Source organism: Diadema setosum, chromosome 14 (assembly GCF_964275005.1).
Source record: "Diadema setosum chromosome 14, eeDiaSeto1, whole genome shotgun sequence".
Lineage (NCBI taxonomy): Eukaryota > Metazoa > Echinodermata > Echinoidea > Diadematoida > Diadematidae > Diadema > Diadema setosum.
In genome coordinates, this window is record NC_092698.1 from 17,759,916 (window position 1) to 17,831,793 (window position 71,878).

At 38.6% G+C, this 71,878-nt stretch overlaps 2 protein-coding genes across 2 annotated transcripts; one reads left to right on the top strand and one right to left on the bottom strand.

Moving 5' to 3' along the window:
- Positions 1–10,927: 10,927 nt before the first annotated feature.
- Positions 10,928–20,504, top strand: LOC140238008 (protein canopy homolog 2-like). The gene is made up of 5 exons (XM_072317936.1): positions 10,928–11,089; positions 11,638–11,753; positions 13,040–13,237; positions 19,260–19,356; positions 20,333–20,504. The coding sequence occupies exons 1-5, from the start codon at positions 10,969–10,971 to the stop codon at positions 20,371–20,373; spliced, it is 573 nt and encodes a 190-aa protein (XP_072174037.1). The 5' UTR covers positions 10,928–10,968; the 3' UTR covers positions 20,374–20,504.
- A 12,073-nt stretch (positions 20,505–32,577) lies between these two features.
- LOC140238180 (uncharacterized) lies at positions 32,578–60,489 on the bottom strand. Its single transcript, XM_072318117.1, has 3 exons — positions 59,709–60,489; positions 47,025–47,223; positions 32,578–32,875 (listed from the first exon to the last, which is right to left on the bottom strand). Exons 1-3 carry the CDS (start codon positions 60,487–60,489, stop codon positions 32,578–32,580), a joined length of 1,278 nt encoding a protein of 425 aa, XP_072174218.1.
- Positions 60,490–71,878: the final 11,389 nt, after the last annotated feature.

Sequence of the window (71,878 nt, forward strand, 5' to 3'; positions counted from 1 at the left end):
AATTTTGCATGCAGTTTGAAATTTATAGTTTACTGTTATTTGTTAAAACAAAATCATCCAGATATCGAGGTTGGCGTCTCAATCTTTGCGATCGGCGAAGTGGTGGTTCATTGTTTGCCCCATGTTGTTAGGGGTCGCCGTCATTGAAGATGAATTGGTTCACTTCGCTGTGAACGATGTCGCTATTACCTCCTCTTCGGCTGGAGATCAAGCGTCTCGCATTCCAACGCGTTCCATTGTGCAAAAGGTATGCACTTGCTCCCAGTCTGCGAACGATTTGTTTTGGCTGCAATATCGCTGACGATAATTTGTGGCTGCGAATCGGTCGCTTCATTTGCACCCAGTCGCCGACACGGAGTTGAGCAGGTTTTGCATTTCTGTGCGTGTCCGTGTATTGTTTCGCTCTCTGCTGTTTTGTCGCGATTTCACTAGCTTTCAGTCTGATCTTCTCTGCCGCGGTGGTTGGAGAACGCTGAGAGGCATTCTGATATTCCTCCCAATCATGAGCTCGGCTGGGGTTTTGCCGGTCAACGAGTGGGGGGTTGATCGGTACGTATGCAGAAGGATTTGAATTGACTGGTCAAGTGTTTTACCCTCTGACATCCTTGCCTTCACACTGTCTTTGATCACGCGGTTGAATCGCTCTACGCCACCGTTTGATTGCGGATTGTAGCGTGAAGTGCATTGGTGACGAATTCCGTATTGCGAAAGAAACTCGGAAAACTCGGCAGACACAAATTGAGGTCCATTGTCCGTGGTCTTGGTTTTTTGGCAGTCCCCATTTCGTGAACAAGGTTTCAAGGATAGCAATGACGGACTTAGTGGTGACTGAGCTTGTTGCTGCTATCTCAGGCCACTTGCTATGGAGATCATGGACGACTACCAAGAATCGCCGTCCGGCTGGAGCTGCGACGACCTCACCGAATATGTCGACTTGAATCGATTCCCACGGTTCGGTAGGACAAGGCGTAGGTAGTAAAGGAGCTGGATGTGGGGTTGCTGCCTTCTCGCTCAACGTACAGCTCTGGCAGTCCCTCACAAAATGTTCTACTTCCGTGTCAATCATGGGCCACCATATCGATGTGCGACATTTTTGCTTCATCTTCACAATGCCGGGATGACCTTCGTGGGCCAACTGTATGACCCGACGTCGCAGCAATTTCGGTACGACTGCTTGCGTGCCGCGTGCGATTGATACACCATCATACACTGTGAGTTCGTGTCTTACCCTATAGTAGGGTTTGAGTTCGTCTGGAACTTTGCTTGGCCACTCCGATTTCAAGTACTGACATACCTTTTTCAGCATTTCTTCCGTGCGAGATTCCGCTCCCAGTTCCTCGCGGTTGCGTTTGAGATCACGGAGGAGACAAATTCTTCGATGTCGCTTGTTGCAATGATTGCTTGAAGTTGATGGCGTATGGCTTAACATGTCTGTGACGTGATTGCGATTACCTGCAAGGTATTCGACATCGAAGTCGTATTAATGCAGTCTGCAGCGATAGATTCGGAGTGGTCTATGTCCGGATCCGGAAAGCACCAGAGATAGTAACGTTAAGGTGCACCCCACTGTCCATGGACTGTCTAAGGTCGTCGCCGCCTACATCATTTCAACATGTAGGGTGTCAAGATGATTATTCACCACAACATCAGGCTGTTTCACAGGATCTAGAGGTGCTGACTTTGCATCTTCACCGGCATACATCAGACTTGCTTGGTCCGTTGGGATGTACAAAGTACCGTCAACAGCACATAGTGATCGGGGAACCATTGACATTTCATATTCACCTGTTCCTGCAAGTTTAGGAACTAAAGCTTGGGTGGCTGGGTTGAATGATGAGAAATCTTCCCAGCAATTCATGTTTCTCTCTCAACTTGATGACCTCGTCTCCAACATGCACTTTCCCTTTCTCCATCCACTTTGAAAAGGATTTCAGCTTCAGTCCCCTCATTTTGTCCCACATTGGGACGGTTGATGAGGAAAGCAAACGATCAGGCACAATCTTCTCAAGGCACTTGCGGCCCTTTTCTGAAAAGTGGAGAATGTCACTTTTTGGCCTCGTTTAACGTAATTGCGGATGAAACCAGATTTGTCAATTATGTCTTTTCCTCAAGAAGATAACATTGTCTCTGCCGTGCAGCTCGATTAGGTGGCGTAGTGTCAGAGCCTTCCTCTTTGGCCTCACGGCAACGTCTCCTGAATTGTGATGACGTTCCTTCGTCTCTGAAGAACGTGTAGGTTTGGGGAAGTCGTTAAGGTATTTAATTTTCAGAGTAACAACATAAAGTATGGATGCATGATTTTTCATCAGACGAATGATTTTCATGCATCAGGTAAACTACGGCCAGCACCTAGTCTAGCCATAGTTTTAGAAATTTTTACTCATTTTATAAAACGGATGACTCACAGGTTTTTGGGGTGGGTTGGTAGGGATTGTGTGCATGCAGCACCTGTGAATTGTCTGAAACCACTTGGCTATGTCTCATGAGTTCAAACAACAAGTTCAGAGGTACTTTGTCCACACAAGTCGTACTGACCCACTCAAACCTCTGAGTCATTTGTATACTGTGTGTCCTGCCTTTCTGCAAGCCCCTTGAAGCTTCAGCAGAGTAAAGTAATCAAAAGTGATTTGTCAATTTGAGTCTGCATGATAGCTTTATTATTTGACCAAAAAAATAAAAAGCACCATGAAAATGTTGTCAGGCAAAGGATTTCATATTTAAAAAATAAAAACAAACAAACAGATACAAACAAATAATAATAATAATGATAATAATAATAATACAGGGTGCTTCCCTGCATAACCCTGCTTAACAGACAGAAAAACATCCACAGTGCTTCACCTCTAATTGGACTTTCTCTTTGTTCCCTTTCCTTTGATCAGCATGGCTTCTCTATGCTTCTTTCTAGCTAATTGAGCTGCTAGCATAACTTTGAGTCTGGCCTGTCTTTTGGTTACAGTTGTCTTCCTCTTCAGTTCCAGATTGGCCCTCTTTTCTGCAAGCTTCTGTTTTATTGTCTTCAGTTCCTCCCATGTACGATTTATGTGCCCTTCTCATATTTCTTACAAGACTTTGATTCACTGGGTCGTGTTCAAGGTCCTTCCTTTGATACTGCTGCACAGCAGACTTCCGTGAAGCCTTCAATGAGTATTTAACACTTTGAAGAGCATCAACTGTCCTTATGCCAAGGTGAGATGTCTTGGGAGTTATAATGCTACCCATTATAGCTGAAAGAACTCTCAACTTGGGATCCAAGAAAGCAGCTTGTAATGGCTTTCATCATCTTGAAGAGGCAAGGATACTTTCCTGCTGAAGCAATTCAAGTCCACCCGTTGTCTGTCATTGCTTGGTCTGCTGCACTGGGTATCCTGGCATCACTATGATACAGTACTGGTGAACCTCTAGTATGTAGGGCTCTACCTCTGAAGCTTCCAAGACATTTGGTAGAAGCTGTGGAAGTGTTGTCATGTACTTCAGTGCTTGGGAGTGTCGTCTCACAATGGGGTGAAAGAAATGAGCAAGTAATTTGTTCTTGATAAGCAGTTTTTTCCTGCAAGCATTTTCCAGCTGAAACATAGGCAGACCTTGCCCTGGTAAGGAATCTGTTAATTCTGTTCTGTGATTGGGAACAGGAATAAGAATGTTTTCAAAATGTACAACAAATCACAGTGAACACGGATAATGACATGATAGCCTCACCATAGGAATGCATGATGAGTGGGGGCTCAAGGAAGCAGAACAAAAGAAGAAAGCATGCATAAATTCTACACAGGTGAACTTGTTAAGCAAGCCCTATTGTAATGGAACTACATTGTTAAATTTCTGAAAGATGTGAGCCTCCTATGTCATCATCCTTGTTCAGTGTAATTTGTTTTGGGTTTTTCAGAGTATTGGTTTATCTGATCAAGGACTGCAATAAATTCTACAAATCTACCCATGGAGCTGTCGATATAAGATTATAGTACATGATGTGAAATTATGAAAATCGTCTGGAATTTCCCTTTAACTGTCCCATTAAAGCTACAGTCACAGAGGTTTGTACGAACTATGCGTTCGTAAGAATGTCACTGTTCGTACGAATTCTGGAGTTCGTAGAGTTCGTAGATGGGGCACAGATTCTTATGGCCTTCTTATGAATTTTGTACAAACGCTGTTTAATTTGCAAGAAGAACTTAAGACCTTTTAGAGAAACAAAATGATTTTCAGTTATACAATAGCCCTAGAATTTGTACATTTTTTTGTAAGAATGCCTTGAGTTATTCTTTTGTCAGACTTACGGCCATCTTACAATTTCTTTTTGTCGTAAGATGGTAGTACGTGCAACTCACGGCACTCTCAAATCATTCGTAAGAAGATTTTAAGATTTTTTTTGTATATTTTGTCGGGTTGTTAAAAAGGCACTGCCGTGTCCTGTCGAAAATTCTGTAACAGTCGAAAGTTTTATACTTCAAGATGGCAGTAGTGCCAAGGAGAATACAACTGCAGCTGCATCTGCAAGTAGAAGAGGAGGAGGAGGAGGAAGAAGAAGATTGAGTGGTTGTAGCGGTTGCTTTAGTTCAGAAGAGACAGAAGGAGCTAGAGAGAAGAAGGCGACGCTGATGGGTGAGACCATTGATACAGAGGAGGCAACTGTACGGGCAATGTTTCCATCAGGTGTTTCTTTTACTTGGTGTTGGCATATCTGTCACTCCCCTTGTTATAAAAGCAATCATTGTCACTGAAAAAGTCAACGAGCTTTTGTTCTGTGGTGGCATCAAAGTCATATTTCTCCTTTTGGGGTTTTTCCCGCTATCTCATCTTCATCACTATCACCCTGCCGTCTTGATGGTTCTCCCTCCTCCTCCTCTTCCTTCTCTTCCTCGTAATCTCCCACTGCCTCCTCCCTGTCACTTTGGATGTCCATTATCTCTTGAGGTTGTTAATCCAACTCTTCCCCTCTCGCTCCTTCCTCCTCATCTCCCTCCTTTCTTTTCTTCCCCTTCCCCCTTTTTCCCTTTGATTGCCTTCCCTTTTGGTCCCATATTTAACAGAGATGCTTTCTGGTCGAACACCTAGAACAGAGTGAGGATTTGAACTTCGCACGTTTGGCTTTATACCCCTAAAACTCAATAGTTGCACAAATTGTGTACCTACGCCTTATGAGTCCCTTACAAACTCGAAGAGTTGTTCATAAGAATGCCGTACAAATCTCCGTTCGTAAAGCATTCTTATGAACGACTTTAAGGCGTTCTTACAGTCATTGTAAGAATTTAAGGCTTCTAGAATTGTCTCTCGACCCTACACAATCTTGCATAGTTCTTACGATGTTCGTACAACGTTCGTATGGCCGTCTCATGAAGAGAGGGTTTAATACGAAGTTAAAAAAAACTTGGACAAGACCATTGACCAGGCTACGAACTTACAAACGGTCTACCAATGCTGGTTTCGTACGACCTTCTTAAGAAGATCTTACGAAATTGTCTAAAAATTGTTTGTACTGCATTCGTAGCAGTTCTTAATGGTATTTGTGAGCAAGCCATAAGTTCTTGCATAACTGCTGTGATTTTTTCCCTACTCCTTTTAATATACTGTTAGTAGAAGTAGAGAATTTTTGTTTGTAAATTAGCAGCTGTGGTCTATCTTACACTTTGTACATGTGCATCCAGCTTGGGCCACATGATTGATTGACAGGCGAAGAATTTTGAAACAGGTGTTGTATAAAAGATCATTTTGCAGTTACGGTTGGTATGGTGTCACATTTCAATATTTACATTCAGACGTTGAGGATAAGCTCTATGGGGCGCCAAGTGTCGCACGGTCGATTTCGTCAACGAAATGACTGATTTCATGATGAAATGACCATTTTGTTGACAAAATGACTGATTTCGTGACGAAATCTACCGTGCGACACCTGGTGCCCCATAGAGCTTATCCTCACAGTTAGGGATCACTGTCTGAGTGTAGCTATAGTATGTGTAAAAAATCAAAATTGCAAATGACTTTCCGAGATATTATTCATAAAGGAAGCCCTGCTTTTATCTTCTCTGTCCCCACCCCCATATTTCTTAGGAGTTGCCCTAAATTACCCGATCCTTACTCTACACTCATTTCTCCGTCTCTCACTTCTGAATTGGTGACGTAGGAGAAAACTGCAGTCGATGTTGTAGCTGGAGATATTATAAGCAGAAGGGCCCGCATCATGTTCTTATGAGTCAAAGATGTTGATGAGCGACCATGACTTGCAGTGTGCATTGCATTCGATTTGGCATATTTAGAATGTCTTTGTGTCCATGGAATTTAGACATGCACCCAACCTCTCTCCATCCACGAAAACCAAATCCCACAGTGGTGTGAATATCCATAATTCATGGACGATTCTTACTTTGTATCTCAGATGAGATAACAAAACTGAAATAATGTTTAGTTACAAAAAGGAAAACAGTAAAGTATAAAGTATAATTGTGATTATGCCCTTGCACATGTAACAAGTGTATTACATCACTCTATTTTAACAGTGTGTATTATCATACCAGATATGTTCTTTATGATGCATCCATTGACATTATCACATATTTGACTGCGCCTTTGAATGTTTCTTTAATTAACAGATATATGGTGCTATACAAATGATGTGGATCATCATCATCATCATATGCTTATCACTGAATGTGGCAAAATTGTGATGAATAGATTTGCAATAAATTGATGGTTTGTAAAAAGATGATCTTTCCACAAGACTAGTACTTGTTTATTGTTAGCGTATGTGTGAGTAACATGATTCCATAAGTTATGTTGGTAGAGAGGAAGAAAGCATACAGATATACATACTCATAAGTATTATGTATATATATATATATATATATATATATATATATATATATATATATATATATATACAAATTGCAAATATATGTATGTATTTACTCGATCACTACATACAATAGTTGAGACCCCTTCTCACACATACACACACTCTCCCTCTGAGTGTGTGTATGTACATATGAAGAGTTTGTTTGCAAAAACCGTTAAGTCCATATTTGTCAAATGGAGATATTTGCGATTAAATGTCAAGAAAAATAAAGAGAATAATAAGAACATTTTTGCTTCTTTTGATCATAACTTCAAAAATATACCTTTATATGTAGTGACCAGTATATCATTTAAAAGGTATTATTTTGTACTTTATGACAGAGACCGTACTTCAAAATCTTCAAAAATGGACTTATCGGTTTTTGCAAACAAACTCTTCATATTATATATGCACATAAATGATAAATAAATGTAAAAGTAAAAGCAAACAGGGAATTGACCACAAATATATATATATATATATGAAGAGTTTGTTTGCAAAAACCGATAAGTCCATTTTTGAAGATTTTGAAGTACGGTATCTGTCATAAAATACAATATATATATTGTTATGGCTTAATTTTGTTATTGTTCTCTCAGTATCAACACTTGAGAAAGGGCGGCGAGACGCTCGAAAATTTGTGTGAATAAATAAACCGTTGGTGAATACAGCATGAACTTTGTTGCAGCTTTGTTACTTATATATATATATATATATATATATATATATATATATATATAATTTTTTATTCATTTATTTATCTATCTATCTATCTTTATTCATTTATCTATTTTACAGGGCTCGACACTGGAGGTGGCCCAATTGCCTGAGGCCACTGAAATTTGATGTCGGCAACCAGATATTTCTTTTGGTGGCCCAATTTAGCAGCTAAATTTCAAACTGAATTTTGATATTTTATTTTTATTTCGGGCCACGATTTCAAACTCAAGATTTTATTGACCCACGTATGCCACAAAAAAAAAAAAAAGTTAATGTACCAAATGTTCAATGCATCATATAAAAAGTGCCTTCAGGTTTTCTGACAATGATTTTATGGTAACATAATGTCTCTATTCTTTGTTTTTACTACAGTTACGGACTAATGGTACAGACTTGGTACAGAACTATAGTATACACTAGGAATAGAGTCATTATGTTACTATAAAATCATTGTCAGAGACCCTTAAGAAAAAGTGTGAAGCTTTGAAAATAATTGATGCAAACATTAAAAGTAGCTGAACGCTAAAAATACGTTAAAATATCTTCCTTTCATCTTTTGTGTACTGGAACCAACACATGGACGATAAAATCCTCACCATATACTCACACAAAGTATAAATAAAATTAGGACCTACATTTCAGGCTGCAGATGTAGTCCTGCATTTACGTTTTCTTCCTCCAGTTTCTTTTACAAATGTCTGCTGCGAACGTTCCATTCACCTAATTCCTATTATTAGTAAACAACCAGTCACAATAAGACGCGTCACATGAGCCTGTAACAATTATCATCACGTTTTCCAAGGATTGACAGAATGTACCAATCATCAGGCAATATTAATCTTAAATTCAAGTTTTGTTTGTTTGTTTGTTTGTTTTTTATTAAATTTGGGGGAAAATGAGCAACGAAATAGATAATAGACTAAAGAGCTAGGGTAAACCAAAGACAAATGATTGGTTGACCAAGACGTTTGGGGCACGTACGTCCACAATAAAGGTCAAACGAAAACAGAAGACGAAAGAAAAAGAAGAATAAAACTAGATGAATGAATAAAATACATACATTGTACATCGTGTAATTATATTGATCCACCGATATACAATTGTACTAGTAAATGCGGTAGAATGCAAGCGTGGAGCTTTATAATTGGTGGAAAGTATGCAGCGTGAGACTGGTAAAACTCCTCTCTCGATATCAATTACCGGTTTAATGGAGTGATACTTCTGTGTAAATAGGAGATAATGTCGACACCCGACCATGTACCAGCTGGTGCGTGAGAAATCGAGTGAGCAAGTGAAGTTTACGTTCGCTTCTCGCTGCGCTAGCTCAACTAGCCAGCCACTCGTTCGCGTCGATCGGCATTGCATAACGACGCCAGCTTTTACGAGCTTTGCCTTTGGGAGAGCAACTCGACACTGCCACTGCGACAGGCTCTACGTCGATTACGTGTATACGGTAAGTGCAGTACATTACTAGTACACGCCTATTTTTTCAGCCGTTTTTACGTCATTTTGTGGAGTCTTTTTGTGTGAATAAATTTGAAATTCTTAAGTGATCTTACACGCAATTTGTGCGTTTTGTGCCACCGTTTTTCATAAATCATGCAGCTTTTTCCAACGTCGTGTGCCGTGATAGCAGCAAAGGCGGCGTTCACAAATTTGATCTAGGCGCAGCATGTCGTTGGTGTACATCCGACGCTAAATGTGTTCGCTTTTCAATAGTGGCTAAAATTACATTTCTTTCATCTTGACACGTTGAAATTAATTTGATACTGAGATAAGACTAGTCATTACCGTCACAAAGATTCTCCAGCACATGTGTGAAAGTTTTGTAGTGGAATTAAGCTGCAATTTTGTCATCAGATCAAGGATTTATGGCCATGCCACCATACACCATGGTCCATGGCATGATCGTGGAGATCGAGGGCAGGCATCATCACCCCCCCCCCCCCCCATCGCTGACCCACTCGCCGACCCACTCGCCATCTGCATTAACCAGTCAGTAGACTAGAACCCTCTGGGACTGGGATATTATGTCTAGCTTCTAAGTACTATTTTTCATATTGAATCTAGAATCTAGACCCTATTCTATCCAGTACAGTTACATTGCTGGTTCCTTGTAAGTTGTATGGTTGGGTGTTCATAATATCGGACACCTAACGTTTTTCTATCAATAGAAACGTGAAAAATCTCACAATTTGCCTGAAATTTTACTCACGTGTGGAGAAAATACTCCGGATTCACAAGCGCGCACTGAAAATGCGATCTGAGGTACGCGCTCTAGATGGCGGCTTCGAACGCGTGGGGTGTCATTTTTTCCGCACTCAGTTGCCGGGCTCATATCGACCGACCACCCCGCCCTCTATTGACAATACCTATAAAGCGTACTTAAACGCGTTTTTTCGACAAGCTGCTGTTTTTTTCTAGTCGTAATTTTTTTCCCCAATAATATTTGAATATATTTTGAATCCTTCGATATTACTTTTGAAGGACTGTTTGATGAATTTGACTTGATTTTCATTAGGAAACTTTTCATCGTAATTGAAATAAATTAGATGAGTCGGTTTGTTTTTTCACATTCATTTCTCGTTTCTGCATCAACTCGTACGGTCGTAGCGGGCGACAAAATGTTTATGTCATGTGTATGTGTAACGTGTGTGCACGATCGTACAAGCGGCGGTGACAATTTTGCGGTCAAAATCGTCAAATTTATTACGGAAGGATACTCTACATCTAACAATGAGTCAGCAAAGGTAGGCCTAGTTATATGTAGTTACACGATAAACCTTATTCGATTTTGCTAACTTTCGGTAATTTAGAGGGAATACTTAGAATCTAGTCTAGTTGTTTTCGCCACATTTTACTCGGTAGCGTAGCCCAGTGAAGAATCGAACACAGTTGCGCGTAGTCCCATGCGTACATTTTCTTTCTGTACGCGCAATGCCATTATAATGCGCGGTCGGTCGTTATGGACCCGGTCGGTGGGTTGGACCCCTACCATACTTGAAAACAGTTTCAACATGAAACCATTTCTGATCACTATCAATGCCTGGTTTTATGTTGAATTTTTTTTTTCGTATTTTTTCAGCGTGTATCATCCAGATCCAGAATATCACCCAGATCCAGAATTTAACTAGGGTAGTAGAGGTCTACATGACTAACATTAGTCATCCTGCCGCCAGCCGCCCGGGCCCTTAATTCAGCCACAACACCATCCAAAATTTGACCGCTGGCTGTCTTATAACTTGGGTGGGAAAGAAATGTTTTTAATATGTCTTTGTCAGATAAGACATATAGACCTTTAAGTAAGAAACATTGGAAACAAGAAAAGCTTATCATTTTTTCTTCTCTTTTTGTTTATCTTTGAATCTTTCAGCTGATTGTTGACAGGGTACAGAGTGTTATAGAAGTGCGTAAACGGTATGAAGCTGCACGGGGAGTGGCTGCTGCAGTATGGAATCTCCGTATTGCTCTACTGCATGCTGGGAATGTTTCGCTCTGCTGAGGCGGGGCGAGAAATCGACTCAAATATCTACTGTGGTGGTAAGTCCTCACAAGGAGGGAAGTAAACCAGATTAAATATTTACCTCCGCCAAGGAAGGAGGTTATGTTTCATCAGCGTTTGTTTGTATGTTTGTTTGTCTACAGGTTTGCAAAATAGCTCAAAAGGTTGTGAATGGATATGAAACTTACAGGAAAGGTTAAGAATGACACAAGGAACAGATGATTGAATTTGTTAGTGATCCAGGAATTTTTTTGTATTTTATGAAGGATTTTCGATATTTTGGAAGGTACAGTAGGGTCAGTGAACTTGGGAGTTAAAGCTACAGGTGCATTTTTTAGATTTGCATATTTATGCTCCTCTGCAATTCACAATTTTGTTCATTTCAGCCAGCCACTTTGGTAGTTGGAATAAAATCCATGGTTAAAATGTGCTCCGTGGACTCAAACAAGCTTGAAATATGCTTATCGTGTGTAACACGCCTTTACACATTGGAATTTTACGATTTGTTGACTAGACTTAAATGACGTTTGCGAATGTCAGCCAGTTGGTGTTCTCAGTCGTGGATCCTCCCATTCTATCATTGCAGCTTGCAGGGCACTGATTAATGAAGTTGAGTACGCCATCTCTCAAGAAGACCCCCGCCAGATGATCACCGTGGGCAGCTTTAGGATCGACCCCAATGGCAAGCAGAAACACACAAAAGTGAGAACCAGAAGTCCTGTTTGACTTGATGCAACAATTTTTAATTCTTGTGTGTGGACATGCAACAAATTGCTAACTCTTGCAATATGTACGCTGTACATTTTATCATGATTGGATTTTTGTTTTGTTATTTGTAAAATCTTGAGATAGTTTGCCCTGCACAGCGTGTGTGAACGGCATGCAAAAACCCAATTTTTAATCCCATACTGCAAGTAGCCACACTAGGTCTGCACACTCTGGTGCCTTGGGTCGCGCCCCAGTCATTGTCTGGGCATGCACAGTCTACATTTTAATAGAGCACTTCATTTGCAATGGGTTGACTATTTTTTTTTTCCATTCGTAAAGGGCATTTGAGTATGTTTGACTTGTCACCACAAATGCCCCAAATTTTAAAAGATTACAGGATGTATATATACATGTCATTTGAGATTACAAAATTTGGTAATACTGTTGAGCAATATAACCTTATATGTGAACTTGGTGGTTGGGATGGGAACAACACTCTACTCGTACTCTCACTTCTACATGCTACTTCTCCAAAGACAGGATTGGTTCGCTGCTGTGATATTATGACTGTTATGAGTACCTAGAAGCATTCATACCAGGTGACTTTTACCAGTCAACACCGAGCTTCAAGAGATATGGCTGAGAATCCAGTCTAGCTCCCTCTAGAGTTGGACACTGCACACCTTTAGATGTGCCTGCACAGGTTACCGTATACAAACTGTGCAATAGAAATCCACATCACATCTCAATGTTTACATTATGTAGTGGAAGATATTGCTTCAGGCAACACTGTGTGCAGTTTCAAACCATATTAATTGTATATGTGGCAGAGAGGTGTTGGCTACAATTTGTAAACCCAAAACAAGCCCATGTCCCTTAATGCTGTTTCTGGTTTGGTTTTATTGGTTTGTGCAGGACATCTACCAAAAAATAAACTCTGAATAAGTTCATATCTTTCTGCAATTTGTTTTGTGTAGTTCAGTTTTTTTTTTTTTTTTTTTTCTACAGGATATGACTGGTCTGGTTTTATTTTGTTTCTTTGGATCTGTTTTGTTTTGTTTTAGGGTCATACTGACCCTATAGTTTTATAATGGCTTTAAATAAAAAAGAACAAAAGAATTGATTCTGGATATTGTGAAATGAAATAATGCTACATTCTTTTGTACTTTCCTAAAGGCAAAAGAAAAAGTGATGGTGAACTTTTCTGATGAAATAATGTACAATATGAAAAAAAAAAAAATGTTTATGCCCATGGCCCTTCTCTTCTGTTCACTTTGAAGATACCATATGCAGGTTCTGAAGCACATCTGACCGAAGTCGTGGAGAGTGTCTGCGAGAAAATGACTGATTATGCAGAGAAGCTTAATCCTGAAACTCAGGAGAAGAGTTATGTCAGGTACAATTCCCGCAACGGTGAAGACATCGAACTTGAGCACGTGTCCATCAACTCCAGCACTGGAAAAATCCTACAAGTTGCAGTAAGTCACTTTGTTCTATCTTTTATGCCAAAATATGAAGATATCTTGCTATCCCTACTCTTGTACATTATTTTGTTGTTTAGTCTGTCCTTAGACATATTTTCCTTGATTTCTTCTTTATTTGGATGAAATTACAACACCTGCTTTTCTTTTCTATAAGTGGAAATGATGCAATCATTGAATGCTTTCTCATATCAATTTATAGCTCTTTGGTATTCTTGTTTCCACACCTACATTCAGCAGTGTGTAGCAAAAAACTGAAGGTACACCATGTAACTTGCCCAAGACATCACAAATATGCTTCATTTCTATGGATAAGACATGAAATTCATGAAAACATTTCAAAATCCCTTTAACACTGATGTCAAGATTTTCTGATAAACAATGTACAGCCAGCAAATGACTGGTGGTTACAGTTGGGAATTATTCAAAGTGTTGAAACACTAAATTGATATCATCATCTTGGCCGGCCATAAAGAAAACAATCTTTCTCCCCCTAAATAATACATGACCAACTTCTATGTATATCATATGCTATAGTTCTCAGTAGCCCTACATGTATTCCTTCTTGTGTCATTGAAGAACAGCCCATGGCAGTTTTATCCATAAATCAATTTACTGTTATTATCACTTTGTGTCAATAACGATCATCAGGGTGTGCCGGATAACAGGAATTAATTCAGACAACTTCATGTAGAGAAGATTTTTCACTACATATTTAACATCATACCCTCCAAAAGAGACTAGCTTTACTTTAACCTGCCAAGGACGGTTTGATTTTGCTACATCACACACTTCCCATAGACACCTGCCCGAGTATACTCGGGACTCTTCGTCAACGGGTTAATGTGCTAGAAATTTTATGACAGCCTTACAAGGTTACATAGCTGCAGAAACTCATACACTCAATATGAGTAGTATTTTTGTTTGTTTGTTTTTTGTGTGTATTTTATTGTATTTTTTTTTTCATACAAACAGCCAAACATGATTTAAGCAGAGAAAGACATATGGCTGGAGCAAGAACATTAGTCATTGTTTGCCATTAGATGTTTCAATAACACACAAAATATCAACTGCTACACTAGAGAGTTTTTACCCGCTGGCAGGATCAACCGCATGTGCACATGTATTGTACAAGGTCATCACGGGTCGCTGACTGTCTCTACGGTGTTCGACATCCGCTGAAGGGGTCAGGTGTTCTTAAAAGTGACATTATGCCACGATTTGGATTGCATCGAAGTATAAAACAATGATATTGGTCTCGTTCTGACAAGTTGAATTATTGACTTTTGAGGACCGAGTGACGGGTGGAAGTCCACGGGAGACATTCAATAAAGAGAGATTCCAGATTTTGCCAATGATCCATTCTTCTTCTCAAATGATAAAAATCATGCCCCCCCCCCCCCCCCCAAAAAAAAAAAAAAAAAGAGAAGAAGAAAAGAAAAAAAAAAAGAATTGATGATGCCAGGGTCTGTTATTGAATTGCCAATTCGTGACCTCTGGGAATCAGCACAGTGATTGTTTCTTGGGCCCCCGATGTAATCGAGCTCGGCTGTCAATTAATTTGCGAGATCTGTTTTTGAGATTGGGAGATTGGAGCGAACTCGTGTGATGGAAAATCAATGCCACATGTTTGCCGATAAGGCTATTGATTGGTGACTCACTGGAAATGTGTTTTGACAAATATGCTCGCGGGATGATGTAGAAATCTGGCGTTACGCGGTCTTCCCACTTGCCACTTGCACTTCGTCACAGGAGATCTGTCCCCATGGAAGGGTATCATCAACAAGTCCGACCATGGTTCGAGGAAATCACCCCTTGAAAGTGATTTTGATTATTTTAAAGAAAGGAATGTTTTGAATATGCCCCTGTCATGCCTACAATTAAATCTACCCTTATCATACTTACAATTATTGATCTACTGCCACAAATATGATGACACTGACATTGATATGACAATCATGATCGTGGAGAATTCAGTGAGTAAGATTTGCACAATAATGGTAGATGTTGCTTGCAGAACCCAACTAAATCATGGTCAATATTCCTATGTGAGTTGTAACAAGGAGGACAGGTGATACCTCCTTGGTTCTATTCTACCTTGTGAAGAGTTTCGCCTTGTCTCCTCACATGTTGCCCTGGCAGGGGAGATACCAGTATTGTTTCTTTTGTTCCCAACTGTGCAGTTTTCTTTTCTTTTTCATCTTTTTTTTTCGTCCCTCTCTTTTTTTTCAGCACAGCAGAAGAGCAGTTCATTTGTACGTTTCATTTTCTGATGCCTACTGTGATGTAATAACAACATCGGATTACTTGTACATGCACATCTTTTTCATTATTGCTAACAATAATTCTTGACAGCTTTCTTCTTTGCCTAATGTCCCATGTTTGCATTATGTGTGACAAACTGTTGAGGCTCAGTGGATACGACCACAGTCTCTCAATCTTAAGGTCCGTGGTTCAAGTCCCCCTGGCAGCAGCAGTTGGTACCCACTAGACAAGACACTTTATCCTCGTAAGACGTGGTCAGACTGGCAAAAGATCGAGAAGTTTGAGATCATGATCTTTAAGATTTTGAGGTTTTGCCAGTGTGACCGCAAACTTCCCGTGAAGCTTCTTGCGAACTTTCCCACTCAAACTCAAACCCCCCACCCCCGCCAACTTCTTGATCTTTTGCCAATGTGACCTCTACAAACTAAAACTTCGTGAAGTTTGTCACATGACCAGTCCACCACCTGTTTGTGGGCAGTGCCTCCAAAGCTTGCGGCCATTGTGATGCACAGGTGTTCATTGTTACGTCACAATAACAAGCCATCAGACGGCGTACTCTTTCTTTTTTTTTCTTATGCATGCCCACTAGTGACCCAAATTTCTTGATCCATAGATCAAAAAGTTTGGCTGCCATTGTGACTGGACGACAAAAGATTGTTAATCTTTTGCCAGCCTGACCGCGCCTATTGTGTAGTCCTTCATAGGTGACATAGAGCTATTGGTCCCGTGATAACTTGATCATTTTAATAAGCATTCAAGTGCTTCCTTAGTGGCGATATTAAATAAATCAAAACAAACAAACAAATTAGAAAACAAACTCTACATTGATGCACTGTGTACATTCTTTTTTTTTTATCAGTTTAGAATATCACATGTAGATGTGGATATATTTCATCAAGAGACTTAATGGAAGACCTTCAGTGGTATTGAACCCATAACCTTCACACGTACAGTGTTAGCCTGCAACACCACAGAGCCTGTTGCTTTTCCTCATGATTGCCATACACCCGCAATGCAAGATAAAGTGACTTTTTTTTTACAAATTATAAAGCATTGAGCAGTTTTTTAAGTACAGGTAGCCCACCATATTCTGCCTGGCTGGTTTATTGTCGATTTCCAGGGCTCACTGAAGCAACGAGGGCAAGTGATGATTGACAATTTCATTTGTGCTCTATGCTACAGACAAATTGTAGTGCATCAAAGTCTATTTCGGGTTTATTAGATTTTCTTGAGGAAGGCATATCTGCCTCTTCTGTGAGGATTCGAGTGGGGGGGATGAGTACACCTATCAGTTTCTTCCCAGGATACGGTCTCTGAGGTCGCAACCACTTGAGATGCGTACATTGCTTGCATTGTTGTCTGATCCGTGACACATGCTTGGCATTAGGGTCCCTTACCATATCAAATCCAGACCCTCGATTAAAGGAGGGAAATTGGCTGAATTTGATGATGCAGACATCAACCATCATTTCTTGTATGAATAGAGATTTTTCTTTTTATTTCATTTCTCTCTTTCTTTCTTTTCTTTTTTTTTTTTTTTAAGCATGTGCCTCTTTTCCATAGCAATGCAGTGTCTTTATTTGTAAGACATCTCACCTTAAAGGGATGGTACAGTATTGGTGGAGATGAGAATTTGGCTTCTAACTTTTTGCGAAATACCAAGAAAACACTTTTATGATATAGTACAGAGCATACCATTTTAAGAGGAATTCAAAGTTTATTTGATGAAAATCGGGTTTTGAATGACTGAAACATCCAAAAACAAAGTAAAACAAAGCGATCGTAATAAAGTGTGGGTCCCACACTTTAGTAGAATCCCTCTTTTTTGGATATCTCAGCCATTTCAGAACCAATTTTTAATCAAATAAACATTGAATTCCTCAGAGAATTACATGCTCTTTCATATTTCATAAGAGGTTTCTCATTATCTCACCAAAAAATGTTAGAAACCTGAAATTAGGTCTCAACCAAAACTATACAATCCCTTTAAAGGGTTGGTATAGTTTTGGTTGAGATGGGACTTCAGGTTTCCAACTTTTTGTGAGGTAAACAAGAAACAACTTATGAAATATTAAAGAGCATTCAATTCTAAGAGGAATTAAAAGTTTATTTGATGAAAATTTGTTTTGAATTGGCTGATACATCCAAAAGCAAGGAGATCCTAATAAAAGGAGGGACCCACCTTTTATTAGGACCACTTTGTTTAACTTTGTTTTTTTGATATCTTAGCCATTTCAAGCCCTATTTTCATCAGGTAAACTTTGAATTCCTTTTAGAATTGTATGCTCTTTAATATTTCATAAGTGGTTTCTAGTTAAATCTGAATTCCCCCATCTCAACCAAAACTATACCATCCATTTTTAGATAGACATGGCAAATGCTATTCAACTGATTTGATTCCATCCACTGGTGATGGCTTGCCCCATTTTCCCTCAAGTTTTCTTGAAGTTTCCTATTTACTGCTTACCACCTGAATGATACTTTAAGAAATGATTCTCTAACTGTCATCTTTCATAGTAGATAATCATAATGTCAGAAAATTACAATTCTAGTAATGCTGGTAAAGGAAAACGATGATAGTAATGATGATGTTACTTACAGTAAACAAAACATTGTCTATGCTTTGATAAACAGAGTATATTTCCTTTGTAAAGTTACTGTTCATTTTGATATGCCCTGTGTTTAAATTTATGTTAGCATGAGTCGTGTGATGAATACAGAGTGTACATATATTCAGAAATGGTTGCTCAGTGTGAAGAAACATAATTATTACATTTATCTCTCAAGAACATTTCCTACATTCTACCACTAGTTACATATATATGGTTAGGCAAGTGTGCAGATTATTTGCACATTCACAAAATTCAGTGTAAGAATTGAGCGTACAGTATGATGATAATAATACTTTTACCCAATGTTGGATATTAATGCATTCCATTCTCCAAATCTGGTATAGGTAGGCCTACAGCAGAGGTAAAAATTGAGTGAATTCTCCTTACAACAATCCTGCTTTCATGCATGATGTGTAGAAAGAGTATTTGGAAAGAATGGCAGATTGACTTTTTTATTGTATGTTTTATCGTATGGTTCAAGACACCTCCAGTATACACACACACACACACACACACACACAAACAAAGAAGAAGAAAAAGAAAAGGGCCTTGTCGTTATTTCTGAAAACTGCCCTCTACTGGTAAAAGGTGAGGTAGTGTTTTTTGGACTCTGGAGTTCCCAGTCACACAAGCAGTGCATTGAGGTTTTCTTTAGTGCATTGCTTTGTCCGTGAAACAAAGAGGCTCTTGTGTGCCCCCTTTCCCCACCCCTATCCTCCTCAAATCCCAGAAATTTGGACCCCGCCTCTCCATCCCTCCCTCTCCTTCCCCCCTTTCCCCCCTCTTCCCCAAGGTATCCAAGGCTTCCCTCAGCTGTCACTTTCCAAATCAGTTTTGCAGCTTCTCCCCTGCTTTTCTGTGCCAGCAGGCTCACATGACTCTTCAGTCCCAACAACTCTATTCCATGTTGTGTTTCTTCCTGCAGCCCCCGCACTGAGATGATGGGAAAATGTTTTGGGATTTGGCTTTCTCATGGATAACAGTCATCACAGGAAGTGGTTCTTTGTTTTTTTGTTTTTTTTTTTTTTTTTTTTGTTTTGTTTGTTTTTTTTATTTGTTCCTAAGCAGATAATGATATGGCCTTCAAGGTTAAAAGTTTTGCTTAACCCCCCCCCCTTCTCTTTCTTTCTTTCTCTTTCCAGTGCGAAAATATACTTGAAGAGCATGAGGAGGACTTGGTGAGATCATTCAAGGAAGGGTCTGAGGATGTGGAAACCCGATTTTGCTCGTCTGTCACAAGTGAGTGTGAAACTTCTGGAGTGTAGTTCCTCCTTATACATAATTGGTAGTTGGCATCCAAAAGTCACTCCACACTCCTGTCTACTGTATACACCATATATTCTGCGAGTCTAAATTTTTGCGAAGCAGGAATACGCGACGATTTCTTGAGTGGTTAAAAATTGTACTGAACGGAGAAATGTACATGCGTACGTCACATCCACATCGGGATCAGATTCAATATTTTCGCGTGTCTTTAATTTCGCGAATAGCACCCGACTCACGAAATTCATGAAAATAAAAACCTCGCGAAATATTCAGCGTACACAGTATATGTTATACAGTATTATACATGTATGACTATAATATACAGAAGATGTTGAAATGGTCACACTCTTCGTTCATCAATAATTTTTTTTTTTTCACTTTTCATGAGACTTACAAATGTATGTTGAAAGGGAAGATAGCTGGTGGTAGATTTAGAGATGCCAACTTACATTTTGTAGTATTTTGTACTGTGTTTGTTTGTTTTGTTTTGTTTTGTTTTGTTTTTTGGCAAAAATACCGTAGGTTTCATCAAAAATTTCCTGCTTCCCCCCAAATTGTATTGCTACACATGTCTATTGCGGGAAAGGTGGAAATACTGTTTTTGCACAAAAATGCACCTTTTCAGCCCTCAGTACTCTGCGATACTGTTTACAAGGTTGGCAACCCTGTAGATTTTTCATAAGAAAGGAAACGTGTGAAGATCACTCTACTTGGTATGTGTCATTTATGACACTTCCAGTTTGATACTTAAATCAAATTTAGTGTTTATTTCTCTCACAAACTGATATCCAGTGATCACGCAGGAAGGAATAGCAATAAGATGTCTTGTAATCCATATAGCCTTGTTATTCTGCTGAATTTTGTTCTTTGATCCAGGGTGCTAATCCACTGAATTTTGTTTGTTAAACCATTATGTTTTTTTGTTTATCCCCCCCCCCCCCCATGACAGAACTTTGCGAGAGTCCATCATCGGAACGCGACGAGTTATGACCCTGAGGGAACAAGAATCCTTAAACAGCAAACCCTTGTGAGCCCATCTGCCATGTACAAGAGAGAGTGTGAGGAACATTTGGCCCATTTGACTCCCGCGCTGTGATACTGCAGGCTGCCAGATTTACTGTACGAGCTGAAATTTTCGCGGTGGTTTTATTTTCGTGAATTTCGCGAATCGCCTTCGAACTGCGAAAATAACAACGCACGATTAACTAAGTTCCGTTAGACCCTCGTAACCGTGAAATAAACAACACGCGAAAATGTCCTCCAAGTAGCAATTCGCGAAAATATCTGTACGCGAAAATTTCAGCTCGTACAGTACTGTGTGGATGCAGACTTTTGAGCAGTGCGCAGTTGCTTTTCAGTGGCTGTAACTTCTACGTTGTTTCTCTGCCATGTGAGCATTCTCTAAGACAGTTATACAGTTGTAGTATGTGATCTCAAGCCCCCGGTGATTTGCATTTCATAAACATCAATTCTTCTTGAGTGTGATTCTCTTTTTGCCAGGGAGGGGCACAGGGATTAAAACATCCATACTCAAGTCTCAATCATCAAAATGTTTGACTGGGATATTAGAGTTGTGAGCAACACATCCTCCTTAATCTAAGGTATAATACTAAGAATAATGATGTAGTTTAGGTAGTGTGCTTTTCAGATACATCAAACACTGGTTCAAAAAAAAAATAAAAAAAAAATGAAGAAATGGCCAAAGGTTCATGCACACACAGCACACAGTATCACAACTTACAATTCCTGACTGCATTCCTGCTCAAGTCTCTGCATTCCACCTAATCCATTCATTGAATCGTACAGAATGACCAGGATGTCGAGTGTTGCTATGATGTGTGCTATACTGTACTTTCACACTTTGAAAGAAAGTGGTCTGTGACCATCAAATTTAAAGGGGAAGTCCAGCCTGAAAATCAGTTTTTGCGAATAGAAGCTGGAAAACGTGAGGAACAGGGCAGGTATGGTTTAACCACACTCTGATGAAAATTTATAAAGTTTGTTATTTTTTTGAAGTTGTGATCATCAAAGCTTTGATTATCAACTCCACAAGGAATTGTTCAGTTTTCATCAGAATTTGCTAAACTCTAACAGTCCTGTTCCTCTAATTTCTCTTCTTTTGTTCAAACAAACTAATTTTTAGTGTGGGTTTCCCCTTTAGCCAAAATTCAGAGTAAGTTATAGGCAGATGGATGTATCAAAAATATGCACTTGGCAAACTGTGGGTTAAGCTGTTCCTCCATTCAGACCAAAATGAGGCCCCAGTGAAGATTCATAATCCTGCCAACCCCACGAAAGAGGAATGTTAAGTAGTTTTTATAACAGTTTGCCCGTTCAGATTAGCATGTCATTGGAAGCGCAAACCGACTTGATTAGGACTGCCTTGAAGCCTTGTTGCCCGGAGGAGAAGATTAATCGATCATTTACAAACATTCCTTGCACTAGCGCGTTTTGCGTCTTTGTATTTTCGAAGTGAAATGTTTTACTTCGCCATGACTTCTTCTGCAATGGATTTATTCCTATTCTGCTTTCTGTAATTGTTGATGTACGAACAGCACCTATCCGATTTTCCTACTAATAAGTGCCTTGTTGTCGTACTGCCAAATTTAATCAACAAAGTATGGCAGAATGATTGACATGTGGTGTTGTGGAATCATTCATGCGTCAGACGATGCTCATTACATATGCCTTAATGCATCCCGTTGTGTTGGCTCTCATTTTGTATTTGTTTGTGATCAGCAAAATTGGGTTCATTGAGCTCAGAAACAATGCATTGAGCACCCTAGAGGTGTAATACATGGCATTATCATCATTACATATTTACATATATATGAAAGAATTCTTTGCTTGCCAACGTGCACAAGTGGATCGTTACAGTGCCTCAGAATAGAAGGAAAGAGACCGATTTGTCGCTCTTTTCTCCAAGAAAAGTAAACCTGAGGCAATTGTTCTAAGTGCTGGCATTATTCTTATTACAGTGCAGTTCCGTTATAACAAAGTCCTATGGACTCGCAGTTTTCTTTTGTTATATTGAAATTTGTTATAGCCGAACAGTTCAGTGTATTAAGGTATATAGATGATAATTTTGGGACCTGAATTTTTACTCCATTGTAACGAGAAATTTGTCAGGGTATAACCGTGTTTGTTATAACGGGAGTGCACTCTATTGGCTTGTTCAAATGTATTTATAGAACCTTGCAAAATGGAAGGTATGAATATCAAGCCTAGATAGCCAATGATAATTGCATTGAATAAAAATATATTTCCTCTGTCTGATTGTAATATATAGGCAAATGCTGCACAAACGTGATTAATGTCAAAAAATACATGTAGCGGGTAGTAACAATGCAAAGGAGTTGAGATGGAAAAGAAAAAACAAACAAAACAAAACAAATTATGAGCATGGCTAGTCTTTTCCGCCAGAGGTTCACAAATTGCTGTGTAGGGGGAAAGTGTGGCAGTGGTACCATCTTGGCGTGGTACAAAACTATCAAGTGCCTCACCCGTGCCTCGGAGCATGGAAACGTCTGCCGTTTGAAAGTGAGAATAACTTTTACCCTCATTCCACAGTGCCTCACTGATTCCATTAGCCTCGCGTTATGGAGAATCGATACGATTAGGCAAGAGGAACCGTTCGTAGAAAGGAAATTACGCTAAGGAGTTGGTCCAGAGATGTGGAAATCAATTGATAGTGTTCGCTGTACTCTTTATTTCTCTCCCAAATGTCAAAATTTGTGGTGCCTTTGCTTTTGAGTATCTTGCCCTCCAGCCATATGCGTCATCCATATTGTAGAGATTCCTCCGTCTAAAGACCCCCCTTTCTTCAAAATGTTTTGATGTCATAGTTGTGAACTATCGAAACAAAATGTGCAGTCAGTGGGCATGTTTATTTTGTCTTGTGGAATTGGTAGGGAAGTGAATGAAAGCATGATCAAGGTTAGTTCAGCTACCCCCTCCTCCCCCCCCCCCCAAAAAAAATGAGAATAATAAATAAATGCATAAAAGCCATTTTGATGAAATTTAGCAACACAAAAATAGATGACACTAGACAGTCAAAAGGGGTTTTACGGCAATGTTTCTCTTTTCTATGTGGGGGAAGTGGCAAATGGTAAATAGGATTCAAATTAATGGTTGCATCAAGTTATATCAATTGCATTTGATTTGCAAATTGGCCTTCATCAATGTAAATAAGTAATCGGTCAGTTGCTATGAAAATACATCAATGAAAGAACCCTTGATTTGAATGAATATGCAGTACCTGCTGCTTTAAGGGTTCAGAACCATCACTGGCTATCGGGGGGGGGGGGGGGGGGGAGCTTGGTACTCTAGAAGTTAAGGGCGTCAATGTAATAGGTTGTGCGTTTGAATCCCACCCGAGTGTGTATACCCATGATTTTTATCGTGGCTATTATTCTGAACACTGAATAATTGGTATGTATTTACTTCAATGAAAGGCAGTTTGTCAATCAGTTGCAATAGCTACATAGAATTAAATTAAGGGTTATTATTCCTGACACTTTAATCTTACAATGATGGTTTTGTAATTCATTTTTTAGCAATGAGAATATATGTGTTCTGGATCCATGGCATTTGCTCCTTTGACAATTGCTCCCATGAAATATCTGCACGCTAAGCCAAACATAAATTCTACCCACAAACATAACCCTAACCATAACCCTAAGTCCTTGGAGGAAACAAGACAGGGAACAATTGTCACAGGAACAATTGTTGCTGGAGCTGATGTCATGTCACCATTTATACACAGTCCATTCATTCTATTTGTTGCCTTTTTGAAAATCAAACAAGGAAAAAACCTGCTTGATCTGTACACAGCAATTGAAGCAGAAGAAATTGAAATTATATGATAAATGAGAAATAAGCAAGTTACCTCAACGCAGTCTGTGTGTACATAGAACTGCCTTCTTTCCAGGGAATATTGTGAATAGCCATCCAGATTTTGTAGTAAGCCACTATGCAGTAACTCTGTAAAAGGAAATTTGTGGACAACACAGTACATGTGAGTGTAGATACAGTGTGCTACAAAAGATTTAGACAGCTACATGTTTCAGGTACTTTTATGCTGAAATGACTCTTGTTGGAACACGAAAACTAAATGGTTATACGAGGTGTAAATTAATAGCAACAGCTTCAGATCTCATTCCAGCATAATAGTAATGTATTGCTTTGCAGATAAGTACATGTTTGATCAGTCTTAGCATTATTTGTCCCAAACACTGTTTACTTAAAAAAGAGATCAAATTAAGAGATCACTTTACAGTCATGTTCACAAATACCTGCACTCCCTGCATAAGTCACAATTCTAATACATGTTGTCAATATTGCCTTCATGTGTTGTTTCTATCTGGCACAATTTTGTGTGTGTTATTTCTGTAGCTTTTGTTATTTCTACTAACATTTTTTTGATTTGAATGTCAAGGAAATGAATTAAAATGCAAATTCAGATGGAGTATTACTTTTATCGCTTTGTTGACTTGATAAAACCCCCACCATGTTGCACAACAACAACGACCAATCTCGAAGCAAAAATAGTTATGTGTGTGCATATGAATGGTTTTGGATGCCTGCAGAATAGCTGGCCTGCCACTCTACAGAGAAGTTTTAAACTGTAGACAATTCCTGTTGTGCCATATTATATATATATATATATATATATATATATATATATATATATATATATATATATATATATATATATATATATATAATTTATATTATATGTATATATATATAGAGAGAGATATAAAAAAAATGATGTCATCACGTTTGATTTGTGAATGGCATGATTAGCACCAACATTCCATGAATGAGTCATTTTCTTATAGTTGATATGATAGTTCTCTGGTGTATTTTTCAGCTTTTTTTTTTGTGAAGTGTAGATTTGTCTTTATTGCCCTGTGATTTATCAAAACGTATTACTGAATCTTTCATTTTCATACATTGAATGCTGACTATCATTACTTTAAAATGATCGGGGGTGGGGGGGGGGGGTGGAGTGTGGTATATTTGTGTAGAGAATATCTTGAAGGCTAGAGGTATCTTTACATACTGTGTGTGTCTGATGTTGTTCTGGTGTATTGCTCATTGGATATTTTGTGCTCAATGTAACTGTCATCAAAGATTGATATGAAATATTGGCTCGATGATACCGAAAAGCTCCTTGTTCTTGATTCCAGTGGCATCATGTTCGTTTCCATCATCCAAGATTGGTGGAATAGCTTTTAAAAAGAAATTCCATCCCGAAACATTGTATTATGTTGCTTTGTATGAAACAGACAAATCAGAAAGGTGAAATCCGTGAAAATTAGGGGCAAAAGTCAGACAGGTAAGAAAGTATGAGTATTAAAAGTTTAGAGAGAGAAACGGATTGGCTACTACATATTTGATTTGTACGCAACAACAACAACAACAAAAATCACAAATATTCATCGTTCTCCCCACCACCCCCCCCCCCCCACCCCCCAAAAAAAAAGAAAAAAGAAAAAGAGAAAATGTCTTCAGACCTGTTCTTGGTATACTATTTGAGTAATACTTTTTTGTGTTTCCTCCTCAGGACATCAGTTCTTCCTGTGCCCAAATATTTGGAATAATGAAAATTAGTGGACTTTTTTGTACAGAACAAAATTAATGGAGAGCTGTTTTACTCCCTGAACGAGCATAATTCTTAACTACTCTAATGTGTCTGATTTTTGGCCCAAATTTTCACTGATTTACCTCTCTGATTTTTCTTGTTTCGTACAAAGCAACATGACATCAGGTATTAATTTCCCTTTTAAAGAGCTGTAGCCAGCTGTGGTGTTACCATTGACCCTTCACCCCCCAATGGCCCGCAGCCTCCCCCCCCCCTACACACACACACACATACACAAAACGTTCCGTGGCCCTTTATTAGTAGTAGTCGTATCAGTAGTGGTATTAGCACTATTGTTAGTGTCAGTGTCATTAACATTATCATCATCATCATAACATTGTTGCTACATTGTACTTTCTGTCATCACCATTTTGATCGGGGTCATCCTACTAGACCGACACCCACGAGTTCGACATTGAAAACGGGTCCATGAGTCATACAGCTCACGAGTCATACAGCCCGTGAGTTCGACACTAGGCAAATAAAGCCCATGAGTTCGACACTAGGCAAAAACGGCCCACGAGTTCGACAGATACAACACGGGGCTTAAGGTGTCGGTCTCGTGGGTCTTGTTAGCTTAGTGTCGAACTCATGGGCTGTATGACTCGTGAGCTGGATGACTCGTGGGCTGTATGACTTGTGAGCTAGATGACTCGTGGGCTGTATGACTCGTGGGTGTCGGTCTCGTGACGTGCACCCTTTTGATCTATACTGTCTTCATCAGTCTTTACTTCATCAATATATAGTAGAAATTTGTAATGGTAGATGGACTGAAGTACGATTGCTGTTATTAAAATCACACGCATGCACCCACCCACACACACACACACACACACTCACACACACTCACACACACACACACACACACACACACACACACACACATACGTGAGAGAAAGATATGGAGGGGGAAGAGAGGAGAATTTTTTATTGATATTAGTCGTACTAGTACTATTATAAAGTACTATCATTTATATCAGCATTTATCCCAACATTCTTCCTACAGAACTTGTGTCATCACCACTTTTTTTTTTTCTTTACATTTTTTTTTCTTTACACAGTAGAAATTTATAATGATGATAGGACTGAAGTAAAATGGCAGGGGAAAAAAGCGACAATGTTGCATTGAAGAGGGTGTCAAATTCCCATTTCATCGAGTACTGTGCAACTGACCTGGTTTGAATTCGGTGTTACGCATTCGTGTTACACCTCCGTGTTACACGCAGTTCATGAAACTGGTTAGAGAGGGGACCACAACGGGATACAGCAGAGGTTTAGTTTAGGTTTCTATGTGTCGTGTGTGCTAGTTTGTTTTATTATTTCTTTTTTTTTTTGGGGGGGGGGGGCTGGTTGGTGAGCATGGTAACCAGTTTTCTGACCCAACATTTGAATTCACAAGTGTTAGCCGGATCCACATTGATCAATTATTTCTTTTTTTCTCTCCTTGGTGTCCTGAAAGTCTGTGTGGCTCAGGGGCAGAAGAACTTTCCACTAGCTCTTATCCTTGGAAATGTGTGTTTTGGCGCCATGCATTGTGGAGAACGAAAATGGGATTGATTTCTCTCTGTGACGTATAGGTATTATGCAAATCGCTTCCATTTAATTCCCGCGGAATCTCTTGCTTCTCTTTCTTTGCCCCATTTGGGGGGCTACCTGTTTGGCTCGATGCGCCATTTACAGTTTTAAAGTATAAAGCGTGTCGAACAGTGAGAGTGGCCCTGTGGCTTTTTCTGGCGGCGTGAAATGCATTTTCGAAGCAGTGACTCAAATCTATCCAAGTACAACTGGGTTTATGTCTTATATAGGACCCTATGTCTTATTGCTTGACCCTTGATTTGAATATTCGTGCTTATTTCACTTTTGTCTCGCTATGTCTCGACCTGTCTTTCGATATATATAGTATTACCTATCTGTCCATTAAAAAAGTTCCAATTCAACTGTGCCTTCTCACACATACAATTACAAACGTACATACACACGTACATGTACAAACACTAACAATGACGTTCACACACACACGTTCACATCCACACCCACCCCATATATAAATATGTATATATATATATATATATATATATATATATATATATATATATATATATATATATATATATAATCACGATCTCCACATGGTCCTTGTGTTTGGTCTATATAAAAAAGGGCAATTAATGCAATTCAACAGTATTGCCAGAATGTTTCACAAGGGCGATATCACTTTAGGACATGACTTTAGTATTAAAGGGACTGTACAGTACTGGTTGAGGTAAGGGATTCATGTTTTGAACATTTCTAAGTGAGATAATGAGAAACCTCTTATGAAATTTGAAAGAGCATGTAATTCTAAGAAGGATTCAACGTTATTTTACATCACATAGTGAGTGAATAAACTGTGGATTTCTTTGTCCACCTCTGTGACTTCGGGTCATTGTGGTTATTATGCCTACATGGGATAATGCTTGTACGGATTTTTTACAAATCAGGGGCAAGTATAACAGAGCAAAATACACATTCGTTCATATTCCAGCTACCCCTTTTTATTCATTCTCAATACTTAAAACAGCATCAGTCGTTTGAAATATTTTACAGTATCAAGAAAGTTGTATTCACAGTGAGATAATCGGAGTGCTAAAGGTGAGTAGTCACGTGTTTCTTATATACAAATCATTCCGAACAATACAAATACATTTCATCACAATGATATAATCTAATATAAATAATAACAATTTTTTCCACTTTATCTTCTTCAAATTAAGTATCTAAACTCTCATCTGAAAATACTAATAAAACTATTCTAATTCATCTGGAATGCACTGATATAAAAGTTTATGATTTCCATATATAGAATTGCGCGTTCAATCATTCTTGTAATCGAAGTACAATATCATTACAGTAAACATTTTTTCTATGATCTTCAAATCCGTATAAAATGCTTTCGGTACACCGACTTGGAAATAACATGCTGGCAGTCTATATGATACGGCAATCAATATCCACTTGGTCGATCAATTTACAATCTGAATCACGATTTTTCCACCTCTCTCTATGGGCAGACGCTTTGACAATATGTCACATGGTACCAGTGGTTCAAAATGTCAAGATGGAAAGCACCGGCGTTTAGAAGTTGTTAAATAATTCATGTACCACCACGAAAACGCTGATAAAGTCGAAATTGTTATTTGTTTGTTTGTTCATTTCCATCTGAGAAGATGGCTGGATAGCCCATATTCAGCTATGCTAAGGTGGTCTTCCATGGGGTCCAGCTGGATGTGAGGTGGGACCACTTCACCGGGTTAAACACCCTGCTCTTTAGACTCAAGACAACTACTTAATGTCTGTGAGTTACACACTACACAAAATTCGTGTGTGGTCTCGAATATACAACATAGAATGTACCCACAGCTTTCAAGAATAGGCCCAAGTACAGTCATATTTTATCGAGTCCAATAGCCAAAATAGAACAGAACAACACGAAGACTGATGATACATTTACGGTGCTTATAGTCCAGAGTAGTGGGTGGCAAAACATGCACCATCTATCATTGCAAATAGTGGGTATTTATGTTGATTCCCCATTCAGTATTATAGTGCCCAAACTGTGCACTGTAACAAAAACAAAAATAATATGTCATGGTGCCACACCGTCCAGCAAATTCTGTTATAAAACACTCTTCGAATATTTTATAAAAGCATTTTTTCTCCATGGTACACGACAATGAAGACAAAATGGCAGACATGCTGATAGAATATCACGTCATTACGATAGATCGCAGAATAATTATCGCAGTCGTCGTAAATCGTCACAGTCCCAGATTGCATACAGTGTAATCAGCATGTCACGCTTTGGCTTCTGAGGGGTGCAAAGAAATTGGCATCAAGGACAGTGTTCATGCCCGGCAGACACAACGACAGTACTTTATAGAAATTGCTTAGATAAGAACTTTGACAAAATAGAACGCGCTTCAACAATACGTATTGCAACGGTAAAATGATCACAAACGAGTTTGAAACATCAACTCGGACAATCACTCAAAAGGGAAGTATGCCTTTAAAATAGTAAGTTGATCAAACGAAACACCATAGATATACTAAGTAACCACTCTTTTACAAGGGGAGGTCATACGGAATGAAAACATGACAATTCACAGACTTTGTCCCTCTCTCGATTGTTTGTTTTGGTAATATCAAAGCATAATTATTCTCACCATTCAGGGCGTCATGTTTTAAACAGTTTTACCATCACTTGTCATTAGAGGAGAGACTCTAGAATGGAAGAAAAGAGAGCGCCCTCCACATCCGTGAGCTTTTAGTCTTAACTACAGTGTTACGACCGTCCATATACCTGATTAGAAGGGAAATGTCTTAAACTTTGCTTTCCGATGAGGAACAGCACTGCTGTCGATCATTCAAGGGAAGATCAGGTCATCCGATTATCAAGTCTATCCCATGGAAATGCAAGAAAACTTTATTGCATTTTTTTCTTTTGTTCTCACATTATGGCAAGACCAAAGACAGAGAGAGTCTTTTGTCGTTGCTCCCTTTCTACATCAAACGAATATCAAATAAAGTGCACCTGAAACCTATAGGCTTATTCATTTACAGCTGGAGCTTTGTTGGTATTATCTTCAACCGTTCTTTTATACATTAGTAGAATGCCTGAAATCATTGAATATAATGATAAATTATTGTCATGTAAACGACTGACTGAACATATGACATAAGTGCAGAATACCATTAACTTTAAAGGTTAAATATTAAATTATAAAATATTATAAATATGAACCTCAGGGGACTTGTTTAGGCCACTGCTGAGAGATTTGAAAGTCAACAGTTATCTACAATTTGAATAATGCACAAAACTCAACTACTCAGTAGTTCTGTGTGTCAGCCACACTTAAGCCTTTTTGTTGCAGTCTTCTGTATCTTTTATCTATAAACACAAATCTAAAAGTATAAGAGCTGATGTAATAACATATAGAGTGTGTGGCAAGAATGTATATAGAAATGTTTGTAAGTTTTGATGAACTTTCTTCACAAAATATACATGATGGACACACATGCAGTGTATGGGTCTGCAAAGGTAGCCTAGTAATGTACTGGAATTTACGGTGAGCCCCGAAAAATAATTCAATTCAAAATCTAACGGTCAATAAAAATGTACTAAACCTTCGACTTTCAATACTTTATGGGATTTTCTAAAATGATACTCTCTTCAACATACCACTGTATTTATACAACTCTTCATTTAAGGCATGCAAATGGGCTTCCCTACCTTTTGTCATATATAATGTATTTGATAAAATAAGTTGATTATTCTTCATCCCTTTAGTTACATGTGTATTTCTCTAGCAGTTTTTTTTTTTATTTGTCTTATCGAGACATGGCTATGGTGTCGGGGAACATATTTGATTTACTGTACGTCGGTAATGTTTCTTCAACCAGATCTTAAAAGTGGAGAGGTATAGATGTATCACAGCATAAAACAAGAAATATTTAGTCCAAGTATGTAATTATTAAAATGATAAGTCAAAATATCGAAGTTATCCCTGTCAATTTGTAACCTCTTCCAGTCTTACTTCTCATACTTTTATTTATCTATTTATTTATTTATTTATTTATTTATTTATTTATTTATTTATTTATTTATTTGTTTATTTATTTATTTATTTATTTATTTATTTATTTATTTATTTATCTATTCATTTATTTATTTGTTTATTTATTTATTTATTTATTCATTTATTCATTTAGCTCTGACCGTTTCACACCGAACCTCCAAAACAAGGTGTCATTATAACTTTATAAGATTGATTGCATTTACACGATCTTGCATCCACGGCTTCGCTGAGCAGCTGTTTTAAGATTACCAACTGCTCAACGGCTGCTTAGTATGGGCCAGTTAGCCATGATAAAAGGTTTCCAGCTTGTGCTGTCTGAGCTGTTTCTTGAATGAAAGAACTGCACACTGGGAGCCACTAAAGCTGATAAACTCCATGCATTTCAGGCATAAGCTCTAAAACATCATTCGCCTCGACATATATTGCCAAAGCACGGAGATTGAAAATCTGTGCAAAACAATCTGTTACGGTTGACTGTTGTAAATCAGCCACATTTTTCCAAGGTCTCCTTTTTTTTTATCATTGTAAATGTTGTTCTCCTATTGGTGGGCGTTGCCAGTTATGTGACATCGCCCTAGCATTCCTAGGACTGGTACCCGTTTTAATACACCGGGGTATTCAGTGGTCACTTAGGGACAGAGTGTGAAGACATCGTGTCCAAGGATATAACCTGACGATTTTTGGCATGGATTCGAACCCATCTCTTCTCTTAACAAATCTAAAGAAGCCTAGCCACTACTCCACAGCACCCCGACAAAATGATTTAATGTTTTGTAGAATGTAGTCTGAGATAGTGAATAATCTTAAAATGAAAAAAAAAAAACGATGGTAGTCCTTCTCTTTCGTTCGTTCTTATTTTTTTTTTCAGGTGAGAAGGGGGATGAAGAGGGAAATAATCTTTGAAAGAAAAACTCAGTCCATGAATCGCTTTTACTGCTGTGGTGCTAGCAGGCTTCTCGGTGAGGCGACAGAAGTGGCGATGTGTAGTGGGGTGGGGGCGGCTAAGGTTGGTGGATGGGGCAACCCTCCGTGCATGGCCTGCGGGGCCGACGTGCCGGGTAGGACGGGCCGAGGAGCCGCGAGGAAGGAGCCGTACGTTGCCGCAGCAGCCGCCGCAGGGTAAGAGGCCAGGGCCGAGCCAAACCAGGTCGGCATGAACGGCGACGCCCAGAGGCCCTGGCGGTGGGCCATCTTGAGACGGGCCATCATCTGTTTTTTCCACTTAGTTCTGGAATAGCGAAAAGAAGAGAAGAAGAAACATAACGTTAGATGACAAATTGGATTAAAAAAAGAAACACGCTTATTTTTGCATTAATAACATTCGTTCAGGTTTATTTTTTCTTCACGCATTTTTTTTTTTGTCTAACGCCCATGAGGAAAAAAAAACAAACCAGTGAATATTAATGATTTCCGATGACTATTCCGATCACGACTGTATCCACGATGAGAGTAATAGAGATGAGAGTGAAAATTGCAAGCGCAACACTGATAAACTAATCATAACACTGAGAATGACAACTATACTGCAGTTATACTAACAGCTCTATTACTACTACACTATTATCCCACCACTCCTTTAGTTCCCTGATGCGACTACAACTATACACTACTAATGCTGGTACTTATGCTGGTATTTATACTGCATATTATTACAATCTTACACTGCAAAAAGTCCGTTGTTAAATATGCAACACCGAGCTGGTGTCAAATTAACGGTGCTCATTAAATTTTGTGGTGTTAGATCAACACCTCCGGGTGTCATTTCAAAATATAAAATTGTTTTTTGAATAGTTTCTTAGTTACTGCACTTCTTGATGATTTTGAACTTCAACAAGACGATCAAGAATTTTCCGATAAAGTACTTGATTTAAAAAAAAAAAGGGTGTGAACACATTTACACCACAGTAACACCAGTTGGTGTGGTCTCCTATTGAAGCTGGGCGGGTGTTATACCATTGACATTAACACCAGCAATATCAAATGAACACCATGCGGTGTCATTGTTGAATCAACACCAGCGCAGTGTCAAATTAACACAATGAAGTGCCAGGTGAACACTTTTCAAAACCATCACAACATACTTTCTACACCTGTGGGTGTGGTCCTCTATTGACACTTGATCGGTGTTAGATTTAATACCCGTGGTGTTAAATCTAACATCGATGTTTTTGCAGTGTAACTACCACGGCAATTACTTTTCATCACCATCTACACCATACAAGGGGAAACAATGAAGAAAGGCAAACATTCTGTAAGACTGTCTTTCTCCGTAGTATGTCCACATCTACTTTGGATTCCATTTTGACATAAAGCATCTTTATGACTTCATGAAGTGAGAAAAGCGCTCTCTTCTATACTGATTCTCTGAATATCTTTTTCAGAGCACTTAAATATTCTTTTTTATTTCCATCCCTTTTTTCTCTCTCTCCCTCTTTTCCTCTCTCTCTCTCTCTCTCTCTTTCTGTCGTATATACATATGTATAATTATATTACATTATATTATATTATATCATATTGCATTATATTATATTATATTATATTATATCATGGGCTATCATAATGTATGTATACTCATTACTTTGTCTTGGCACATGCGCAATCCTTATCCTTTATCCTTATATATCCGGTTTGTTTTATTATAATACGTATATACATATTCATTTATTAACTTATTCATTTATTTACATTTTTTTTTTTGTGGCTTATTCTTTGTGTGCGCACTTTCCGGCAATTGAACAATGTTCATAGAGCCCTATATTTTGTGAAAAGGCGAATCGTCGAAATCCTAGAAGTGCACTTTTTGTGTATATAGACTTCTAGATCTTCATTTCATAACGTTTATGATGTCTCGTGTTTGTATGATGTAATGCGGCAAGAGGTCTTTTTAGTCGCTTTTTATGAATTAATATGCCTAGTTCTTTCGAAAATGCCTGTCCTATTTCAATCGCGTGCTAGTGATTTTTCCCCCGGCACAGTAGAGGTGCTAAGAGGCATCTTAAAAACAAAAATATTGCTAAAACAACAAAGAAAACGTTATGTAAACACGCAGCACTTCCTCATTTAGCTGCAAACGTGACATTGTTTAAGACAGGTTGAAGGAGAAAAGAATTGATTCGACGGTGTAACAAGATGCACAAATCATTAAAGTAATCAAGAGACGTGTAGAGGTAAAGCCGTTGTATCGCGTGTCTTCTCAAATAGCCGGCGTAACGACTGTTTTGATAACTTGACCCAAATTTTATCTCCGCTATACCTTCGACTGCGGCAGCTACAAATTGAATGCGATAATGAAAGACCCGTTTATTGCACATGGCGCCACGTCGAAGCGAAGGGGGCTCTGCAGCGAGTGATGTTCGAGAAAACACTGGCTTTGGGACCGAGTTACGGGGGTCAGGTGACGTGAAGTTCGATTTCTCGCCGCTGCACAACGATTCAAAGAGTACATGCACGCCATCGCACCTTTCGAGGACCGCGATTGGTTGATTTGGTGAATTCGCGCTGCTGACGTATAGATGGAAGGTGCAGCCCGAACTCGCGAGCATCTGTTTCGTAAAAATTATCGTCACATCAAGTCGGGTGAGCACTGTGCGAGGAAGATGGCGCATAATGCAGGTACCTTTTTGAGATTTAAACGGTTGTTTCCCCAGTGTAGTGGCGGGAAAGTTCACGTGCTTATCTGATGAGTAGCCAGTGGGCATACAGGGCATTGATCGGCGCGGAAAAGAGGGCTTCCCCGCTGGCGGCTTAGACACGGCGGCTCCGCGTGCTGCCGTGTGCCAATATTGCATGCCGGGTTTTCTTAGCGCGACAGGGCCGCCACGACTTGACGGTGCTCCGCCGCTGTCCTGAACATGTCTATACCCCCGTTCAGAAGCCCTCGGACGATGCAACCGCGAGTCGATAATCGCGTAACCCGAGTCGTGCGCCAAACTGCGCGTTTTCCACCCGCAAATCGCTGACCTCTCTCGACCTTTGATCCAGAAGCAACGTTTCCCTTTCGGAGGAGACATCATAATCCCTTGTCCATCAAGGCTTGACCACCCAAGCGTCGTTTTCTTTACGGTGCAGATAGAGATAATTATCATACATGATTATATCTACATGTAAATACGCATGATTCTTCCCGTTTTTTCTCACTTTTTTCATCTAGAACACTTTGTATAACTAGGTATTTTTGTTGCATCTCTTACATGACTAAGGTTTTTCTCCCTCTTTTCCAAATCTATTAAGCATCTTGTATATAAAATATAAATAAGAGTATATGTATGAAAGATGTATATATATATATATATATATATATATATATATATACATTATCTGTTTTTATAAACACACATTAACACAGTGGAACGCCCCTCATCGTTCAGGTTGACTTTATAAGGAGGAGAGAAACAACATTAAGGTATGGCAGAGTTAATATTGAAAGTAAAAAGGAGAAGAGAGAAGAAGAAGAAGAAAATATCTGAATTGAAAAGTTAAAAGTGTTCTTTCGAAATTGTGATATTAATATTAACATCAACTGCTGGCGATGTCAATGCAAATAGCATATAAAAGTAACGCTGCTCTGATATTTCCTCACTCAAACTGATATGTGTGCAAGAAAAGTAAATATATACACTCTAATTTGTTTTTATCAGTCAGTTAGTATAGCTGTATTCCTCCCTTTGGATCACAGTCATGACAGTGGCTAAGTTATAACGGCTCTGCATTCATCTAATGTCAAGAATGTAATCGCATTAGTCAGCCGAATTTCACTTTGAAGAGAACTTTAATAAAGATTTGTGTGCTCATGTAAAGGAGTCTTATCATGGTACGACATTATTTTTGCTGACTATAAATTTGCAGAATTGCTCTTGTCAATTTTTTTGTGTGAAAACATGTAAAACTTAAAGTCTCAGTGTTTTCTTTTGTCAAGGAGTCTTCTACTCTTCTATGTGTTTTACTTTACTTTCTGAAGTGAAGTCAACTCGAATGTGTAGTGGCATTTCGCTTTTCGCACATTCCTACGTGTTATTATCTCTTATAAGATATCAAAGTCGTGCTTACATACTATTTTTGTTTTGTTTTGTTTTGTTTTGTTTGATCTGGTGAAAGGGTACAAATAGGCTGCAGATCAAAAAAAAAAAAAAAAAATGAATAGTAACAAACAACTATAAGAAAGCTTCGACCAGACCGGTATATGTGTAGTTACATGCTTAAAAATGAAAAACAAACAAACAAACAAACAAACAAACAGACAAAAAAAAATCAAACAAACAAACAAATAAAAAAAACACGCACAAAAGGAATGCTGACACGTGTCTTGTTCTTGCTACTGCAGTTGTTTTACTCGTGGTGGCAGAGATTTTGATCGTTGTCTTGTACTACTACCACGTGTCGAGAGAGCTGTCACTTGAAAAAAAAAGCTATCTCCTGATCTTACACCTGCGAGGCTTCTGCCGAGTCGCCAGTCTTCCTACCTAAGCTTTGAGGCTGGCCTATTTTGTCGGCACATTCGCAAGATAAACACCGTACTCTTTCCCGGAGACGAGGTTGCGGAATCCGATCACGGGACCTTTCACGCCACGAGCCTCCCTTGCCTAACACTGCGTGGCCGACTTGTAATACCCGCTCGTCCGAAGTTAAACCGAATCGGTGGTGGAGCGCTCGGGAGACCCCAACAAGTCTGTGCGCCCGAGCCACGCTCCGGGAAAGCACCGCGATCCGCTTACAGTTGCCGCACACGGCAATAAGATTTATACAATCCCGCTGCCCGGAGATACTCCTGTGTTTTGACGAGTTGATATTAATTCCAACCGACCGGAGGAGTACCGGTAGTTTTTCCTTTCCACTTTCTTACGACAATAATAAGAAAAATTACGGGATACTTTTTTTTTTGGTCTTCTTTCCCACTATCGGGGAATGTTCGATATCCCCCCTATGCTGGCCATTGCCGCCAGACACGTTGCAGTTTGAAATTTTACCCGCGTGTGGATTTGGTCTATCATGTTCGTACGAGCTTGTAAAATTGAGATATATAGGTAGAATGGCACTTGTGATACTTGTACCCTGTCCCCCCCCCCCTTCCGACGTACTATAAGGGCATATCTTCTGTCTTCACCATGGCGCAATGGGGGGGGGGGGGGTGGCACTATCTTCCACGTGACTGATTTGCACAATATCTGTTCTGCGCCTCTCACGTACGAAGTTTTTATGACGAGCATACCGACGAACGGGGAGACAAAAAAATCGATAAAAAATGTAAAGTAACGAGATGTTTTCGGGTCTTTATTTTCGCTACAAGCTATTACAGCTCAATCTATTCACGTCAAAAGACACATGTCATGGCACCGCCCCCTTTGACTTTAATTACACGAGGCAAAGACAATCGAAGAGTATGGGTATATTTTTCCCCGCGTGTTTCTCTCTTAGCTGTAAACATATCAATATTACAACGGCACGTGCCAAAGAAACTTTAGATTTTAGAGACAAAGACACGATGCTAATATTCGCTCTATTTCGAGAAACATTGTGAATGACAAAAAAAAAAATGAGGTCTTCTTTTTTAAGATTTCCAACCTTCGTTTACATTTCTATCTATTCAAATCGTTTCTGATCTATGCAAGGTTTTAATCATTAATCTTTCACCGCATTCTAGGTGTAGTATGCATGCCCGAAAAGGCCACAAGAGCTGAGATGATACGAACCACAGAGTATATATAGGAATGAGAAAAGTCATCGCTTGTCATAGAGATGTGCTTTAACTGTGATGTTTTGTTGGTAAACCACATCCAACAGATTGTGTGTGTGGATTTTTTTTTTCTCGTGTATGCATGTATGGTTACGATACGAAAATCACATATGGAAATCGTACTCTTGGTAGAAAAAAAAAAAAACAAGCAAACGCAAAACATAACTTAGTTTGTCTTAACGCGTTACCACGATGCTGCTAGAGGGTCACAGGCAACTCAACATTTGCCAAAGCCTGCTTAAACTTCCATTGTTCTTTGCCCCTGCCTTCAAGAAAGGAATTGCAATCTTGGGATGCTATAAAGTAATCCTCATCAATACTTTTTCAAAATCTGGAGGATTCTTAAAGTTGTTCTGTTTTGTTTTTCCCAACATATCATATATCCGCCTGCTTGCATAAAATGTCTGTTTATGACGCGCATAGCAGTAATAATTTGAACCAGTGGAATATTGGGAAACTGCACAAATGTCTTGAAAATGTCTGTGAAATGTAGTGAGATCGAAGGATGGCGGTACCATAAAGGGAAATGGAGGAACATAAAAAGACGTGCTTGATTGAAGCTATTAAAGCACGGCATTACTGAAAACACCAGTGCATTAACGATTATCGTGCACGCAAATCAATAACAAGAGTGGGGGGAAATGAAATGAATTTATATTCTCCTTTTAAGTGAAATTTGAAACTTCTACAACCACGCTACAAGGACATTCTTTGAGAGAGAATTAACTACGGCGGAATATCCACTTTTTTTGTAACGGGTAAAGGTTGCGTCCTAGCAATCCATGCCCGGCGGGCTGTGCATTAGAGCAAAACTCGGCGGCAAACTGCTAATTGCTCGGACTTGGTTTTTAACACTTTCCGAAAATGGCCGCAAGCCATCCATATCTCACCCATGAGTGTGGACGAGACAATAGCATAGAATGATGGGGTTAGAAACCAAATGGCCATTTTATTAAGATTGGCTCATGAATGATCTAGGAAGCTCCCAGTAAAAGGGAGAGATAGATAGATAGATAGATAGATAGATAGATAGATAGATAGATAGATAGATAGATAGATAGAGAGGGAGAGAGAGTTATTGGAATTATGAGAGAGATAAGGAAATCAATGGAGGCATTAATACCAAGCACTAGTAACGGGAAAAATATAATGAGAGGAAAGTGGTTAGGTGGTAGAATTTGGTTTGACATAGTTCTTCTGTTCGCTGGATGAAGAAGGGAAGGGGAGCTCCAATGGTCCCAATGAAACATTAAAAGAAAGTAAGAAAGGGAGAGAGAGAAGGGAGAGAGAGGCGGTGTAGAGGAATTAGTGTGTAAAACTTGTTTGAAGTGCAAGATTTGACAGCAACAAAGAAAAGGGAAAACAAGACAAGAGAGACATGTATCATGTACATTGTAACCCGTGTATTTTTTTTATCTGTGATATTACTGGAAAAAAAAAAGATTTATATATGAAATTATGTTGAAGAAAATAAATCAAAGAAACATAGAGATAGAAAGAAAGATAGAGAGAGGTTAACAATAAAGATAGGAATATGTAAAAGAGACAGAGAAAAATAGACTATTTGTGTGTTTGTGTGATTGTGCGCATGCGCGTGAGGGATATTAGAGGGTGAAAAGGAGAGAAGAGAGAGAGGGGGGATATATATATATATATATATACATATATATATACAGTATATATATATATATATATATATATATATATATATATATATATATATTATATATATATATATATATATATATATATATATATATATATATATATATATATATATATATATATATATATATATATATATATATATGAGGGGATATATGACACACAAGCATCTGCCGTGTTCTGTACAGTGCTGCAGGTAGTACAGTGCGGGGTCAATTTTCGCCAGTAGATATGAATGTAGCGACCCTGACAGGGGTGTAAAATGTCTCATTAAAGGCATCGCGTGCCTTGTATCATATACATCAAAGCTCTGGATAAGTGTATATCACGATTATCTTATCTAACTTGTTAACTACCAGTACTTTGTGCGTTTGACAGAACTCTTTTAACCCTCCAAGTGCAACATAAATTCTCTGTTCATATGTAAGTGTATGAAATTTGTGTATATTCAACTTATTGGCACAGAAAGGGTTGAGCAGGATTTTTTTTTTCACTTTCTTCGCTACCCGAGAGTTCGATATAGAATAAGATCCCATACTCCTTAAAGAATACTTAACGGATGTATACCATACAAATGATCTATGTATCTCATTATGCCATTCAAATTTGTTGTAGTGTGTTAATATCACTGAATTCTATGATTCTATAGAGTGATCTTTCGGTTCATTGGTTATGATTTCCGCCTCACGTTGACCATCTTTAAGTTGAGAAGGGCACTCTATCCTCCCCTCTCCCTCTTTAACTTTTTTTTTTCAGAAGTTATTGTATTCATTATCATTTTATGATCATTGTTTCACTTTGATTGAAAATGACTATTTTTTTCTATGTTACATCTAATTCTCAGTAGTAGTTATGATATACATGCATATATATATATATATATATATATATATATATATATATATATTTGTATATATATATATATATATATATTTGTATATATATATATATAGATTACACACTTTTGATAACAGTAGTTTTTTGAGGGTTTTCTGAGCTTTTTCGTTTGTCTTCCGTTGGACAATGTAACAAGATATCGACTAGATATTTTGTTAGAAGGATCTATTATTTAGCCCACCAGGGAACATCAAATGATATTTGAATGCAGGATGTAGAGTAATAATGATAAGAAAAAAAGAATGCTTACAAGATCGCATCACCTAATAGAATTTGAATGATGGCTCAAGACGCATTTTGCCGCTCGTTGGTGGCTGAAAAGACCACGGTATCCCTCAAGCGCGTCATTCAATTCCTTTCAATTTCGCTGCACCCAGGGGGAGTATCGCCCAGCGTCAAATCAATGCAATCACCAATACCCTTCACGTCAGCGCCGTTCGCGCAAAACCTCACAAAACCAGCGGCTCTCTCCCCCATCCCCCCCCCCCTTTCTCTCTCTCTCTCTCTCTCTCTCTCTCACTCGTTGCCCTTATTCCAGTGGTAAAGTTTGCATATCTGTAAAGACTTAATTAATAAGGCATTCATTTCCATTGTGGAGAAGTTTGATTGAGCAGTAATATAAATCCATTTCAGAAAATCCCCTCCTCCTCCCCCCCCCCCTCTCTCTCTCTCTTCATCCCCGCAGCAAGGCATAAACTCTCCCGCCGAAATGCATTGTGGGTTTTAGCAAAACACGTCCTTTACAAAGGGGCATGGGAGGATATTTCAATTTCGCATATCTCCGGCTGTCGGCGGTCAATACCGTTTTTATTCTCTCTTTCTTCCTCTCCGGGAATCGAATGATGATTGCAGAGTGAAGAATTACCATTTGAGATCAAATAGTGACTATTTAAGCCTTGAAGATATTTGGAATAATTGCAATAATCATCCTGTAAATTGCATTAAGTATAGATTTTTCGGAGGGAAAAGTGCGCGCGGGCAAACATTGATTCTTGTGGGTTCGCAGCGAAATAACCTGACGCCAATCAGGGACCAGTGAAGAAAAAAAAAAAATAGAGAGTGAGTACGAAAGAAAGAAAAATGCACTCGATGGCGTGACAGAGTGTGACGTGGAAAATGCAGCTTGCAACCTGCTGCCTTAGTGCTAGTCTTACGTGTGCCGACAAGGTACATGGCGCTACTTCCGTCGCTTCAAGGAAAGGCATGCAGGAAAAAAACAACAACACAAGAGTGTTTTAGATTTCTCCCCTCCCCGTTTAAAAAAGAAAGAAAGAAAAAAGTACTATACAGGAAAGTGGATCTCTCCCGCCTCACTGATACTACCATACCATAACCACTTAATGACATTAATCCGTCCTCTACAAGATACTGAGATCCCCATAAACTATATAATGGGTCTTCCGGGTGCCCTCTTTCAGACAAACGCTTGCTTGTAAAGTGAAATACTGGAATGAAACGCACGCAAAATTACTGATAAACATTTATTTCTGGAGTAGCAGAAATGTTTTGTATGCAAAATAGCTTCTTCGGCATGCGCAAATCGTTGGGCTGCGCGCACAGCACATCGACTGAGGCTCTCTAAACCGACATCGATTTTCCATACGCCTGATGAGTGGCGTTTCTGATTTATTAAAGGATTTCTTCATGCCGAACCCGATGCTCTTTCCCAAACGGAACGAAATAACCGCAGACGGCTCGTTAAGAATTCCCCCTGAAACTCATTACCGCCAATTTGTCGACCAAGCCGTACAAAAGGCGAGATCTTAAAATGAATTTAATTGGTTACACCACTCTCGCGCGGTTTCCAAGGTGCGCAATAATTGATCCGATTTGCCAATCTACGAGCAGCCGAGGCGTAACAGTGCCGTGCGGTTATGCGACAAAAAGTCAGTCGGTTTTAGTGCAAGAATGCCGCGTTTAGACGTTGTCTTGTCTCTCTCAGACCCCGTGAAGTATCGGTGTGTTCAGGTTTGACAAGCTAGCTGACGCTCCACAACATTCCTACATACACAAGAGTTGTTACGTTGGTGTATTTTGTTAGCACTGCCAGAGGACGTGGGTCTAGCTGTAGAGACTAGACATTTTTATATATATATTTATAGATGTGAAGGTGTATTTGTGCGCGCGGGGAACGCATTAGAGGTGCACAGAGGCGAGTGACAGCTGCGCACTGAATTCAACGGAGGCGGCGTCGCCTTGAATCGATCGTGAAGAGCGGCATTTGTCTTTCCCCATTTATATAATATGTACGTTACTTGTCTTCTTGTCCTATGTAATCTTTGTCTTTGGTGGCCTACGCACGCACGCACTTGCAACGGTCAAAGTTTTTTTTTGTTTGTTTGTTTTGGGTGTTTTTTTTTTTCTCAAACTGGCATCGAAAGACTCATCGTGATGCGCAACAACTCTTCAATTGACCCCCGTTCACTCGGCATTCCCGATGGGGCAAGTTTATGGCGATTATGTAAAATGGATAATTAGTTTAGCTGGTTGCAGAATATCATCTTGGCGATCGACGAGGACCTTGCCATTGCGCCGCCAGGGAGAAAAAAGTGGAAAAAATGAAGGGAAAATACACATACAGAATCAGCTGAGGAATCTGTGCAGTAATAACTTTGAGATTTTGTAACATTTTAGACAGTACAAGTTGTCTTAATAAAACGATAATGCTCTGGGAATTATTCTTTTTTTTCCTGAAATCCTCCTAAAGATGAATGAATAATTAGATATATAATGGAAATGTAAAGATTAGCTCATGTAAGGACAATAAACAAATTCTAGAATTTTTTTCAGCCCCCCCCCCCAAAAAAAAAAAAGGAGAAGAAAGAAAAATATTGTCGAGATTTTTGGAACGCGGAATTAAGCAGCATGAATCAAGAATCAAAGATTGGACCCAATCAGAATCATACCTTCCCTTTCAATCTCCCATCCACTGTGGACTGCTTTGATGAAGATTAGCAGGAAAGTAAACCTTGTGAAGATCATACTTGTCAGAAATTATTGACAACCTCACCTTGACCATGTCAAACATTGTCAGAGGAAGCGTCAAGGAGAGAAGTAAACTTGGAAAAGAAAGGAGTTTCTCGGAAAGAGAAGAAGACCCTTTTAAGTGTTCTCCAAAACACAACACTCATGAATAAAAATGACAATAACGATTGATCGGAGCCTACTTCAATCAAAAGTACTTCAAAAAAAAAAAAAAAAGAAAAGAAAGAGATACAGAATGAAAGAGAGAGGAGGTATATAAAAGATTTATCTATTGGAAGATATTTGCCCTACATCATGTCATGATATTCTTTACAGGATTTGAGACTTGGAGGGATGATAGCACGTCCGAATAGTTTGTCGATTGTGAAAAACAATGAAACAAACAAACAGAACAAAGCAAAGCAAAATACATAACAATGTTGGAACTGATATAAGCCTCGTGATCATGTACGCAATCTTGTAGCCGACACCGTCGGCAAGAGAAAAATGAAGAACAAACACGAGACAAAAACAAAACAAAGAAGCATATGAGAAAAGAAATAACCAGTAAGGAGGGGAAAAAAGGGGGAAAACGGAAAGTAAGACGACGCTTTTGAGACACCATAGAGGCATTTCCGCTTGAAGTGTGTTGGCTGACGGTGGATCCAACCGTAGGGCCCGGACTATCGGAAAGCAATTCGATAGTTTTCTGCGTCATTCGAAACTCATCTACCTCCTGTTTTGTTTTCTGCAAGGAGGGAAAATTTGGCTTTATTTCGCGCAATCTTGGCAGCAAAAATAAAACAGAGAAAAAGGGACAGAAGGACGGGAACGTTTCGATCGGGTGGCAAGGGCATTCACTTGGGGGTCATCTCCACTTGATTAGAAAATGAAGAGTGGGAAATTCGGCAAAAACACCGGTCTTGCAGGTCACGTGGTTTGTCAGGTTTGCTTTGCGAGCTTGCCGTCCAAAACGAAATGGAGACTTCGGCATTCGCCCAAGACTTTGGTAACTTCAAAAGAAGTTGTTTTATGCATCATTTTGATTTTTCATTTACTACTATCATACATTAAAGGTCCAGTTTACCTTTGGGAGCAGTGATTTTAAAAATGTTCAAGATATCACATTTGATGCATACGTGTAGGTCTGTTGTATCACAAAACATCCTTCCATATAAAATTTTCGCAATAAAGCATAAAATATGAGGAGATATCAGTATTTTCCTCAATAAACCATAACTGTAGAAGGTTCAGTCTGGAAGCATTCTTATTATAATTATTGTTCACATTTTGTGTATCTAACAATACTTAACAGCAATTATATGGATTCAAATTTTTACAGTGGTTGTTTCTCTCCCTAACTCACATTTTAGCACTATTTCAAAGCACTAATGGCAATGGTGGTTTTTGTTTCATCTGCAAATGGTAAATTACGCCTTTAATATTCATTTAAGTTACGGGTTCTGAGATTAAAAAAAAAGGACTATACAGGAAACATTAACATAATGATATTATCTGGTTGTTTTGTAACTATCGCTAAGTGAAAGAGATGTCACACTGTTCATTTGTTTATCGTCAGTTATTAATTTTTTAATGTAAAATGCCAACATGATTTTGATTTCATATCGTATATCCGCCTGTATGACATTCGATACGTATATCTGTGTATAAGTTTTCATGGCAAACATCCTACTATTGCCCTGCGAAACTTTCTGCATGGTTTCATCACTGTCCACCAATACGTTACCATAAGGATAGAATGCATATGGACGTGATGCCGAATTAGCATGACCGTTAAGTGCAGTCATGTTCATGTTGGCTAAAGTGTCTGAAAGTGTCTTAAAGTTCGATGGACTGAATGGCAGAGTGTTCGTCAAAGTCGGATTTAAAACAAGAAATTCATGGAATTTCAAAGTTTCTCATGTTTGTACACTAGCACACAGATCATCCATTGCCAACACCGTGTCACAAGTCTTCACCAAATTTATCTTTCTTTTTTTTTCTTACATGAAATTGATTGATGACACGACATTTTGCTCCTGCGACTATTTATCCGGTCTAATTTGCTCCAAGGACTTAAGAGTTGGGTTAGGTTTGTGATAGGCCTGTTTTAGGTTTAGTTTGATATGGAGATCATGGTTACCGCTAGGCCACTGTATTATGTTTTTTTGTTTTGTTTTGTTTTTTTTTTGGTAGAATTTATGTTTGGCTTAGCGTGTAGATGTTTCATGGGAGCAATATTGTGGCAGTAGCATATGTCACGGAACCTAAATTGATAAGAATGAGATGAATCCGTAGTATCAAGTTACGATGGTCTTGTCATAACCTGGCGACGATGACCACAAGGGAGAAAGACGTCGAAAATTTTAAACCATTGACCAAAAACGTGATTTAAATTATATCTTTTGTGTATGCAAACCAGTGTGATTGTTGTGCGGTGTCGACACGATGCATTCAGTGAAAACATCCAAAACTTCAAAATACCATTATTTTCTTATTTCATGTCCGATTTGGACGAACCTTGTATAATCATTCAGCTTGTCTGATATTGTGCGAAAATGCACTATAAGTAACTGGTGATTTGGATAAATCAATTTCATTTCCATGTGATTTTTATTAGACATACGACTCAGCCCGGTGGCACTAAATATATACTGGGAGATATTGTACAAACTTAGAATATGTTGTTTGTATACTTCATACATTGGAATATCATGCAGATATACATGGATTAACATAACTAAACGCATTCCTCCAGAGGAAAAACAACGTTTAGTCTAAAATATAAACTAGTATACACAAACATCTATATCTACATCTATCTATCTGTCTATCTATCTATCTATCTATCTATCTATCTATCTATCTATCTATCTATCTATCTATCTAAGTATTCGAGAGCACAGTTCAATAAATCCTTTATCAAAACGAATTTATGTCTGTCTACTGAAGCTGTAATACAATGAACTAATGATTGAGGACTCTTTTCCTCCTTCGTTTTAGTTGTTTTTTTTTTAAGGTAGTTGACCTTCCCTGCACTCTCCCCTCCCCCACACCCTTCCTCCAATGGTACCAGAAGAAGAGTCCTAGTTACGGTTGTTGCGGTGTCACTTTGACTCACCTCCTGTTCTGGAACCACGTCTTGATCTGGGTCTCCGTCAGGTTGAGCGCCATGCTCAACTCCAACCGCTTGCTGACGCTCAGGTACTTGTCGGCCTTAAACTCTTCCTCCAGCCGTTCTAACTGTTTCGACGAGTAGGCCTGACGCGGCTTGCGGTCGACGCCAGGTTTTCTAGGCCGCCTGCCGACTGGCTTCGGGCCTAGCAAAGAATAGAGAAAAAAAAAATAGATAAAGAGGTTTTCCTTTCAGTCTGGTGTAAATGTTTAAAAAAAAAAGCTCATCCATGTCAACCCTCTAAGGAATCTTAATGCAAGACTCATAAATTTTCTATTTAATACCGCTGCAAACTGCTTTCTTCTTACCACTACAAAAGTTGTGTTTGAGGGTTCTCAAGAAAATGCGATGTACTATGATATTAAACGCGCGATCTATCTCCTCCTCCCCCTCCCTCCCCCCCCCCCCGCAATATGGAACTGCAATATCAGGCATCTTGAGGTTTTTATATCATTCACAGATAAAAACAAACAAACAAACAAACAAACAAACAAACAAACAAACAAAACATGAAATATGGGAGGTGCAACTATGTGTGCAGGATAGCATCAGATTGCGGTTATGCCTTGCACAACTTTCCTCGACAAGATTTGACATGCACCAGATACCTGACCTTTTCCCTCTCCGCCTATAGATGCATAGAATTTGCAGCTTTAAACTATATCATATTCCTTTCCATCATATCCAAAGGCAGTACTTGGCCATTTTTTCCTAGTACACATACACGTGTTTGTGCTGGTTGTTTGTATACCTTTTATGTCCTCGAAAATGTGTCTGTGTCTGTGTGATAATATAGAAAAGATAAACAGAGCTGACACTAAAAAGAATGCTGTATATGTAATTGTTATTACTTTCTTCTTATTGATATTATCGCTATTATCATGTTATTGATGTTTCCATTAACAACATTTTAATTGTAACCGTTGTCAGTAATTAATATGTAATATTTAGGCGATTTGCTCTCTTACCGTGAATCCATAACTATGTAAGGCGATCCCTACATAGGTGATCCTTTCGTTCTCTTTCTTTCACTGATTCTAGTTTTAATTTTCACTGAATAACTTTGATGAATATTTCTGTTTTGACGGTACGTACCCTCAGCACAAACTATTTAAGCATGGTATTGTACAGGTCGAATCTTGTCTTAATGTGTCAAAGCCGTGAATTCGGCGCATCGGAAAAAAGGTTGCCAAGAAGCTAAGCACGGATGGGCGTTTAAGAGCACCGTGTTTTCAGCTTGACTAGCACCTGCACGAAGTCGAGGCATGTCATTCAAACGTCTGACTTCTTAAAAGTCATCCTCTAAGTGGTGGGACTCGAACAATCACGCCTCGGTGCGTCCTCTCCAACGGGGACGATGAGGGAGGGAGAAGAAGGAGGCGTCCGCTAAAAGATCATCATTGTTCTGCACATTAGTAAACGCGCTATTTGTCATTGCAAATACCCTGAATTGGCATGACTGGACGTGCTGAAAAATAGTATTACGCTAAGTGACTTTGTGGGGCTTTTAATGATCAGGGGGAAGTTTGCTTCAAGTATTTTATCTTGTTCTTTTTTGTAAATTCTTTCAAAGCAAACGCCGCATTTTACCGTTCTTTATCGAACCAAGCGCGCCTCATTACTTTTAAGACGTGTAACGTTAATTCATATAGCTATTTATGAAATTGATGGGGCGTAATGGAAATTGTAGCGACAAAAGGACGGGAGGGGGGGGGGGGTGGGGAGTTGATGGTAAGCCAAAGACCCGAAACAGTAGCGTGCAGTCTCCATAATGTCAGTTAAAGTTTTGTAAAGAGCAAAGGGGTATGAATAGGCGACGGGATTCAGCGGATAACGGCAATCGCCGCTTGTGCGAAGATCGCCCGCCACCGTTGCCGTAACTGTCCCGACACCGATCGATAAATGGCGCAGCATAATGTGTAGAATATTTTCTCGAAAGAACGCCTATATCGTCATTTTATACGCGATGTTTTCACTTCGGATTAGCCCAGTGATCAGCATTTGATCCCCATCTCTCTCTCCCTCTCCCACCATCCTCTCCCCCCCCCCCCTCTCCCTCTCCCTCGCTTAACTTTCTCCCTCTTTCTCTCTTATAGCCGATCTATCCATTTATGTTTTTACCTATTCTCACATCTCTCTTTCTCTATATTTTTTCTCTCTTTTTCATTTCACACACTTTTTATCTCATTACTCAGGGATTGCACTGTTCACACCAACAACAATAACATGCGTTTTGCAGTAAGTTAGGTCACCGAAAGAGTTGTGGTGGTGTGATCGAAACAAGTCATTCGTATTGTACGGTATTATCGTACGGACGGGGATCTAACTCACAGCAATTGTCAATAAGATCACAAAGACGAAAGGAGGGTAAACCGAACAAATAATCAGTTATCCGGGACTATTACTGGCGCCTTTACATCTGTATCCTATATCTGGTCGTCTTGTGTGACCATTATTGTTGCACACATCAACAGACCGGGCTTCTGAAAGGCTGATTGTTCACTTGAACAAGTGGCACTCATTGAAAATAGGTATTTATAGGATCGATTTGTCCCTTCTATTTACTACCATTAATCAGATCTTTAAAAGCATTTCAGGATAGACAAGACTACATAAGTAGCCCATAAATCCTGTGTCAGGAGTATCAACCCAGGAGAATCCGTGTATGTCTGTCTCTAATTGCCTTGAGAAAAGTAGTGTATTTCTTCTTTGAGCGAAGAATTATCATCTAATTATCGTAGCCTTTTTAGAATAATTGCCACAACAGGCCAGTTTAATGCTATCAAATCAAATCAATGGATATTCTCCCCCTGAGAACATAGCTTCTCAATTCACCTGTTCCTATTGAATGTATTTCAAGAGTTGGAATCCAGGGTGCTTGCATCAGTTGATAATATAATATATGTCTCATATCTCATTTAGTAGTCAAGAATCATCTTTCTTGTACACAGGTGCATCTCCCATTTGAATATTAGATTGATACGCCAATAAACCGGTTTGTTTTCATCAAAATGTGAAAGTCGTAAATAATCACTATCAACAGCTTACCGTCGATTTAAGCTTAGTGATGGCGTGGTTCCTCTTGTCGCATAGCGTGGTTTGTTTGTTTGTTTGTGTGTGTGTGTGTGTGTGTGTGTGTGTGTGTGTGTGTGTGTATGCTTATAGATTCCTCAGCTTTATAACATCGACGTCGTTAACGTCGTCGACATCGTCGATCTGGGTTCAACTCTTTAAAAACAAACAAACCCAAACATTTAAAATCAACTCATCTCTGTACATTTTGTTAAGAACGACTCCTGTAAGATTCAACATTGCCCATCTCACTTCCCTGGATCAACATATTATACGGACAGGTCGAGTCAAACCAGTGTGTGTATTCTTTTCTTTGATTAACTACGTCCTGTACCACAACCTATATTTATCATCAATGCCCCTCTTCGGGTCATTTCTGGAAGTTTGTTTCTGACAAGTTTACATTCAATAGCGCCATATTATCTTTTTAAGGAAATATTTCGGAAAAACAATTATACACTTTGTTGTGTTTACTCACATGTTCAGACTTATGTTTCTTCAGTAGAAGACCTTACTTTTGTTAGTGCTGAACAGAAACTTTGAAATAATCTCCCTCTCTCAATCCGGTATGCGTCATTAAATTAACAGCCCTCCAAATTTTTTTAAAAAACTCATCTATTTCAGACAAGTTTTCCACAGCCATGTTTGTTGCAGCACATTTCTGTAGGCTTCCAAAATATCTTTTATGAGTTATGATTCGATTTATGTTATCATCAGTCCCTTTTGATTTTGTTTCCTTATCATAATTTATTGTAAGTTTTTCAGTTAAGAAGTTATTGATTCATATTATTTGTTTATTAATCTGTTTGTCCTTTTAATTTGATCATATTGCCATGCGCAGTTGAGTATATTCCTATTATAGAAACTACGCAATATAAATCAGCATCTTCAAGACGCACAAATACAATCTTCAAGTGTGGATGATATTTGCACTTTGCCGTTTTCGTGTTTGGTCTTTTGTTACCAATGATATTATATACTAATATCAAGTAAAAATGTTGCTGCAATTAAAAGGACGACTATGAAGGTCATTTGATAGTTCTGAAAGTGGAATCAACAATAATTGAAATAGCTTGTTACGATTGTCATAAACACACATATCGCTACTGCTTCTATGTTATTTACATTCTCCCTTTGGTATTTATAGTCTCCTTTTTCATCTTTATTAATTACTTCTCTTAGATAAACTAGTACTACTATTGTATTTATACTTCATTTTCAAAATTTTCCATCTCACTAATATCACCCCTTTTCTTTAAACAGGTTTTGCTGACGCTGCTGCTGCTGCTACAGCTGTGATAGATACCACATCACTTTTTCTACCACAAAAGCATGGTATATTTTTGCTCTTGTTCAAGATGTTGCTTCATGCAAAGAGATTTAAAAAAAAAACACTTTAACCTTTCCTGCTCCAGGAATGGAAAATACACTGTGTAGCTTCGTTGAAACGTCAACTCATGATTTCGATCAATGTCGAAGGTATCCTGTGTGCTGCGAGTAATTCTAAACTTGTTTTAATCGACTGTCCCGTCTTTACCAACATAACTCTCTCTCGTCACACTTGTCTCTGCAGAGATTGTCTTTTGAGAGGGGCCAATGCCCAAATCAACGTTCCATAATTGGCCCTCGTCTCGTGTTGGGCCGTCTCATACCTGCAGGGGGGTTGCGACACGGAGCCGTATCGCCGGTTTACGTGCAGAGGTAAGTAATAGCGTTGAGCGGAGCGCGTGCGCCACTTGAGCTTGGTCATACATAAGATGGAGGAAGAAGAAGACGAAAAAAAAAAAGGAACAGACGGGGTGAATTGATTTGCTTGGCCATCGCTTACGTATTAGTGGGGATGTAGCCAATCCTTTTTGGAGAGGAAGAGCGTGGTGCAATGGAAGATGTGCATAACGCGTAATTGGAGAGTGATACATCATGTTTAAAGGCTAAAACTTTACTCCCTTATCTCCTTTAATTCCTCAACTATCCGGGTATGAAAGACAAGAGTTTAGTTTTTTTTTTTTTTAACAAACCCGTGGAATGAAGTTTACATAAAACTGCAAAAGAAACAAGCAAACCTACCAATGATATAATGGCATGTTTTGATTAGCTTACTTTAACCAAACAGAGGTCCTAAAATATTTTGATTCCTAATATTAGAATGTTCATAAATTCCATTAATTCTGTTGTGTACAACCTGATATACTTGAGTCCGATCAGTTCCGTGTTGTATGTCACGTCGCGAAACGGTATATAAAAGAAGACAGTTCCTTGACTTAGTCAAACCTTTAAGTTTCAAGCAAAAGGAACACAACTGGACAGCGTCTGAACAATGTGGTGTAGTGTAAGATACCCCCAGACTCATTATTTGAGAGGAGTGTTTCACACGAAAATGTAAGTCGATCTTAAAAGTTAAGACCAACTTAAAAAAATAAATGATGGCATTATGAGTTTATCTTCAATGGTTTTCTAACTTAACTTCCTATAATCAAAATGAAAATTTTGGGTAACGTTTTCTAGCAGTCATTGATATACAAAATCAAGTAACTGACAGAAGACTTTATTTATCTATACATTTTGATAACAATGTACAAAAAGCGGATTATGAAAAGCTGGTAAAATTGAATAGGGAAACCAGTGGCATACCATAATTTAAAGTTGATCTTAACTTTAAAAATTGACTTAAATCCTTTGTGAAATACCCCCAGAAGGCCCTTGATTCGAATTCTGCCCGATGCGAACATCACTGGACAAGGTGATTCATCCATTAAAGAAAAAAATCCCTTTAGACTCAGTTGAAAAAAAAAAAATGGCCGAACAATGCCCGGAATGCTTATGCCTGGGCCTTCCTGAAAATTGTTGCTAGCACAGAAGAAGCTACCCTTTAGATAGATATAAAATAATAATAAAATATTATCGTTTAAGATAACTGTGTATAATCATATACGTATACAAAATCATACATGTGTGTTCGTGGAAGCGTATGTAAATTCAACAAAAGAAGGGAATTAAAAAAAAATATTGAAATACCAAAACACATGTCATGACCGGATGACACAGACAATGTCATAATAGGTAATCATGCCTCTTTTACAATACCTATAATAAACTTGGCAATGCAAAAATGATGATTTAATCATTAATTTGTTATACACAGCATACGATTAAATACAATCTCTGCCCGAACCTATACGTTAGACAAGCTTGCTTTTAAGGAAGTCATTGCATTTCAGTTAGATTAAAATTTTGATATAAATTGACCCTTATATTGTAAATATGTAGTATTCTACTGAAGATACAAGTTGAGTAGATTCTGCTCCAATTCATTTCTTTATTGGCATTATACTTCGAAAGTTGTATCAGTATTGTGAGTGCCCAATTTTCTCGTTGATCTATAGGGGAAAAAGTCGTCAAAACTACAAACACAACTTTGGCATATAAACATGAACCCTTTGGTGAGAAATTGCTCACACAATTTCGAGTCTGATGTCTTTAGCGCTGACCATCGAAAGGGTAAAAGTTTATTTTGACACCGGTGAGTTGTTTTAAAATTTCAAACCAAAAGTACAATCCTTATGAAGCTGAAGATTATTTTATTAAATCGAACCAAGTCGAGAAAGGGAAAATGTTTAAGAGCAAGAACATATTATATCACTGTTATTTCTCTGAACGTTGAAATACGTTTACAACTGGTTTAGGTAAATCGTCTGATATTGAAAACTATGGGTGTTATGTTATGTTTTAGATTTTTCAAAAGGTGATGTACGCACCAAAGAATCGAATCGAGTCGCATTGAAAAAGAATGGTTGTGTGAACACGTATTGTATTCAGATGCTTGTGTGTTCATAATCAGAACCCGGTGTCTGAGGGTCGGATGATAAGTGCGCTTTCGTTCTTCTCCGTTAGATCCGAATCAATTCTTGCTTTATTCTGTGCCACTAGAAAAGGAGAAAAAATATTTATCATGTCTGTGAATAGTTGTCCTGTTGTGTTGCGAAATAAATCATTATGATATCACCCTGATTGTTGGCAAGAATCTCGATGACGAGTTTGTCCTCAAGAGTGTTTAAATTTTGAATGATATCCGATAACAGATCATCTTACGTCGATTGTCCTCATCGAGAAAGGTATGCATGGGATGTTTGTTTATCGAGTCCTCTTTCTAAAGAATTAACCAGAGTGCGATTTCAGTTCATTATTATTACGGTCCCTGAAGAGGAAAACTAAATAATAAGCCCATGGAGGTATTGATCGTCCCCTATAACAAAACCATTTATTCCAAAGGTGGGATTAAACGTAGCCGAGGACACGCAGCTAGTCCCAAACTAATAATTAATGTTAATGTTCGTTTGGTCTGACATCGACTTAAAGGCTGCCTTCGACATTTTCTTTTTCTCTCTCTGTCTCTCTGCCTTCTTCTCTCTTTCTATGGCGTGAAACAAAGAAGACTTTGAAAGGAAATTCACGTTGGCCTTGTGACAGTCCGGCTCCCAACAACCTGCAATCGAAACGAATGCTCACCGCTATTGTCTAACCCCTGCTCTTCTATTAGTTCCAGTACCAGCTTCGCAAGCAAAACACTCTTAAAAACCTTCGACGCAAACAAAAACCCCTCGCCGGACCATTCAGGGGACATCAGATTAAAGTGTCTGGCATATATCAATAACTGTACAAGTAATCCGACTAAGCCTTTATTGTCAGTCAAAGGCGATCAGCGCGCTTCCCTTTGCTATTCAATAAAACGTTAGCCCGGCTTCAGTGGTCGAGTATAAGAGAACAACAAGGCCGCCATTTGAATTATTAATAGACAGTAGAGCAGGCTTTGACGTAAACCAGTCACCGAAACGATTGCACTAACACAAACATAACTGGACCATTAGCGAGCTAAATTGTGATTAAGACACCTATGTTAGTGGCCCACTTTGCGCGGATTAGAGCAAAAGTGGGAGTGTGTTTGGGTGGCAAGTCGTGATCTTCAACGTCGTATCCTTTAGAACTTTCAGAGCGTCCCCGTTTCTCGTCCATTTGCATTTTTTTCACCCGACAAGAGTATACGTGTTTTTCCGCTCTATTGACAGTATGTTTTAGGATGCTATATAATGTTACTCGATCAATGCCTGCCCCATTGTCCCGTTTGAAGTATCGACGTGACATGAATTAAAACTTTTAGAACATTCTGAAGGTTTTCTGGCTTTGTTTGGGACGGCTATCGAAGCCGGGGCAGACGGGACAAAATCCATAAGTCGCATTGTTGCTGATATAACAGAATGTTATCGGTGAGAAACATAGATGAAAGCGAGAAATGCGCTCATAAGGGAGAGAATAAAGGGTGTCTAGTAACTCTCGTATCATCTTCGGGTGTTGTATCTCAAAGCAGAGAACTATCAATAGGAGAAGCGAGCTTTCTTTCATTCTTTCTTTCTTTACTTACTTCTTCTTTTTTTCATTTCGATGGTGATCGATGTGGGTATTTGATCGATGTGAACTGGTGCGTGTAACAGTGTTTGTAGAGGAGCGGGGGAGAAGGGTTTGGAGGGCCGGCTACCTGTCAAGACACATTAATCGAAGTGGGTCAGAAGAAGAAGATCACAAGGTAGTATTCAGCCGGACCCTGGGAGGGGCTTAATCGGCCCCGATCCCTTCTTGTTCCTCTTTCTCTGTTTGCCCCCCCCCCTCCAACTCATCTTTCTTCTTCCATCTTTTCAGAAAAGGAGAACAAGAAGGCTTTAAAATCTATGACAGTTAAGACTCCCTTGAGAACTTGGAGATGAATAATGAATATTAGTTAGTCTCTGGTGCCAGGGCAAGCTTGCTCCATGGTTTTAAACGGAAAGGGAAGGCATCATAAAGACAAGCTCCTGATAACAGTTAATGGATAATGAGTTGGAAGGGGGAGGGTTTTAACGTCACATTAAAAAGGGAAAATCCATGGATACATGGGACACTTGTGAACCGTCACTTAATCATGGCATAATAGAAGTATGTCACAGGGCTCCTACTGTAGTGCTGTTCCTCTGAGTACAAGTTTTGCGTGAAGATGTATGTAAAGATTAACCCCAGTAAGAGTGCTATAAAATGGAAGCGATTTGAGTTAGTTCGTGAGACAGTTTTGACGCATGATTATCTCTGAATGACATTGTGAGGTTTTCGAAGAACCCTAGAAAACATGAAAGTACCACACAATGGTTTGAAGATCATTTAAATTTATCCCAGATTCTCCGATTAAGTTGAATAAAAATGAAAAAAAAATGCGAACTTTTTTCCATCACACCGCCCAAAGGATCTGGTCAGAAAATAAAAAGCCAGAAGGAAAGAACCTACATAATATAGACGACGTCTTTTTGTTTTAAAATCTGTATTTTTCTTTATTGTGTTGTATAGTTGATACAAGATACTTATTTGTATTGATTTTGAAATATTCTTTCCTTGATTTGTATTGATTTTGAAATGCAGAAATAAAAACTGAACTGAACTGAACTGAACTGAACTTATAAGAAATACCATTTTAGTCAGTTGTCATGAGGAGGAGGGGGGGGGGGAACTTAAGGACACTTGCAATGGTTGCAGAATCTCCAGTAGACATTAATGCAATATCAACGATCTTACTTTCATTGTGTTGTATTGTTGAATGGCGTCATTCACATGACACTCCACCTTGAGCATCCTGTATGGACGAATGACGAAGGCTTCTTTTTTTTTTCTTCAAAAATAGATAAGACACCCTGAGCACTTTTTGTTTATAAATACATAGAAGTTAGATACCTACATACTCATATGATAATTGCATTACTGATTAAATTGACTGATCCATAAATAAAATGATGAATAAAAAAATCAAAGCATCAAACAAAATGATTCAATGCATGCTTAGTAGTGAAAGTTAAATCTGGAAAGAAATTTGGCAGGTAGAAAGTATATAAAAATGAGAACTTGTCCCTCTCTTCAAATGCATATGTGCAAGCGAAAAATGTACAAATATCAAAATTCTTGAATGGCTAGAATCTTGCATTTTTGGATCTTCCATGGGATCCATTTAACAGGCCTTAAAAATCTACATTTGGAACTCATAAAAAGTCCAAATTGCTGTTTTGTTGTTGTTAATTGTTGTTGTTTCCTCACAAAAGTGTAAATGATGACCATGTGCAGTATTTGTGGAGTAAATGTTGCAAAGATTGGCAGTCATATGAATCAAAACCAATATTACGTAAACGGCACACACAGCAACAACAGCGACGTATCTAGTAGATACACACATATACTTTTTTTTTTTTGCTCACAGAAGTGGAAATAATGAAGACGTGCAGTATTTGTGGAGTAAAGGTTGAAGAAAAATGTCACTCTCTTGCGCAAAAAGTTGACAAAAATGACTTTGGCACGTGGGAAGTGAATTTAGATTTACCGAACAACAAAAACAAGCGTTGGCTCTTAAGTCAAATATTGGCAGTTATATCAATCAAAACAAATATTACGTAAACGGCATCCAAAGCAACAACAGCGACGTGTCCCCCACACCCAAACTTTTGATTTGAAATTTCTGAGTATACAAATTCAATTTGTGCTTTTCTACAATCTAAAATACTAAGGATCTACCTTTTTTTATATTAAAGACGTTATGAACACCACAGTCGCGTAGGAATTATATTGTTAATTGTGATTTCCATGAAGCTTTCCATCAGATGAGTGCAGCAAAATTACTTATCGATGAATGAGCATCTGGAATTCTTTATCACTTCAGTCAGTCAATTTTCATTACAATTTTGTTACCCAAGGTTCCACAATTATATTTTTCTCAATTTACATTGTTTTGATTACGCAACCTTATTTTCCGTTACCAAAGAAAGTGAAATGTTTATGTTCTTTTCGAAAAATGAAATAAAGTTTGAATTGAAATTGAATGGAAATTGAATCGGAATTGATGGTTATATCTGTATGATTGCTTGGTAAAATTTTCTGCTTTTTATATCTTTATTTTTCATCAAATTTGCCAAGAACCTGTTCGAAAATCACCCAATGATTATGATCTATTTGACCCTTCAAGAAGGCCCAAAAGTGTACCTTCATTAAATCTGTAACAACCATTTGAGTTTGTGGCCTCTGTTTCATTCATTTCATCTCCTGTATGACTGTTTCATGGCGACCTTATTTGCTGTCATTAATGCAGCTGTGTATGTGTGTGTCAAACAAGGTAACTGCCCTGTAGATATGCGTAGGACAACACATCAGCAACAAGAACAACGACAACAACAACAACAACAACAACAACAACTCAGATTATTAGGGTTGACGTTTCATGTTTGAAATCTTGAGTTGAGTATGATATCTGTGGTTCCTCATTTCAAAAATATAGTTTCATATACTCGTAACTTCGTAACTTCTTATGGCAGCTTGCGGGACCAAGCTCCTACAGGTGATACGAAAAAGTGAACCTCATAGACAATAAACTTTATTCAAAGTATCGTAGTAGAGACAAAGGGACATTTATTCTTCATTTCAATTACTCATTTTTCATTCTCATGGAAAAAAAAAACAAAGGAAAGGATTTTTCTTTCCATCGAAAAGAGGACTTCAGGGAGATTTAAAAAGATTCAAAGAGTACACGGTATCACGCAATTCTACACAGCACATTGCTGCATCACCACTGTGAGCTTTCCATTCGCAGAAGTGTGCCAGACTGGATCCAATTTCAAAATACATCCAGTGTTACATCGTGTGAATTTTAGTTCTGGGACTGTGACGTATGACTGTCAAGAACTGCAAAGATGACGTGACACATACATGAAACACCCGACAAGATAATTACTATCGGAGAAGTTGTGTCATCATTGATCAAAGTCGCAACAGAGAAATCAATTCGCGAAGAAGAGCATGAGTAATAGTGATGGTGCAAAACGACGAGGCAAGAGGTATGGTTCTACGAAATGTAACAGACGTGCTCGTAATGTAGTTAATATTTTGTTTTTTATCTTTCAATTTTTATTAGACTGTATTTAATATTGTTGTAGCATAGTAATAATGGAGAAAGGAATTTAAGTAACGATAATAGTTGTAGCAGCAGTTTAAGGAGTAGCAGTAATATTAGTAGTAATATCAAAAATAGTACACGGTATGTTTCCACGAAGTGTAACAGACATGGTCGTAATGTAGTTTATGTTATTGTAGTATAGTAAAATGGAGACAGGAATTGAAGTAACGATAATGTAATTGTAGCAGCAGTTTAAGCAGTAGTAGTAATACTAGTAGTAATATCAAAAATAGTACACTGTAACAGTACAAATACAGTCACTTTTACATGGTAGTCAAAGTTTTGCTAGTTTATGTCGTCGTAACAGTATCATTTTAACAGGAATCATTACAGTAGGTAGTAGTTAATATTTGTGGTGGCAGAAAGGTATAACAGTAATTGTAACAAATGTAGTAGCATAGATACAGCCAAGGTGAGTCATAATAAACAAATGAGAATGTAGTAATTAAAATTTTCGTAGAAATAGTATTTAGCAGTAATATGTTGGGGGAAAAAAAAAGAGTAGATCATTAACGATTACACGTAGAGGAAGGAGTAGGTGGAGAACGTACCTGATACGGGCGGGCGTCCGAAACCAGCGGGCTGACACCATGGCGACCACGGGGTGGCGGCGGCGGCTGTGAGCGAGTGGGGGACGCCGAGGTGGTACTGGTAGTCAGCCAGCGGGGAACCTAATGGGCCCGCGTTCCATCCGTTGGGCCCAAGCGGCCCCATAGAGGATACGGGTCCAACTTCCCGGACCGCTGTGGGTTTGACGAGGCCGACGCCCACCTGGCCTTCCCTCTCAAGTCTTGGGACGACGCGGCTTGGCGACTGCCGATCTGTGATTTTGGCGGAGTCGTCGATCTCCAGTTTGTTATGCGACCCGTCCAACCGGCTTTCCACATTGCTATTATTGTTCGAGTCAATGTTATCGTTGTCGAGTTTAGAATCCGTCTTTGAGTTCGACGTCGACGTGTGTCCGTCGCTGAGGATGTTTGCGATAGAGAACGACGATCTGGTGGTTGATGACGTGGACTGATGGCTTTCTTGACGGTGGTCGATGATGTGATGATGGGGTGAGGGCAAAACGACAGAGGCGTTGGCCATTGGCAAACCGTGGTCGAAGTGGTGGTTGTTGTGGTGATGATGATGGTGGTGGTGGAAGTGGTGAAAATTGTGACCCTCGTGATGCGGGGGATGATGAAGTGGAGACGTCGTGGAAGACGGAGACAACTGATCACGGCACGAGTCCGGTGACGCCCTCTCGTCGATGTCGTCCCCGGACATCTCAGCGCTATAATCCACCGATTCGTTGTCAGAGCGCTGCTCCGGCACTCCTTCGGTCGTCATCATGCCTGTAGTCAACACAATCTTCCCTTTCTACCAAAGATAACAAAATATCCTGAGAAAAGAGGCCTTTGCAAGTCCCGACAGTTAATACGGCTAAGTTGACTACAACGCTTCACGTCTGCGAGATCTTCTTGGGGTAATTCGACAACCATCACAGAGCGTTATCACAAGCTAGGCATTTTCTTTTTTTTTTAATGGATGTTGCTGATGAAGATGGCGACGACGGGTCCTTTCCTCGCGAGAAGTTTTTCTTTTTGCCGCTTCATTAAGGTATCTAGCACGGTCTTTTAAGACGAGATGAGTGTGCTCCGACGGTGAAAACGAGGTATAATCAGGGGAGATGCCAAGCGGTCAGAGGGCTTTCCCCCTTCTTCTTCTCCTTAACAAATCACACGTCATGCGCAGAACTAGCAAAAGCGGTATGTCAGTCAGTCGAGCGTGCGAAGGGTTGTGCTCGCGTGAAAATGAAAAGCGAGAGACGACGGACGGAGAAAAAAAATGTGGGTGATTTAGGGAGCAGAGCTCGGCAAAAATCGATATCCACGAGCAGTTTGTAGCAGGAAGGAAGAAAAGAGAGGTTGAAAATGTAGCAATGCGTTATAACTAAACTCGATTGGAAGCGGCCATCACCTCTTTCTTTTTTCTTCAGCACGTGCGGATTGTTTAAAAAAACAACACGGATAAAGGTAAGTTACGCGTCAATTATCTTTGTCATTGATCGAGAAGCCGCTAATGCCAGAAAAATTCGCCAAGGCTGACAACCGAAGACAATTCGGTCCTTTCGGGACAAGATAAATATAAAGATGTCAACGGAAAAGCAAATGAGAAAGAAAAAAGAAAAAGGGTAAAAACCCCTAAAAATCATAACCAGTCTGCTATTTTCCCTGTCTCTCGCGTCTCGCCGGTACAACGCGCCATTAACCATAATACGTTTGATATGAAGAAAGTTTAATACCCTCACCTTGCACACACTCGCACTCGCATGTGCACGCACACCATCCAACATGACGAGCAGACACGATACACATACACACTTTTTATATATATATATATTAAGTTCCGGTATTTTGTATCTTTCTGTTATCTGTCTAATTGTTGTTTTCTTTTCTTTATTCTTCTTCGGAATCGTCATTTTCTCATTCTGTTTGTCGTGATGTTTTATGATATATCGCACTGTAATTCAATATGTTTCGATTTCTCTTTTGCAATCTTAATCTTAATCGACCCTTACTTACACAAAAAAAAAAACCAAAATATGATAAAACAATTATAATTTCACTTGGTGATGTCATGCGATAAAGAGGTGACATAACTCTGCACTGAATCGATCTCTCTTTGTCATGTGTTGTGTAAAGAAGTAAGTATACATATCATTATCAACTTTATTTAAAGTGTAATTCTACACCATCCTCAAGTTGACTTTCAGAAATTGAACGAAATCATCAATCCAAGAGAATGGAAAAAGTTTCATCACAATATGACCTTACATAAATGTTATGGAATTTTAAAGTTGTATAATTATCATTATAAAGTTACATAATCATTTTTGTAATGATTATTATGAAGTTTGATAATCATTGTTTTCTTAAAACAGTTATATGAAATGGACTGGTATTTCATAGACACAATTGCATGCGGAAATACGACAGTCTTGAATCTGTTTGGACTGCTTTATTATTGTACTGCAAGAAAAAGTATCTGAAATCCTCCAGGATGTGTCGAAGATCAAAGCCACTGGATACAAAAAGACCCCATAACGTTCTGTTTGCTTTTTGAGTTTTATCACTCTGTAAAAGGGTCTTATTGATACATCATATCATGAACATGACTATTTACTGTGCTGTTGCTTTTTAAAATCAAATGGATTAAGCGTCAAAAAGTCAAAGCTGGATGACATGTTAATGTATAGATAATGCCCAGTGACTGACTTTTTTTTTCTTCCGAAAATGGAATTGAGAAAGAAATAACACGAACAAGACAGATATGTCTATCAAAGTGAGCATGACTATGGGACTTTTCTGTATTTCTCTTGACATACTGAAAAAAAAAACAACAATTTAGTCTTTGTATCATTCTATGATCATTAATACTCTTCTATTGATGTACTGAAAAGTGCTATTGCTAGTTGTAGAACGCTCTTCGTTGTCTTCTTCATTCTCAATTTTCAACAAGAATATTTCTGAGCAATTTCTAGTTCATTATGGATATCTTAACAAGAAACATAACCTGTCTTTCTGCTCATTTCATACTTCTTGAGAGGATTGAATATTGCTGTAATAAATATCCCTGCTGGAAAGAACACAGTGTCCTACAGTGTGTTCACAATGTGTTCATATAGTCGCCTATGTGAAAACGCTCGAATCTAACAGTGTGAAAAATTTTACACTGTGGTACGGTTTTTCACAAAGTGTTCACACATGTTATGTTTCACGCTGTGAATTGATAATTTACAATGAGTTTACAATGTTAAAATGCTCGGATCTAACAGTGTGAAGAGATTCTACACTGTGGCACACTGTGCTCACACTGTATTTCACATTGTGTATCACACTGTGGCACACTGTGCTCACACTGCGGCACACTGTGTTTTTTTTTTTTTCCAGCAGGGACGTAAGAAACAACGAAAACAATGAAACTAATAACAATTTAGCAATGCCTTATATTCATAATAGACAGAGTGAAAGTCCCCCGTGTGATCAGATGAGTGTCGCGGCATTACTGAATTGAAACGTGTTTGATTCTTTGTAAATATTTCCTAAGATTTGTAAAATTCAAATTTAAAAAGAAATAAAAAAGTGGTACAAAGTACCTGCGTGAAAATGCGTGCATGAATTACTAAACAGGAATAGAATATAAGACATTAGACAGTCTTTCACCCATCATAACAGATTGATATTTCTTATATAAAAGCATACCCCTATACGAGTACGTCATCGAAATCATTTACATCTTGATGTGGTTTTTTTTTCAGTCAACAATACTTCAAATTCGATGAAAATTTAGATGAGAATTTATCTTTTCTTAATACAATTCTATATCTGTGCAAACGGAGTTCGTGAACAGGGAATTTATTGACCGCAACGACACTTTTAATATGGTCACTTAATGAGGAATTCGCAGCTACAGTTTAGATGCAGGGCTTACAATTTACATTTTCCATTAATTGAGGCTCATAATAATGCCGAATTTCTTTTTGAGATGCACATTATTGTAACGTATCATGCACAAGCAAATGCTTAACAAGATTTTGCATAAAAATTCATAATTAATAGATATGAAGACCAAAAGTTAAAAAATCCAAATTCATTTATTAATCTAACATATTTACATTCTGCAAGAAAATGCAGAGAGCAGAATTACATTCAAAGGACGCCATGTCCCCTGTTCATCAATTCACTGTTAAAAACAAACAAACAAACAAACAAACACACAAACAAACCATAAGCTTGAACACACAATCAAAATGTCTCGCTTCTATATAGGATACGTGCAAAGAAATTTGCTGCACTTCTATACGTTCTACGATTTACGAGTGTCTTTGTTCTGTTCTGTTCTATGTGACTGTGTGTGTGTTTTTTAGGGGATTTTGTTTGTTTTAGGTTTATTGTCTTCATTTTAGGTTTCAAGAAACATGAAGTGCAGCAAGATATGAAAACATAACAGAAAATATGAAATAACATAGGAATGATAAAGAATACAATACAAATAATAAGACAAATGTCATTGAAATCATTACAATTTGAATTACAGGCTTGATGTAATCAAACTAGCTTTAGTGAAACCTGCTGGTATTCTTTTTGGCAACTCACCCAAGATGAAGAAATGTGAAATATAACATTCGAAATATGAGTGCACTATATTGGACAAGACTCTTCAGATAAGGGCTGGTAAACAAATCAAATTAAACAAGCAAGAAAAGCCACGCACATTATGGTTACTGTACAGTACTGGTTGAGGTGTGAATTCAACTTGTAACGTTTTGCGAGATATTTAGAAACCACTCTCTGAAATGTTAAAAAGCTTAGAATTCTAAGGGGAATCAAAAGTTTATTTGATGAAAATCGCTTTTGAAATGGCTGAGATATCTAAAAACAAGGTAAAACAAAGAGATCCTAATAAAAGTCGTGGCATGTCAATTTGATTATGATCGCTTTTGTGGACATCTCAACCATTTCAAAGCAATTTTCATCAAATAAACGTTGAGTCATTCTTGAAATGACATTCTCTTTCATTTTTCATAAGAGATTTCTCATTATCTCACAAAAAAATTAATGGTATAAACGTAAATTCTCACCTCACCAGTACTGTACAGCCCCTTTAAACAGTGCTAAATGACTCCTTTCTCTTAGTGAAGAATATCCTGATATTTTCTCACTTGATTTAGCATGTGAAAAAAAAAATGTGTCACTAAAAACTCGATGGCTGTTGAAAAACTGAATCCATTATTAGCTTGTGGTGCTGCAAGATAACATAATGTCAAAATTTTCTCAAAACAACCTTCTTTTTGACACAGCGTTCACCTTATGAAGTGCATCGTATAAAAAGCACTGCTTTACTTGGGTTCGATCCCGTGGCGCCGTGACCGACCAATCACAGAAGCTAGTCGAACAATGTACGGTGTGTCCCCGTTGGAAGGTAATTTGAGAGGGATTCGCTGCACCGTCGCTGTGATTCCATATAAGCCTTCTGACCAGATAACCGCCGAACCCGGCCCGGGGCGCAGCCGTGCGGTGGACCCCTATCGACAAAGTGTCTAGTTGGCGAAAACTCGCGGTCGTCTTCACTTGATATGGTTCTTTAAAACACTGCGGCAGAGGAACGGAAATGCGAAGCGAAATGGGGCTCTTTACTTGAGGTTTTTTAAGGGGTTGCCATTTTAATTCACCCTCTGCCATGCGATGTCTTCGTTTTAACCTTGAATTTGTCAATAATGTCGTCAAAAAGCGTGGCAGTACACGACCCATTGTCTGAAATCAATTTCCCTCTTTACCAGTCTTTTTTACGTGTTAACATTAATGAGTCACGTCAAACTATTCACCACGAAAGAGATATACGATCATACCAGAATCCCAGGTCTTGTCATATTCTTGCCCCTCCCCTCCCCTCCCCCTCCCCCTCCTCTCCCCCTCCCCCATCTCCTCCCATTGGTACCGTAATGCCAGTTAATTCAAAATAATATCACCAACTTAACGAGTGTATGCTAATTTCAATCATACTCTAGGATGGGAAACACAATCGCCATCAACAGTTGAAAGAAGTGGCAACAAAAAAATCAAATTCATAATGAAAGATATGTCATGAGAACTCGTGTTTTTACCAGGCATGGTTTCCGCTGGGGATCCCGAAAGAATGTGATCAATTAATTAAGGAGTTTCCATTAATTATTTCAGAATATGACATAAACGCATTTATGCAAATTCTGTTTGTATCATTATTTTATTAGTATTATTCAATATTACGTACATTTTCACTTTGCAATGTGCTGGCGTCCTCGACTTTATAATTTCCCTAATCATATCTTTAAAATCTCCACAGTATATTTTTAGTCGAAACTGTCTGTTAAAAATGTTTGTCGTATATTGCTGCATATACGATTTATATCCGGCGAAAGAGTGTTCGATCATTTTTGTTAATAACATTGTTTGTATCAAAATGTTGCTTCTGAAAGGCTGACGTTATTTGAATTGCCCACAATAAGTACGCAATATGCAACATACCGGTAAACATTGGTTTAATATCTCTTTACAATATATATGAACCATGGTATCATCATTTTTTTAATGTATAAGATGTATTTTTTGCAGACGATGTAATAATGATGATGATAATGATAATAGTAGTAATAGTAATAATAATAATAATAATAATGTTAATATATATATATATATATATATATATATATATATATATATATATATTCACCTTCATACAATAATTTACTAGGTCAAAATTTTACCAAACCAGGTTTTTGCGAAAGTCTAATCTGCTAGATGAGACAGAGCTAGTGATGTAATTGACATTTTAACTCATACTATGCCCCAAGTGGTGCAGTCATCCAACATTTATGAGTTGAATCTTGAATAAAAATCAGAACATGAGAAAATAACTTTTTTTTTCTCAAAACTGTCAAATAGGTAATTATCTTATGAGGGTGACGCCATCCATGTGTGTGTGTGTGTGTGTGTGTGTGTGTGTGTGTAAGTGTGTGTTTGTGTATGTGTGTTTAAATATTCCTGCTTAAAAACACCAAAACCTCAAAATCAGTCAAGATGACCCAAAATGAACTATTGGGTGTTCGTTTGTTTGTTTTTCCAGATCTACTGGACGATCGTTTTTGTGGATTTTGTGATGTAAAGTCACACATTCGTTCCACCGCTGGCATCTTCGATTTTCTTCTTTGCAATCCTCCAAAATTTTAGTATCTATGTTGTCCGAGCTTTTTCTTTCTTTATGGATTCATAATGATGCTGGGGCTGCATGGTCTGTAATAGTCTTTATAACTCATGACTAACCAAGGGTTAATGCTTCTAATCTTACTTTACAGTTACTTCACCCATAGCTGTCGGTTTCTTTATTATTATCAGCACATCGCAGCTTCGTTCACACCCATCATGCACTAGATTTCTTTCAATTTTGAGGGAAAGTGCCAGTTATATACTGTATATTTGACATCAATGATCTTCATTTCTGTTGTACAACTCTTATATTTTGCTGCTGGTGACGAGAAATTCCGCAAATAACTCGGTCTTAATATGAGGCAGGAACAGGTCATTATAAGCTCCAGCGAACCAGTCTAAAACTCAAAAGTTGCATTTCTGGGGCCCCAATCAGGATTATTTAGCGCTCAAGCAGGGCTCGACACTAACGGTGGCCCGGTGGCCCGGGGCCACCAAAAACGCACGGCGGGCCACAAAAATTTCAGAAATGAAGAATGTTGTGGCCTGATGGGGGGGCCACCAAAAAAGGTCGGATGTTTGCCTTTGGGCCATCAAAAATAAAAGTTAGTGTGGAGCCCTGGCTAAAGACTTGCCAAATCCATGCCATTGGTACGATTCTTTTTTTTTTTTAATACAAATTTTAATCATCTTCCTCAAATAGCCTGCTGATCGGTGAATCAACGCGAAACATCATTGTTCAGAAGTTACGAATTAGATGTTTAAGCAGCGTTTTGACCCCCTCCCCTTTATTGTTGGAAAGTCTTGTGTAAGTGCACACTTTATGAGACTAAGCTGATATACAACCTATTATCATGTATCAGATCTTCTTATTCAGTGTCCCGTAATGACAGATACAAGATATCGATTCGGGTGAAGCTGAGTTTACAAACGCTTTCACAGAGGTGTGGACGTAAAGCGTTAATCCTCCTGTGTTCCATTTCTCTTCTCTTCTCTCCTTTTTTCGGTGGGGGGGGGGTGGGAGTAAGGGGAGGGGGTATCGATATCCCTTGAGCCTTGTCTTGCAAGAAGACACCCAACTCCGGGGTACCAGTCTAATCGATCTACACCGCCAGTCTCTTCTGTTCGTGCAACCTCGAGTTATTTTAGTACCTATCAGATGCATAAAGAGCGTTTTTCTAAAAGACGCTTAAAGCGCTTCATCAACACATGATTAGCTTTACAATGTAGAAACAAAAATCCACCAAAGTCAGATTTGACTGTAGATTCCACATTAAGTGAAGAGGGTCGCACTTAAAGAATTAGAAAGGTTGTTGTTGGCTTACAAAGTTCGAACGAGATGAAGGGAAAGTGACCGTCGAATAATAACAATAAAAAAGCTCTTCTGTAAACTTTTATTTTGTAAGTTGAACCCTGTTGGTGCCCCAATTCAGTATTCATTATTTTGATTGTAAGCACTTTCCAAATTATACGAATATATTATCGAGCGTCATGAAACTTTGTCCTTTCTGCAAAATTAATCATGTTAGCTGCGTAAACTCTGCCATTTTCATTAAAAACGGCGCTGGTAGGGGCTTTCGGCGTTGATCTCATTGTGTGCAGTCGACCAATCAGATTCGCAGTAAAATTATAAATGCCAGATACTGAAATAGCATTACGTTCAGGATAGGTGGGAATTGTACAAATAAGAGGTCATTATTATAGAGGTCAGAAATGACAGGGTTTTTCTTTCAAACTTCTGGTGATATTCATGCGCTATGTTTTCATTACGTTTTTATTTTTTCCCTCTTTCTTTTAATTGACATATTGAAGAATATCATACAATTTACAAATTCATTCTGCATTATGCCTCGTCTGTCATCCAGTGTCATATGGGTTGACTCGCTCATAACTCTCACATTAACCATAAACTTTTTAGCATTTAAAATGTTAATTACAAACCATAATTTGCTCACATTATTTTGAAGAAGTCATGCTTGAGATATTACAGGAGAGAAAACACAACAAATCATATCATAAAAAAAAAATCATCTAAAGGAATCTCTTATATTCACATGGACAAGTGTAAAAAGTGTATAATGACACCTTTGCCTCATTTAAGGGGGATGGCTAGTAACTGATCAGTGGGAATGCTGGAGGATGATTGTTACAATCCCTTGGGATTCATTTAAGAGTACATTATATATCTATTGCGTGAAAATTATTTGCTTCAGAATGGTCTCATATTCAAATAATGTGCAGTTTAATGTTTCCAGATTAGCTTGCCTGGTCAGTGACGGGGCATTAATCTGCACATTACTTGAATATGAGACCGTTCTGAAGCAAATAATTTTCACACAACAGTAGATATATAATGTACTCTTAAATGAATCCCACAAGGATTGGAACAATCATCCCTCAGCATTCCTACTGATTCCCACTGATCGGTTACTAGCCATCCCCTTTAAGTCTTTAGGACCTGGTGTCATTACTATTTCTTGAAAACATGCAAGACAAGTTCCATGCATGTTTGACTCTGAAATTCCAATACTCTTTTACTTTTATCCCACTGTAATGAAAAAACGGATGAATTTTCCATTGCTTTTCTTTCTTGACTTTATTTGTCGAACTCAACATAAGTATGAAATGCTATCTCTTTTTTTTCAATGTAAAGATGGTATTAACCATCTATTGCTACCGTGTTGCTCAATTCAAAAGATAGGTTCTCCATTAAAATTTACACTGCATGCGAACAAAATATAATCTACAGGCAAATAGAAGTTAATTTTTATCCGGAAAGGCAAACAGAACGGGGAAACAGAACAGAAATAGAAACATAGTCTGTGAAAACGAGATCGACTTGAAGAAAGAGATTGTCAAGTGACTTTGCGTCGTATAAGCGCGAGAAATAAAGTGAGGAAGAGGGGAAGAAAGAGAAAGAAAGAGACAGAGAGAGAGGGGGGGGGGGGAAATAGATCAGGTTTTGATGGTGAACACTTTTCGTGGTTACTTCCAAAGAAACATATTTCCAACAATAGCGATATCGACGAAACAAAAGTGAGATCCCGTGGCGGAAAAAAACAAAACAAGTGAGAAAGACAGAGAGAGAGAGAGAAGGGAAGAGAGAGACGCTACGGGTTTGGCGCCGATCTGTCGAAAATCTTCTTATTAGAATCCATTACAAGTCGATAACCAATATGTTTATGATTATGATGCATTGCAAATTGGTCGATCGATTGTGAGAACAGACTTGGGCCAGACAGCCGAGCGATATTGTGGGTTACAGGTCGCGCCGATGTCTCCCTTCACGTGGCGTAGTTTGTTGACTTCTTGACGTTGATGCTGAAATTTGTGGAGGTACACTGTGCCCCCCTGACGCCTCTTCTCCCCCCCCCCTCCCCCCCCCCCCCCCATCCCCCCATCCCCATCTCTGGGCATATCACTTGTCTTTACATTACCAAAGCTATTACCGGAAGGTCCACCTAAACAATGACTTAACAGAACTGAGCTTCTTAAGCATTTTTAACAAAAATCATGTGTGAATGCCAAATTGATGCATTCGCAGTCATTATATAAGTATTAGGCTGGAACAAAATTCAGCAAATAACGTGCTACTATATGTCTAACTACGTGAAGATGTCAGATTATGAAACTTGACTTCTTTATGTTCGAGAAAGTTGTGTTTAATTGCTAAAACATAAATGAAATCACAGCAAGGCGTGGTGCACATACGAACACACAAATAGTATATATATATATAATTATATATATATATATATATATATATATATATATATATATATATATATATATATATATGTATATATATATTTGCGTGTTGTGTGTGTGTGTGTGATACTGAGATATCTAGTTTTTGAGTCACCTAAGAGGTAACATAATAAAGTATCATAGACTGGAATACGAATCTTCTTTCTGTGAAGTTTCTATACTGTAAAATATAATCACTGCACATATTCTTTCAAAAATTAATGAACACATCACACGCCAAAGCGAGGAGAGGGCCGGAGCGAGGTGACAATCGGGCAGCCGCATCATTTTCTCTCAATTTCTCGATCAAACGGCCATTTCACAAGCCTTTTCTTTTATTCACTTCTTTTTGGGTAAAAAGCGTCTTTTCAGATTTTTTTTTTTTTTTAAATTCAACAGCTATATCCAGACATACCCGCAAGATTAACATCCCACCCCGTGCGAATATCACACAGATATCTCACCCAATCTCTCTCACTCCTCAACTCTTTTCTCCCCTCCTCCCCCCCCCCCCTTCCTCAAGCTCTTGATGTTTTCTTCTCCATGTTGCGTATTAGCCGATCTGATGGTTGTTCATATAACGCTTTGGAGGTAATTACGTTTACTGCGCACGTCGTCCGAATCATCCGGGCCCTGATATGTGCGAACGGAAATCGAACAAGTGGCGTCGTGCAAGCATCTGACTTCCCCTTCTCCCAAAATTGAGCGAGAGAAGAGAAAACAATGTTGAACTATGAATATCGTTTGCCCTTTATTTTCGTTACTTCGCTAACCCGCCTGAAGATTGTTTTCAGAGATTCTTTTTTTACTCCTGTGTGTGTGTGTGTGTGTGTGCTTTGAAATCTGCGAAAGGGAACAAAAATATACACACATACTATGCGCGCGCGCCCACACACACACTCACACTCACGCTGACACATAAACAATATCTCTTCTTATTTTCCACTCCACTTCCTTGTATATAATGTATCCTCTTACACACACACACACACACACACACACACACACACACACACACACACACGCATCCCCTCTCTCGAATATCAATAAGGACTTTTTCCCTTTATTTATCCTTATATACAATGAATTACGACAGGAAGCAAAACAAGACAAGCTGGCGTTAGTCTGAATAACATATTTACTTCTCAATCTTGTCAGGGCAACTGCTGAGCAAAAAAAAAAAAAAAAATGAAACCAGGAACAAATATATTAAAGAAGAAAATTTGACGAGATTCCGCACTATTATT

Excerpts from the sequence above, each read along its gene's own strand:
- LOC140238008 (XM_072317936.1), top strand. The coding sequence starts at position 10,969 with ATGAAGCTGCACGGGGAGTGGCTGCTGCAGTATGGAATCTCCGTATTG. Across the intron at positions 11,090-11,637 it reads CTCAAATATCTACTGTGGTG|CTTGCAGGGCACTGATTAAT; the intron begins GTAAGTCCTCAC and ends CTATCATTGCAG. Across the intron at positions 11,754-13,039 it reads GCAAGCAGAAACACACAAAA|ATACCATATGCAGGTTCTGA; the intron begins GTGAGAACCAGA and ends TTCACTTTGAAG.
- LOC140238180 (XM_072318117.1), bottom strand. The coding sequence starts at position 60,489 with ATGACGACCGAAGGAGTGCCGGAGCAGCGCTCTGACAACGAATCGGTG. Across the intron at positions 47,224-59,708 it reads CGGACGCCCGCCCGTATCAG|GCCCGAAGCCAGTCGGCAGG; the intron begins GTACGTTCTCCA and ends ATTCTTTGCTAG. Across the intron at positions 32,876-47,024 it reads ACGTGGTTCCAGAACAGGAG|AACTAAGTGGAAAAAACAGA; the intron begins GTGAGTCAAAGT and ends TCGCTATTCCAG.